General features: G+C 45.7%; 1 long non-coding RNA gene across 4 annotated transcripts; it reads right to left on the bottom strand.

The window, feature by feature from the left end:
• Positions 1-6,181: 6,181 nt before the first annotated feature.
• Positions 6,182-23,999, bottom strand: LOC125543948 (uncharacterized). Of its 4 annotated transcripts, XR_015618809.1 has the most exons (6): positions 23,467-23,999; positions 21,177-21,220; positions 20,906-21,049; positions 20,772-20,825; positions 19,810-19,860; positions 6,182-18,811 (listed from the first exon to the last, which is right to left on the bottom strand). It is a non-coding gene; the product is annotated as an uncharacterized LOC125543948 (long non-coding RNA). The 4 variants fall into 4 exon arrangements; XR_007299156.2 differs by lacking the exon at positions 20,772-20,825 and having other exon boundaries at positions 23,467-23,996; XR_007299155.2 differs by lacking the exon at positions 6,182-18,811 and having other exon boundaries at positions 19,137-19,860; positions 23,467-23,996.
• Between the last annotated feature and the right edge of the window lie 48,090 nt (positions 24,000-72,089).

Here is a 72,089-nt window from a genome sequence, read left to right on the forward strand (position 1 = left end):
TGTGAGACTATCATCTCCTTTTTTCTCCACAACCACCATTCTATTCCACCTATAGTGCTATGTCCATGGCTGACGCTCATGTACTGCGTGAAAGTTGAAAAGGTTTGAGAACGTCAAAAGTATGAAACAATTTCTTGTCTTGTCATCAGGGTTCTGCATGATGTGAATATTTTGTGTGGTGAAGATGGATCATAGCCAGACTATATGATTTTGTAGGGATAACTTTCTTTGGCCATGTTATTTTGAAAAGATATGATTGCTTTATTAGTAGGCTTGAAGTATTATTGTTTTTAAGTCAAATGATAGACTATTGCTTTGAATCACCCATGTCTTAATATTCATGCCATGATTAGATATGTGATCAAGATTATGCTAGGTAGCATTCCATATCAAAAATGATATTTTTTTATCATTTACCTACTCGAGGACGAGCATGAATTAAGCTTGGGGATGCTGATACGTCTCCATCGTATCTAGAATTTTTGATTGTTCCATGCCAATATTCTACAACTTTCATATACTTTTGGAAACTTTTTATACTATATTTGGGACTAACATATTGATCCAGTGCCCAGTGCCAGTTCCTGTTTGTTGCACGTTTATTTTTTCGCAGAATATCCATATCAAACGGTGTCCAAACGGGATAAAAACTGATGGAGATTTTTTTGGAATATATATGATTTTTTGGGAAGAAAAATCCATGCGAGACGATGCCCGAGGGGGCCACGAGGCAGGGGGCGCGCCCCTGACCCTCATGGCGACCCCGTAAGGCGGTTGGTGCCCTTCTTTCGCCGCACGAAAGCTAATATCCGGATAGAGATCGTGTTAAAATTTCAGTCCAATCGGATTTACGGATCTACGGGAATATAAGTAACGGTGAAAAGGTAGAATCTGAGAACGCAGAAACAGAGAGAGACAGAGAGACAGATCCAATCACGGAGGGGCTCTCGCCCCTCCCACGCCATGGAGGCCATGGACCAGAGGGGAAACCCTTCTCCCACCTAGGGAGGAGGTCAAGGAAGAAGAAGAAGGAGGGGGGCTCTCTCTCTCCCTCGCTTCTGGTGGCACCGGAGTGCCACCGGGGGCCGTCATCATCACCGCAATCTTCACCAACAACTTGACCGCCATCATCACCAACTCTTCCCCCCTCTATGCAGCAGTGTAACCTCTCTCTTAGCTGCTTTAATCTCTACTTAAACATGGTGCTCAATGATATATATTATTTCCCAATGATGTATGGCTATCCTATGATGTTTGAGTAGATCTGTTTTGTCTTATGGGCTATTTGATGATCAAGATTGGTTTGAGTTGCATGTTTTATTATGGGTGCTGTCCTATGGTGCTCTCCGTGTCGCACAAGCGTGAGGGATCCCTGCTATAGGGTGTTGTAATACATTCATGATTCACTTATAGTGGGTTGCGTGAGTGACTGAAAAACAAACCCGGGTAAGGGGGGTTGTTGCGTATGGGATAAAGAGGACTTGATGCTTTAATGCTATGGTTGGGTTTTACCTTAATGATCTTTCGTAGTTGCGGATGCTTGCTAGAGTTCCAATCATAAGTGCATATGATCCAAGTAGAGAATGTATGTTACCTTATGCCTCTCCCTCATAGAAAATTGCAATAATGATTACCGGTCTAGTTATCGATTGCCTATGGACAAATAACTTTCTCGTAACAAAAAGCTCTCTACTAAAACTAACTTAGTTGTGTCTTCATCAAAACAGCCCCTACTTTTATTTACATGCTCTTTATTATCTTGCAAACTTATACAACAACACCTAAAGTAATTCTAGTTTCATACTTGTTCTAGGTAAAGCGAACGTCAAGCGTGCGTAGAGTTGTATCGGTGGTCGATAGAACTTGAGGGAATATTTGTTCTGCCTTTAGCTCCTCGTTGGGTTCGACACTCTTACTTATCGAAAACTGTTGTGATCCCCTATACTTGTGGGTTATCAATGGGTTTCTAGAGTGATAGAAGCTTAAATCCTAGTTAATGTGGTGCTTCGTAAGGGGCTGATTTGGATCCACACGTTTCATGCTATGGTTAGGTGTACCTTAATTCTTCTTTCATAGTTGTGGATGCTTGCGAAGGGGGTTAATCATAAGTGGGATGCTTTTCCAAGGAAGGGCACTACCCAAGCACCGGTCCAGCCACATATCAAATTATCAAAGTAACGAATGCGGATCATATGAGCATGATGAAAACTAGCTTGACGATAATTCCCATGTGTCCTCGGGAGCGCTTTCCTTTATATAAGAGTTTGTCCAGGCTTGTCCTTTGCTACAAAAAGGATTGGGCCACCTTTCTGCACCATGTTTACTTTTGTTACCTGTTTCCCGTTACGAATTACCTTATCACAAAACTATCTGTTATCGATAATTTCTGTGCTTGCAGAGAATACCTTAGTCAAAACCGCTTGTTATTTCCTTCTGATCCTTGTTGGGTTCGACACTCTTACTTATTGAAAGGACTACGATACATCCCCTATACTTGTGGGTCATCAAGCGCCGTATGAGCAACATGGGTGGCGAGGGCGGCCCTGCGCTCAGCGCGGGCTCGGCGAGCGTCTGACATGGATGCGGTGGAGCAGTGGAGCGTGAATCAAAGGAAGAAGGGCTTCAGCGCACCCCTACCTGGCGCGCCAAATGTTGGATTCTGGGTTCCAGCAAACCCTTGTGGTTCAAACACTAGGGTGCACACGAAGATCTCTCCCTAGCTCACTCTCGCAACGATCTCAAAGACTAGCTCGCCGAACCCAAGGAACAAGTGACACGAGAGTTTATACTGGTTCGGGCCACCGTTGTGCTGTAATACCCTACTCTAGTGTGGTGTGGTGGATTGCCTCTTGGGCTGAGGATGAACTAGTACAATGGAAGAACAGCCTCCTGAGGAGTGGTGTTCTTGAGCTCGATGAGCTAGTGTGCTTGAGGATGGTCCGAATGATCCGTTCCCTGACTACGGTGGTGGCTAATCCTATTTGTAGAGGCCCTGGTCCTCTTCCCAAATGTTTAGGCGCTAAGGGATTCCACAACGGCCAATTTCGAAGGGAGACAACTAGTACAAGCTATCCTGGCAAAAGGTGGTCTTCGTCTGCCAAAGGCTCTGGTGGCGATGCCGCCGTGGGCTCTAAAGTGACCCCCGTCCCACCGTCGTGCTAGTCTTGGTCTTGTTGCACCGATAGGGAAACCTTTGCCTGATGCCGCAGGACTCCTCGCCTGCGCCTGCCCCTTTAGCACCAAAGAGGAAACTGGCACCATGCGCCTGCTGGCGCCCTCCTGGCCTTGGTCGTCATGGCTCATGTCACGAGGACCTCGCGAGGTGCCCCTTGCATAGATATCTCCGCTCCTCAGGAGCCCGCCTAGCGAGGCCGCCCCAGAGGAGGTCTTGGTGTCGTCCGCCTCGCAAGGCTTGGCCCCTTGCGAGGGTCTTGAGTGTTTGCTGGTGAAGATGGGCCGTACCAGGTCGTCGGTGGAGCCACGCCCTGGGCCGCACGCAGGAATGTCTAGGTACCCCCATTCCCAGGACGCCGATAGGTATTACACCTAGATCGGATATGAACTCCTTCGACCAGACTCCTTCATTTGTTGGTTCCAAAGCAGCTATGTACTCTGCTTCACACGTAGATCCCTCCACGACACCTTGCTTGGAACTGCACCAACATACAGCTCCACCATTCAATATAAATATGTATCCGGCTTGTGATTTAGAGTCATCCGGATCATTGTCAAAACTAGCATCGACGTAACCATTTACGACAAGCTCTTTGTCACCTCCATAAACGAGAAATATATCCTTAGTCCTTTTCAGGTACTTCAGGATGTTCTTGACTGTTGTTCAGTGATCCACTCCTGGATTACTTTGGTACCTCCATGCTAAACTTATAGCAAGGCACACTCCGGGGAGCACTTGAAGTGCGTCATCCAAATGCATGTTGCCTGGGAAGAAGCAACTAATAATACATCTGAGTATGAAGGGCTCCTTGCCGGGCTGAGGATTGCAGCTGCATTGGGAATTAAGAAGCTGATCATTCGACGAGATTCATAGCTTGTGGTCAGACTAGTCAACAAGGATTATCAAAGTCCATTGATGGAGGCATACGTCGAGGAAGTGAGGAGATTGGAGGAGCACTTTCACGGATAGCAAACAGAGCAAGTACCTCGTGCGGAAAACAACATAGTTGATCATCTATCAAAGTGTGCCGCGCAGAAGCTTCCTGTGGAACCAAGGACTTTTGTTCTCCATCTCACTCAGCCCTCCGTATCCCCAGCAACAATGGCCCGGAAAAGGATAAATTTGGACACTGGTAAGCCTCTCTCGCTAGAGTCGTCCGCTCCTGGCAGAGACCCTGCCGGAAACAACTCCTCACAGCTTGCCTGACCACCCCCTCCAGCCGGGCCCATGAGCCCTGCGAATGAGCCTTGTGCTCCCGCAGTAGAGGAGGTGCCGCTAGTCCTTGTTGCAGAGCCCCAGTATCAAACTTTGGAAAGGCACATTGTCCACTTCCTCCAAACCGGAGAGCTTCTCGGCGACCAAGATGAAGCTGAAAGAGTAGCCCGGATGGCCAGTATGTATCAGTTTGTCGATGACCCTCTATACAGAAGGAGGCCCAACGGTGTGAAATTGAGGTGTGTCTGCTGGGAAGAAGGAAAGGAACTGCTGGCTGAGATTCACAAAGGAATGTGCGGCTCCCACATTGGATCAAGGGCATTAGTTGGGAAAGCATTCCTGAAAGGATTCTATTGGCCCACGGCCCTCTAAGATGCGGTCTAGCTAGTCATGAAATGTGAAGCTTGCTAGTTCCATTCCAATAAAACCCACCTGCCTGCCCAAGCTCTTCAAACAATCCCGCTATCATGGCCATTTTCGGTCTGGGGGCTCGATATCCTCGGCCCCTTCCCCCAAGCAATCGGGGTTTTGAATTCTTGTTCGTTGCTATCGACAAGTTTACGAAGTGGCCAGAAGTGACTGCCATGAGAAAGGTGACTGCTTGATATGTCTCCAATGTATCTACTTTTCCAAACACTTTTGCCCTTGTTTTGGACTCTAACTTGCATGATTTGAATGGAACTAACCCGGACTGACGTTGTTTTTAGCAGAATTGCAATGGTGTTATTTTTATGCAGAAATAAAAGTTCTCGGAATGACCTGAAAATCAACGGATATTATTTTTGGAATATATAAAAAATACTGGAAGAAGAATCCACGTTAGGGGGCCACTACTAGGGAAAAGCTTATAAACAGACGCTTACTAGTAGCAAGGGTTTACACCCCTCGCTACTGCTACTTACTAGTAGCGCGGGTTTTTACCCCTCGCTACTACTAAGTTGATAGTAGTAGCGCGGGTTTTTAACCCTGACGACTACTAAGCGGTCTCTGCTGTGCCCCTCCGGAACATGCCATAGTAGTAGCGAGGGGTATAAACCCGCGCTACTACTAAGTTGATAGTAGTAGCGCGGGTTTATAACCCTCGCTTCTACTAAGTGGTCTCTACCGTGCCCACCCGGGACATGCCATAGTAGTAGCGAGGGGTATGAACCCGCGCTACTACTATCGACCCACCAAAATATATGTACACATAGCGTGCGGAGGCCCAAATACAAACCCACACTTTTCTGATTCCCCTTCTCCTCCCACTCGCCATTCCCTTCCTCACCCACCACCACTTCCGGCCTCGCCTCTCACCGCCACTCAAAAATCCGGCGACCTCCTCTCGCAGACCCGTCCCCTACTCCTCCATCCTCCTTCTTCTCCGCTGTTGGAAAGAGAGGGAAACCAGCAGAGCGTCGTACACATGGCGGCGGTCAGATCCGCCATGGACGCAGCCACTTGCACCTCCTCGGCGGGTAAGGGTACCACGACAAGAAGCAGTAGGTCACCGAGCTTCATCTAGGGTTTTGGGCATCGGCTCCAACTCTGGTGGCCACCGGTGAGTTCCTCCTGCTGCTGCTCTCTATCTCTCCCTTCCTCTTTCTAATAATTTTCTCTTCTTTTGTAGCAGCAGTAGACGAGATGTGCGGGCACAAGTTGGGTGCACCATCACCACGAACAAATTCATCCCTTCCAGGACCAATAGCAACCATGAATGTAGAGGACGATGACGCCGAGCAGAAGCAGCCGCCATGGCTGAAATTATTATTTTTTAATTCTGAATTGGTTAGTAGTAGCGCGGGACCCTGACCCGCGTTACAACTAAGTAGTAGTAGCGCGGGTGGCAACCGCGCTACTACTACTAGATGTAGTTGTAGCGCGGGTACCACCCGCGCTACTGCTAAAAGTTAGCTGTAGCGCCCTAGCAGTAGCGCAGGCCCCCGCGCTACTGCTAGCAATTACCCCGCGCTACTACTAGGGGTTTCCCTAGTAGTGGGCCCACACACTGTCCACGAGGGTGGGGGCGCACCTACCCCCTGGGCGCGCCCCCTGCCTCGTGGGCCCCCTGACGTTGCACCGACCTCAACTCCAACTCCATATATTTGTGTTCGGGGAGAAAAAAAATCAGAGAGAAGGATTCATCGCGTTTTATGATGCGGAGCCGCCGCCAAGCCCTAAACTCTCTCGGGAGGGCGGATATGGAGTCTGTTCGGGGCTCCGAAGAGGGGAATCCGTCGCCATCATTGTCGATGCAAACGACACCTATGGGGTCACTGGGATCCCTTCTACGGTTGGTGAGCCCGAGGTTGTGCAAAGGGCGGGTCTGACAGGGAGCACACGGATTGTTTACCCAGGTTCGGGTGGCGAAGATGCATAATACCCTAGTCCTGCTTTGGTGGATATATTTGAGTGTTCTTGTGTTCTTAAGCTAGCTACGGGGTGCAACTTGCCCGAAAGAGCCGAATCCCTCTCGTGGTCGCCTCGGGCCTCCTTTTATAGGAAAAAGGGGTTGCCATAGTGGCACACAGGAGGTGGAATGGTCTACAGTCGACAATCCTATCCTTTGGGACCGTTGGACAAACACATTTAATGCGCTGCCGACGTGCCCTCGTCGCTTTAAGCACGTCCCAGCTGTCGCCGCCTCGCCTGGCCTCGACACGCGTCCAAGCTGATGAGGCATCGCGGCGCCACGTTGGCTAGCTGCTAGGCTGGCGCGGTGGTGGAGCCTTCATGAAGGGTCGCATGCCACCACGCAGGTGCTTGCTGAGATGGTGTAGAGGCCGCCCTTCGCCACGGAGGTGCCTGCCCAGCTGGTTGAGCAAGGAGCTGCTTGGGGACGGCGGTGTCTTGGCTAGCGCGGGCCTGCCAGTGGCCCTGGTAATGCCCTCGGCAAGGGCCTTGCCGGGGGCCCGGAAGGGTGCTGCTGTGGCGTTGTAGTCGTCCCCGGCAAGGGTCTTGCCGAGGGTCTTGTGGATTCCCTCGGCTGGGATCCCGCCGAGGGTCGCCCTCTTCTGGTCCTGATCTGATCCCATATGTTTATGATCTTGACGAAGATTTCCATGCCACCACAGAGGCGCCTCCTGAGCCTTGGTTCCAACGTAGTTGGTTGGGTTGGAGCCCGTGGGCTCAAGGGTGGCTTGCTCCGCTGGCATCGGGCAAGTTGCCCCGGCAAGGCTCTTGTCGGGGCTGTGGAGGCTGTCCCGACAAGGTTCTTGCCGAGGGAGTCCACCTCACCCTCTTTCTCTCCTGCCATTCTGGTCTTGGTGTTGCCTTGGTTGTCTCGTACTTCGGCTTCTCTCTGGCTTCCGTCCTTTGCCATGCTAAGTGTGGCCGTGGCGCGCGGCTCCGACTGCCCGTGCACAAGTAAAGGGGTCAAAAGAAGTGCCCCTACTTTTGTACACCGACAGGAGGCCCCGGACCTGGGTCACACATAAGGGCGCCACATTGTTGGGCTAGGCCCAGAACGGTGCGCGGGCAGGTGGGGCGGATTTTAGCGCAGTAACTTCTTGTCCGCTGCGCTTCCCCATGACCTGTGTTGAACGTGCGACATGGAGGGTCGTGCGTGACGTGGGGGTCATGCGTGGGGCAGTTTTCACAGGCATGCTTCACATCGTGGTAAAGAGGCGGCCCGCGCCTTCCCCATAAAAAGAGGGAGGGGCAGACACGCGGCTTAATTACTTGGGCGAACTCAGGTCGTGGCCTTCAAGGCGTCAGTCCCCCACGATCACAGGGTGGGGAACGGTCGCCTCACCCGTCCCCTCAATTCTTCTTGCTCGCCACGTGTCCCCATGCAGGTGGCAGGCGGTGGAGGCAGGAAACCAAGCCGTCGCCGATTGGGGCAGCGGGTCGGTCCTGATTCCCTGCGCCTCCGGCGGCTGGATTGGTTGAGTGGGGCGGCCGAGCCTCGACCCCACCCCTTTATAAAGAGGGGGAGGGGGATGTCATCCCACACTCTCTTAGCACCCATCTTCTTCCACCTTCGCTCCTTTCTTCCACCCGTCATTGCGAGAGGGGGTGCTGGCCTTTCGACGGTGGCGGCGAGGGTCGCTGCTCGACAGCGCGTCCTCCTTCCCAAGAACTCGTGGCGGCGGAGCCGGCCACGAGAGGAAGGGGGAGGGGCGAGGCCGAGGTCACCATGGCACTCGAGGAGAGGGGGATGGGGTGGTGCAACGGCCTCGCCTCCGCCAGCGATGCCTCTCCCGATGGAGGGCCACGTCAGGGACCAGCCCCGCGAGTTCTTCATCAGGTTGCGCCGGCCACCTCGTCGCTGCCTCCATCTCCCTACTCCATTTGCTCGGGAGATGGAGCTCGATCCACCCCAGACCCTCAGGTTGCAAATGAGGGGCTGTGGGAATGGTGGCACGCGGGTTGACGTCGACTTCCCCGATCCTCACATCATGTACCTTTGTCGCGGATGGAAGACATTTACTCGCACCCACAGCCTGATGGCGGGGCTCGTCCTTTACTTCAAGTTAATGGAGGGCGGCCTGCTCTCCGTTAAGGTCTTTGGAGATCTTGGAAATCTCCTAAAGTGTTGCGTGGAGAGTTCCTCCGACGATGAAGATTCCTCTTCAAGCGGGAGCAATGAGGAGGGTAGCGACAACGATGACGAGAGCGCCGAGCAAGATCACGTCGACCTCGTCTCCTACTGACCACATCGCCCCGCCATACGTTATGTGGCCCGCCGAGGGCCTTCCTTGTCAAGCTCTCCATCGGGGCGCTCCCCGTCGTCTCCTTGGGCGGCTGGCGTAGGAGGGCCGGAGAAGGCGAAGAAGGCAGGTGGCGGCCGTTAAGTCGGAGTACGCGGGCACCGACGCCTTCGTCGCGTATTGCTGGCCCGCTGCCTCATCTTCCAGCTCCCCTCCCGGCACCAAGATGTTCTCTTGGTGCCTTCTGCTCCTCGCACCTCTCCTAGGCGCTCTTTTTACCCTCTTGCTATCTTGTTCCACCTTGTGAGGAGAGGGACAAGAAATGGATTGCGGGCATCTTATCTTTTTTTTAGTTTGTAAGCCTGCGGGCACTTGTTTATTTTAAGACTTGTAATCCCCTTGCTCATGTTTTTAATTCCGTATGAATTGTACCTGTATGGGATGTTTTTAATGAAAAAGGGTGCTTGCTGGGTTCTCTGTGCGTGAGCAAGGCCCGTGCCAAGGAACGAATCCTTGATATTTTTAAGATAAACATTGTTGCCCGGCAACAGGCCTTGCCGTCCCCTGACTTCAGTCGATCATTCTCACGCTTTCGGTGGAGGTAGGGGCGAAGTAGAGTTAGGACCTTCGTTTATTCCCTTGCCACCGCGTCTACGACCCGGTTCTGTCCCAGGGACTTGTGTACAAGAAGAATGGGGAGCACGGTGGTCTTGGAGCAAAACGAGGTTTCATTTGTCCTAGTCCCATACGGAAATGCACAATAGGGGATGAAGGACTTATCTAAATCTGCAGCCCCCGACAACTTTGGCTTGTCGTGGTCAGATCCTTGTGTCTTCAGACCCTGGCAGTCATGGCTTGCCGGGGCTGGAGCGCCGGTTTGTATTCTCTCTCCCAAGCGGGTCAGCAGAAGAGTCCACGTGCCCTGCGAACCAAAGAAGACAGAAAGACACACACTTGACCTCTAGGCTAGGGGTTAGTTGCCACTATGCACTACTGACCCTAACCAAGGGAGAGACTTAACCTAGCATGCATGCTAAAACTAAGGGCGTCAGCGCTTCATTTATTTATGCTCAGGGTATGTGCCTAGCTTTGTATAGAGGGTTACATGCCTTGCGGGCAAGGCTTGTAGAAAGGTGGGTTGTCGGGGGGCCCGACAACCGCGCCTTATGGGTAAAACTAGCGAAGATGTTCAATGTTCCAAGAGTTGCTCACTGGAATAGCATCTTCGGTCTCCAGGTGGACTGCGCCAGGCCTGGTGACTCGTATTACCCGATAAGGGCCTTCCCACTTCGGCGTCAACTTGTTGGAATTCTTGGCCGACTGAATGCGCCGAAGAACAAGGTCGCCTTCCTCAAAGCTTCGGGCATGAACCTTGCAGCTATGGTAGCGGCGGAAGGCTTGCTGGTAGCATGCTGCTCTCACAGCCACCCGAAGACGATCTTCCTCGAGGTGCGTTGCGTCATCTTGCCGCAATTGATCTTGCTCAAGCTTGTCGTAAGCGAGCACTCAAGGTGACCCGTATATGAGTTCCTTGGGGAGAACTGCTTCTAGGGCGAAGGGTGTCTGGACGGCGGCTCGATTTGGCGTCGCTCTGATCGACCAAAGAACCGCCAGAAACTCATCAATCTAGCGCTTCCCGCTCTGGTGCAGCCTGTCAAAAGTCTTTGTCCTTAGGCCTCGCAACACATCAGCATTTGCCCTCTCCGCCTGGCTGATGCTCCGTGGATGTGCCACGGAAGCGAAACAGACCCTGCTGCCGAGGTCTTGGATATATTGCATGAAGGTGTGGCTTGTGAACTACATGCCGTTGTCAGTGATGACTCTGTTTGGGACACCAAAACGGCACACAAGCCCCTTGAAGAACTTGACGGCTGACTATGTTGTCATCTTCCTTACTGCTTCCACCTCTGGCCACTTTGTTAACTTGTCGATCGCAACGTACAAGTACTCAAAGCCCCCGACAGCGCGGGGGAAAGGGCCCAGGATGTCGAGCACCCACACCGAGAATGGCCAGGAAATAGGAATTGTTTGAAGGGCTTGAGCTGGTTGATGAAGCTTCTTTGAATTGAACGGGCATGCTTCACAATTGGTTACTAGTGCCATTGCATCCTGGAGGGCAGTGGGCCAGAAGAAACCTTGCCGGAATACCTTGCCGGCAAGGGCCCTCGACCCTATGTGGGAGCCACATATGCCTCCATGTATCTCCGCCAACAGCTCCAGTCCTTCCTCCTGGGGAATGCACGTCAATTTCACACCGTTTAGTCTCTTGCGGTATAGGACGTTAGCGATGAACTGATACATGGCAGACCGACGAGCTACTTTCTATGCTTCTTCCTGCTCCTCAGGAAGCTCCCCTGTTTGGAGGAATCAGATGGTATGTTGCGCCCATGCCGGAGCCTAGGGCTGGACGGCAAGGACCAAAGGCATTTCTTCTGCCATGGGAGCGGCCGTCTCTACGGCCAGGGCTTGACGGCCCGCCGGAATCAGTCGCTTCTCGGCAAGCTAAGAATCCACGGCAACACCCTTGCCGGCGGCCCCTGGGGGCTCAGTGGGAAAGTACTTGTTGGGGCCTGATTTCCTCCGTTTGTTCTGCTTCGTTGATGGTTCAACGGATGGTTGAGTTAACCGAAGCAAAAGGTACCTGGTTCCACAGGTAGCTTGAATGCAGCGCGCTTTGACAGGTAGTCCGCGATGTTGTTCTCTGCTTGGGGAACGTGCTCCGTTTATATACCGTCAAAGCGTTTCTCCAGCTTCCTCACCTCATCTACATAGGCCTCCATCAATGGGATCTGATAATCTTTGTTAACTTGTCTGACGACAAGCTGTGAATCATCCCTGACTATGAGCTTCTTGACCCCGAGGTCCGCGTGATCCTGAGGCCGGCAAGAAACCCCTCGTACTCAGCGGTGTTGTTGGTGGACAACTCCCTGGGAAAGTGCATCTGGATCATATACTTGAGGTGCTCTCCGGTGGGTGCGACGAGCAGCACACCAGCACCGGCTGTGACTTGCTTCCTTGCCGGGGAGAGTGGTCTCTTGGATTTCCTCGTCAGGCGTTGAGGTGCATTCTGTAATGAACTTTGCTAAGACACTGCTCTAGATTGTCGAAGTACTTTCGAACTTCAACCCAAAGTTCGAAAGCTCCAAGGCCCAGTCCACAATCCTTCCGGTTGCGTCTGGGTTGTGCAGTATCCGTTATAACGGGAGGCGGGTGACGACGGTGATTTCGTGTGCTTGGAAGTACTGACGCAGCTTCCTCGAGGCCATAAGGTAGCTGAAGAGAAATTTCTGCACACCAGAGTACCTTGACCTAGCCCCCTGCAGGAGGGAGCTGACAAAGTAAACCGGGTGCTGCATCATGTTCTTCTTCTGCACCACCTCATTTGATTGCATGGGGCTTGTCCTGATGGCGTCATACTCCGCTGGGGGCCTTGCCTTGCCAGCATCGGGCCCTGCCGGGGGAACCTCTGGCTTGCCATCCGCCATTCCCCCGCCGTCACCACTGCCTCTTTACGGACCTCCCTCTGCACCACTAGCGCGCCAATGACCACTTGATTCGTCGCCGCCAGATACAGCAGCAACGACTCTTGCGGTTTAGGCGCAACCAGTATTGGTGTAGAGGAAAGGTATTTTTTCAGATCCTACAACGCTGCCTCGGCCTCTGGGTCCACTCCATTGGGCCCGCCTTCTTCAATATCTTGAAAAAGGGAAGGGCATGCTCAGCGGACTTGGAGATGAATCTTCTCATGGCGGCAACGCAGCCAGTGAGCCGACGCACATCCTTGATCCGCTTGGGTGCCTCAATCTCTCAATAGCCTTGATCTTGTCTGTGTTTGCCTCAATCCCACGTTGTGGCATAAAGAACCCGAGAAGTTTGCCGGACGAAACACCAAAGACACACTTCTCAGGGTTCAACTTGAGGTTGATCTTGCATAGGTTGGCAAACGTTTCTTCTAAGTCTTGTACAAGGGTTGCCTTGTCCTTGGTTTTGACCACTATGTCATACATATAAGCTTCCATATTTCTATGTAGCTGGGTCTCAAAACAAATTTGGACCACCCTTGCGAATGTCGAGCCAGCACTCTTCAACCCGAAAGGCATCCCTAAAAAGGAATACGTACCACATGGGGTGATGAATGATGTCTTCTCTTCGTCTTCCTTTGCCATGAAGATCTGGTGGTAGCCCGAGTAGGCGTCGAGGAATGATAATATATCGCACCCGGCCGTGGAGTCAACAATCTGGTCAATGCGCGACAATGGTAAGGGGTCCTTAGGAAAATCCTTATTGATATCTGTGTAATCGATACACAACCTCCACATCATGTTTGCCTTGCGCACCACCACCGAATTGGCCAACCATGTTGGATGGAGCACCCCTCTCACCAAGCCTACCGCTTCCAACTTCCTGATCTCCTCTGTGATGAATTCCTACCATTCCAAAGCTTGCTTCCTGACCTTCTGCCTCACGGGTCGCGCATGGGGATAGACAACAAGATGGTGCTCAATCACTTCCCTGGGAACGCCGGGGATGTCGGATGCTTGCCATGCAAACATGTCGAAATTCGCCCGCGGGAAAGTGACGAGTGTGCTTTCCTATTTGTTGTCAAGGGTGGAGCTTATGGTGAAAGCCTCTCCCGTGCCATCCCCCTTGACAGACACCCTGTTGGTCTCTGGTGGTGCAGCTCTGGTTTTCTTGCTCTTGCCGGTAGAACTCTCTAGCACGTCCTCGATGGTAGCATAACACTCCGAAGAGGTGCGCTTGCCGGAGTGGGTGCGAGAGGTCTTGCCGGTCTTCTTCTTCCCTCCTGGTGCTTCAGCGGCAGGAGCAAGTGCCTTGGCGGCAGCTACAGCAACTGCTTCTTGGTAGAGTTGGTCAGCGCAGATCAGCGCGTCCTTCTTGTCGGAGGGAACGGTGGTGGTCATCGTCCCAGGCATCTTGTGCGTGTTGTAGGCATAGTGCGATGCCGCCATGAACTTGGCTAGCGCCGGGCAGCCGAGGATCCCCTTGTAGGGCAAGGGGATCTCGGCTACATCAAAGACGATCCTCTCTGTCCTATAGTTCAGCTCGCCTCCAAATCTCACAGGCAACGTGACCTTCCCCTTTGGCTGGCTCCTTCCTAGGTTGACCCCTTGAAATGTGCCCATTTCCTCGAGATCTCCGTCGGGAATTTGTAGCCTTTTGATCACAACGGGCGAGATCAAGTTCAGACCGGCCCCACCCTCAACTAGAATCTTGTTCACCTTGAGGTTGTGTATCGTTGGTGAGACCAATTGTTGCAAACACCTGACCGCAGTTGTGCGGTAAGGGTGGTCCTAGGCGTCAAAGATGAGAGGAGTGCTGGACCACTTCAGTGGCTTCCGAGCGTCGAGTGAGGGCTCCGCTGCTGTGATCTCACGCGCCCACTTTTTGAGCTGGTGCTACCTTTTGAGCACTGCGTTGGTTTTCCCTTGAAGCGGAAAGGGTGGTGCAGTAAAGCAATGTAAGTATTTCCCTCAGTTCTTGAGAACCAAGGTATCAATCCAGTAGGAGACCACGCGCGAGTCACCTTGTACCTACACAAACAAATAAGAACCTCCCAACCAACGTGATAAAGGGGTTGTCAATCCCTTCACGGCCACTTGCAAGAGTGAGATCTGATAGAGATGTGTTGGGGAACGTAATAATTTCAAATAATTTCCTACGCACACGCAAGATCATGATGATGCATAGCAACGAGAGGGGGAGAGTGTGATCTACGTACCCTTGTAGATCGACAACGGAAGCGTTAACTTGGTTGATGTAGTCGTACGTCTTCACGGCCGACCGATCAAGCACCGAAACTACGGCACCTCCGAGTTCTAGCACATGTTCAGCTCGATGACGATCCCCGGACTCTGATCCAGCAAAGTGTCGGGGAAGAGTTCCGTCAGCACGACGGCGTGGTGACGATCTTGATGTACTACCGTTGCAGGGCTTCGCCTAAGCACCGCTACAATATTATCGAGAACTATGGTGGAAGGGGGCACCGCACACGGATGAGAATATGATCACGTGGATCAACTTGTGTCTCTAGGGGGTGCCCCTGCCTCCGTATATAGAGGCTCAAGGGAGGAGGGCCGGCCAGCCAGGAGAGGCGCGCCAGGAGGAGTCCGACTCCTTCTGGGAGTTGGACTCCCCCCCTTTCCTAATTGGAATAGGATTCACGGAGGGGGAAAAGAGGAGAGAGAGGAGGAAGGGGGGCCGGCCCCCTCTCCTTGTCCTATTCGGACCAAGGGGGGGAGGGGCGTGCGGCCCATCTATGGCCACCTCTCCTCTCTTCCACTAAGGCCCACCAAGGCCCATATACCTCCCGGGGGGTTCCGGTAACCTCCCGGTACTCCGGTAAAATCCCGATTTCACCCGGAACACTTCCGATATCCAAACATAGGCTTCCAATATATCAATCTTTATGTCTCGACCATTTCGAGACTCCTCGTCATGTCCGTGATCACATCCGGGACTCCGAACAACCTTCGGTACATCAAAATGCATAAACTCACAATATAACTGTCATCGTAACCTTAAGCGTGCGGACCCTATGGGTTCGAGAACAATGTAGACATGACCGAGACACGTCTCCGGTCAATAACCAATAGCGGAACCTGGATGCTCATATTGGCTCCTACATATTCTACGAAGATCTTTTATCGGTCAGACCGCATAACAACATACGTTGTTCCCTTTGTCATCGGTATGTTACTTGCCCGATATTCGATCGTCGGTATCCTATACCTAGTTCAATCTCATTACCGGCAAGTCTCTTTACTCGTTCTGTAATACATCATCCCACAACTAACTCAGTAGTTGCAATGCTTGCAAAGCTTAAGTGATGTGCATTACCGAGAGGGCCTAGAGATACCTCTCCGACAATCGGAGTGACAAATCCTAATCTCGAAATACGCCAACCCAACATGTACCTTTGGAGACACCTATAGAGCTCCTTTATAATCACCCAGTTACGTTATGACGTTTGGTAGCACACAAAGTGTTCCTCTGGCAAATGGGAGTTGCATAATCTCATAGTAATAGGAACATGTATTAGTCATGAAGAAAGCAATAGCAACATACTAAACGATTGGGTGCTAAGCTAATGGAATGGGTCATCTCAATCAGATCATTCAACTAATGATGTGATCCCGTTAATCAAATAACAACTCTTTGTCCATGGTTAGGAAACATAACCATCTTTGATTAACGAGCTAGTCAAGTAGAGGCATACTAGTGACACTCTGTTTGTCTATGTATTCACACATGTATTATGTTTTCGGTTAATACAATTCTAGCATGAATAATAAACTTTTATCATGATATAAGGAAATAAATAATAACTTTATTATTGCCTCTAGGGCATATTTCCTTCAAGATGATAATAATAAGATAAGTATTTTTGGTATTTTTATGATATAGAATGAAAGTAAAGATTGCAAAATAAAATAGATTGGAAACATGTATGATGGAAAATAGACCCGGGGGCCATATGTTTCACTAGTGGCTTCTCTCAAGATAGCATAAGTATTACGGTGGGCAAACAAATTAATGTCGAGCAATTGATAGAAAAGCGAATAATTATGAGAATATCTAGGCATGATCATGTATATAGGCTCAGTAGACAAAGGCATATCATTAGGATCAGTAGGAGCACTCTTATTAGCAAACAATTTCATAAGTTCATCCATCTTTGCACTCAAAACATTAATCTCTTCAATTGCATGCACTTTTTTACTAGTAGATCTTTCAATGTGCCATTTAGAATAATTAACCATAATATTATTTAGGAGTTTGGTAGCTTCTCCTAAAGTGATTTCCATAAAAGTGCCTCCCGCGGCCGAATCTAAAAAACTTCTAGAAGCAAAGTTCCATCCGGCATAATTTTTTTGTACAATCATCCATAAATTCAAACCATGTGTAGGGCAATTACGTATCATTAATTTCATCCTCTCCCAGGATTGTGCAATATGTTCATGATCAAGTTGCTTAAAATTCATAATATCGTTTCTAAGAGAGACGATCTTAGCGGGAGGAAAATATTTAAACATAAAAGTATCTTTGCACTTATTCCATGAATCAATACTATTTTTAGGCAAAGACGAAAACCAAGCTTTAGCACGACCTCTAAGGGAAAATGAAAATAGCTCAAGTTTAACAATATCATTGTCCACATCTTTGTTCTTTTGCATATCACACAAATCAACAAAGATGTTTAGATGGGTAGCGGCATCTTTACTAGGAAGTCCAGAAAACGGATCTTTCATGACAAGATTCAGCAAAGCAGTATTAATTTCACAAGATTCAACATCGGTAAGAGGAGCAATCGGAGTGCTAATAAAATCATTATTGTTGGTATTAGCAAAGTCACACAATTTAGTATTATCTTGAGCCATCGTGACAAGCAAGCAACCCAACACACAAACAAACAAGACACAGGCAAAAGAGACAAACGAAAAAAGAGGCGTACGGAAAAGAGAGGACGAATAAAATGGCAAGGTGAAGTAGGGGAGAGGAAAACGAGAGGCAAATGGAAAATAATGTAATACGAAGGATAAGAGTTGTGATGGGTACTTGGTATGTCTTGACTTGGCGTAGATCTCCCCGGCAACGGCGCCTGAAATCCTTCTTGCTAGCTCTTGAGCACTGCGTTGGTTTTCCCTTAAAGAGGAAAGAGTGGTGCAGTAAAGTAGCGTACGTATTTCCCTCAGTAAGAGACCATGCGCAAGGCATCTCGTACCTACACAAACAAATAAGAACCTCGCAACCAACGCGATCAAGGGGTTGTCAATCCCTTCACGACCACTTGCAAAAGTGAGATCTGATAGAGATGATAATAATAAGATAAGTATTTTTGGTATTTTTATGATATAGATTGAAAGTAAAGATTGCAAAATAAAATAGATTGGAAACTTTTATGATGGAAAATAGACCCCGAGGCCATAGGTTTCACTAGTGGCTTCTCTCAAGATAGCATAAGTATTATGGTGGGTGAACAAATTACTGTCGAGCAATTGATAGAAAAGCGAATAATTATGAGAATATCTAGGAATGATCATATATATAGGCATCACGTCCGCGACAAGTAGACCGAAACGATTCTACATCTACTACTATTCCACACATCGACCGCTATACAGCATGCATCTATAGTATCTATTATATACTTAAAACAGAAGTAAAACAAACCATTACATGAATCCATATAGATTAAATTATTTTGATCGTTTATTTTATCTTTTAACAGCTGAGATTAAAAGATGGAAACGTTACGTAAAAATATGTGTACATGTACAAGTAGTAAAACATGCCATGTGCAAACAACGCACGTAGGTTCCATCCGAACGTCAACTAGCCCACAGAAACAGAAAAAAAATCTTTCAATCAATGGGTCAAGGAATCAAAAATAATAGGAAACCTAAACAAATAAAGACAATGATTGGACCTAACGAGACCTCACATGAGAAACTTCCAAAACAAGAACCATGAAACGAAAAAAGACCGATCTGCTTTCCACACGGTCACAGCCACCTCAACCCACACACCTCCACCCATATATAAATGAGTACAGCTGGCCGCAGAAGCACACACCCAAAGAATTAGAAGTCAGCAAAGACATCACACGTGACTAGGCAACTCGACGTCGACACGAAAAGACACCTCAGCCACCTCTAGCCGCTTCACTTGAAATTCGATAAAGTCACGCCAAAGCACGCTCAACGCATGACGAAGCCATGCCCAGCTACTCTAATCGACATGGAAGAAGGGACGCCAAAGCACTTTTGGCCTGAATCATCAGATAATTTAGTAATTGTTATTAACAGTCTTATTTTCTCTAGATATAATCTTTATAAATATTGTATCAATTGACAAATTGTTCCCTATTAATATTCAACGCAAAACACTATGGCATGCAACAAGTTGAGCGACTTAAATACAAGGGGACATAACTGGAACATTCAAGTAAAACAAATGTGAATATGGGATTGAGTCAATCCTACCACCGATGAGCTTATTAGCCTAGATATGATACACGTGCAAAGTAACATCACAAATCGACCAAATAATCGGTGCGGAGATCCTAGACAAAGATGACGATCTGGACGGATATGAAACTGTGGAAAATTTCATGATGCACGGGCCTTGCGGAGTGTCAAATACAAAATCACCATGCATGATTGACAACAGATGCACTAAGCACTTCCCAAAAGGATACAATGTCGATACCACAAACGATGAGGATGGCTTTCCAGTATATAGAAGGCGAGATAATGGAAGGAAGATCAAAAAGGGAGGAGTAATGTTCAACGACAGATTTGTCGTACCCTACAATCAAAACCTTTTGGCCAATTCCAAGCTCACATAAATGTTGAGTGGTGCCACAGGCCAAGGTTAATCAAGTACCTACCTATTTAAGAACATCCATAAAGATGATGACCAGGTAACAACCTTGCTAAAGGGAAGAGATGCAGCAAATGACTATGATGACATCAAGAAATACCTAGAGATGAGATACATATCAACAACTGAAGCATGCTGGCAGACATTCCTGTTTGATATACACCATCATGATCCACCAGTCGTGAGACTACCATTCCACATTAAAAATGAGCAAGAACTTATTTTTCCGGACTCGATTGACATAGAGAAGATAGTAAGAAGGCCAGGATCCACGAGTACTAAGTTCACTGAGTGGATGGAGGCAAACAAAATACATGAGGTGGGAAAACAATTGACCTATGCCGAATTACCATCAAAATTAGTATGGAAAAGCGAAACCAAAACCTGAGGAGCGGAAAAGGGGCTTCGCTATTGGAAGAATCTACTATGGACACCCTGCAAGTGGAGATAGAGAAACTAATGAGGCAAGCAAGAAAAACACTAAAGGACTATCCAGACATTGAACTACGAAATGCTACAGAACTTGAACAACTTGGGAACAGAATGATAATCGAAGAACTTAGCTACGACATGGAGGCACTAAAGAATGAGCACAAAACCATAATAAGCAATGTCAACCACGGCTAGAAAATGACCTTTGATGCAATAATAGAATCAGCTGAGAAAGGACTTGGAAAACATATATTTGTAGAAGGCTATGGTGGCACATGCAAAACTTACCTATGGAAAGCAATTACAACGAAGCTACTATCAGAAGGAAAGAAAGTGATTTCGGTAGTATCATCTAGCATTGAAGCTTTGCTCCTATAAGGTGGAAGAACAGCGCACTCAAGATTACACATTCCAATAAATACCACGAAAGAATCAACATGTGAAATAAAACAAGGATCACATTTGGCTGAACTGGTAAAGAAAACCTCGGTGATATTATTGGACGAGGCTCCTATGACAAACACTGCTTCGATGCACTAGAAAAAAGCCTTAGGGATATTCTAAGGTTCACAAACCAAAATATTGACGAAAGGCCATTTGGTGACATGACAGTTGTGCTAGAAGGCGACTTCAGACAAATACTTCAAGTGATAACAAAGGGAAAGAGAGAGCAGATAGTAAATGCCTCGGTCAAAGGTCATACCTATGGAAGTACTTTTAAATATTTTTCTAACTGAAAACATGTGACTAAAGTTTGTCAGAAGATCCAATACAAAAGCAAAATGTGGCCGAATTTGCAGAATGGATCAAATTGCGATAAAAATGATGAAGGAGATGATTGGGTAAGAGTACGTAAAGACCTACTTCTACTTAAAGGAGAAGACCCCAAAGAAGAGATAGTAAAAATCACGTACCCAAACTTGCAGCAAAACTATCGTAATAGTGAATTTGTCGAAGAAAGAGCAATACTGTGTCCAAGGAATGAAATAGTTGAGAGAAGATAAATTACTACATAATGAGCCAAATACAATGTGAAGAGATGACATACCTATACTTGGACACTGTATGCAAGGCAACAATGAATTACAACACAATGGAGAATATGTGTCCAGCAGAGTTCCTCAACAACATGATCTTCCCGGGAATTCCAATCCACGATCTAAAACTGAAGGTAGGTTTGCAGGTGATGCTCCTACGGAACATCAATCAAGCAGCAAGTTTATGCAATGGCACAAGAATGACTATCACACAGCTGGGCAAAAGGTACATTGAGGCACAAATAATCACAGGAACACACGTCAGTGACAAGGTATACATACCTGAAATTATTATGTCACCAAGCGACTTGAAGTGGCCCTTCGTGCTGAAAAGAAGGCAATATCCTCTATCAGTTTATTTTGCAATGACCATAAATAAAAGCCAATGTCAATCCCTAAAGAAGGTGGGCCTATATTTGCCTAAGCAAGTCTTCTGCCATGGGCAACTATATGTGGCATTAACAAGAGTCACATACACAGAAGGATTAAAGGTGTTGATTGACGACACAGAGTGCCCAAGCGAAGATAGCGCAAAGAATATATATAGTATACAAAGAGATGTTCTAATTTTAGAAGATCTCTTCGTAAATCATGACCTTAGTAAGAACATGACAATGCATATTATTATTGCCATACACTGCTTTCATGCATATAGATGTTAACAAGTATGTACATGTAGCTTCCTTTCTGTATGACGACAATCAATCGGTACGTATTAATTTAAAAATATATACTCCATTGATTCTTATTATAGCGGATGAGCTTTAAAGATGAAAAGGTTACGTAAGACATAGAGCGCGTACACAGTAGATCATTGACACATCTACAAGGAGTTCTCTTTTTTTCTGAGAGAGGATGTACAGGGAAGTCCAACATGCATACATACACATTTTAGTTAGAAAAGCACACGAACTTCAACTCAAAAAGAAAAGGCACACCAACTTCTGTGAGATAACACACATATAGGGGAGTCCAAACACGCATACAAAGACATTAGTTAGAAAAGGAAACCAACTAGAAAGAGCAAACTACGAGTGGTCTGTTATCGGGAATAAAAAGCACATACATGGCAGAAAAAATGCAAGAAGGTCTATACCAAATAAAAAACGCCTTATCGGATAATAATGAAAATATATATGAGTCTTCCCCGGACATGTATGCCGTACATGGAAGAGATGTGTCCCTGTCTATCTAGGATTCTAATTGAATGCAAATCTTATTTTTGCAAAAAAAATCAACACTAATTTGCAACTCCCACATGCACGCATGCAAACAGGAAAGCTAGCATACGTGTATGCATGCTTATCTCCATACTTGCATGAAAAATAAGAAAATAGACACCTATAATACTATAGCTAACACATCAAAATATCCCATACACTTATCAACCTACCACGCATTGAATACAGAAGCGATGAGCGTCCAACTAATTGAAATATCAAATCCATAGATTCGTACAGAATCTGCATTAGATGAGTTAAGAAAACATTGTATCTGGTGAACACCCAAAAAAATTGGTTTTAAAATTAATTTTTTAATAAAAAATGTTTGGAAAAGAATCAAAGATATTCTATATGAAGTCCATAAAAAAGAATCCAGTAAATTAAAATAAGAGGATAATTTAGCAATTTTCAATGAGTAGTTACATTTTCTTAGATGCACATGTTACATAGTAATTAATAACCAAAGAATTAGCATGATTGCAACTGTATTGTCGTAATCAAGGAATGCAATTAAAACATGTTTAGGCGAAGGAACCGAGATGATAAGGCAAGACTGAACAATGTTTAGACTTGATCTCATGGCGGCAATTTCTCAAAACAATATAAAAACATAGCCAGACACTGAGAGATGAGATGTGGAAGAGGTAAATCATGACCTTAGTAAGAAGATGACAATGCATATTATTTTTTCCATACACTGCTTTCATGCATACAGATGTTAACAAGTGTGTACATGCAGCTTCCTTTCTGCATGGGCAGAAGTTTCTTTGAATAATAACCACTCTAATAAACATGATTCTCAGAAACCATATTAGCCGACAAGATTCCATAAGCAAGATAAGAAACTATATGTGTAGCTAATTCAGACGTCTTACATTTGTGTGTGCACCATATAACATTGTGTATGTTCACCATATTGCAGTGCCTCTACATGGTAATTAAGACGCAAGAAGCCAACAACAAAACTAGCCGCACCTAAATCGATGAACTTGAAAACTTAACTTGCAGCTAGGCGCATGCATGTCTCACATTAAGTTGATGCTTCTGTTACCTAGCTCGGTAAAAGTGCATCTAAACTTCCTTTGTTTTAGTGTCAATCAATAATTAAATGCAAGGGTCTCTTGCTAGGTTCAGTTAGACTTAATTCCAGCAGATCCATACATTTGCTTTACTGTGTTCTCTACTTCAGAATTCAGAGAACAAGTATAAGTGCACTTCTCCGCTCAGAAATTTTTGGTATAATTTCTAATTTCACACGAAAAGTTGTTTAGTAATGGAAAGATAAAATCTTATTCTGATTTCTAGATCATTCAACTTAAAAAAACTTATATGGTTCAAATAACACTTACATTTGGTAGAAGTCTGGATAGCAGGAGGGCAACAACTAACATCGACTCGCAGAAGATACTCACGTCTTGCAGATATTTCTTCCTCCGCGAACTCCCTCAATGCCTTCGCAGCCCCAACATCCAGAAACTCCAGCTACGACAACTTTGAGTAGGACAGCCCACGTTCTCACTATACATCTCCGTGACCGCGTTGCCAGAGTCGACGAGTTCGCCGAGATCCACACGCTCACCCAGCCACATGTGCCACCACCAAGGAAGAAAAATCACGAGAAAAGAAGCGACATGTGGATCTGGGATAGCATGAGGATTAGTTTCCTGATGGGGCACAGCGACGTCGTCCTTCGCCGGCGGCAAATCGGAAGAAATGGCGGATGTGTATGAGGTGCCTGGTGGGGATCGTATGGTAGGACAGGAGAGTTCTTTTTTTACTAAGAGGGAAAGGAGAGAGAGTTCTATGTAGATATCATTTTAATGCTTAGAGTTCTGTGTAAATGACTGGGACTGGGACTACCGGCTGTTTTACTTAGAAAAAATTTTTACGGAGTGGTAATCATCTTCACTCTAATGGGCTTGCAGAAAAGTACATTAGGCATGACACATAATACATCTTTTCTTTTTGCGGGAACACATCATACATTGGCTATGCAAGATTGGGTACAAATATATATATATATATATATATATATATATATATATATATTTACTTCTCGGTATATACAGATGCAAACATTAAAAACCATGAATATGCTGGTGAAAAATGCTCTTAAAAAGATGGAACTTATACTTCCCCCAGAAAATAGATGAAACTTATCCATTGTTATTCAAAGGATCAGATATGATATAAATCTTTATATTTTTCACCTGTAGATAATCAGCAAGATTAGTAAGAATCAACAAACATTTTTGAATGATAGGAAAATATATATAAATTACATGCCAAAATTCATGTTGGAAAATAAACAACTTTTAGCATTTCTCGATGTACTATAAACAATTCAAAATGAATGTCATTTAATGTGATAAAAAATAAGAACAAAATGTCAGGCCAAACTAAAATAGGAGTAGATAGAGAAATTGGAAACTACATATGAATAGTGAGGCTCTAAAAAATATTATAAAATTATGTACACTACATGTTCAAATTCATAAATTCAAACAGAAAACATCAACTGCCCCAAATATAAAACATAACAAAAACTAGTCTAGCCGCATAAATGCGCGGGTGCGCCTGCTAGTTAAGTTCATAAGAACAGAGTAACGCCTTAAGCAAGATGACATGATGTAGAGGGATAAACTCATGCAATATGATATAAACCCCATCTTTTTATTCTCGATGGCAACAATACAATACATGTCGTTTCCCTTTCTGTCACTGGGATCGAGCACCGCAAGATTGAACCCAAAACTAAGCACTTCTCCCATTGTAAGGAAGATCAATCTAGTAGGCCAAACCAAACTGATAATTCGAAGAGACTTGCAAAGATAAACCAATCATACATAAAAGAATTCAGAGAAGATTCAAATATTGTTCATAGATTGACTTGATCATAAACCCACAATTCATCGGATCTCGACAAACACACCGCAAAAGAAGGTTACATCGAATAGATCTCCAAGAGAATCAAGGAGAACTTTGTATTGAGATCCAAAGAGAGAGAAGAAGCCATCTAGATACTAGCTATAGACCCAAAGGTCTGAGGTAAACTACTCACACATCATCAGAGGGGCCATGGAGTTGATGTAGAGGCCCTCCATGATCAATGACCCCTCCAGCGGAGCTCCGGAAAAGGCCCCAAGATGGGATATCTTGGGTACAGAAGGTTGTAGCGGTGGAAATAGGGTTTCGTGATGCTCTTGGATGTTTGCGGGGTACGTGGATATATATAGGAGCAAGAAGTAGGTCGGTGGAGCAACGAGGGGCCCACGAGGGTGGAGGGCGCGCCCAGGGGGTGGGCATGCCCCCCTACCTCGTGGCCGCCTCATTGAATGCTTGACGTCCAGTCCAAGTCTCCTGGATCATGTTTGTTCCAAAAATAACGCTCCTGAAGGTTTCATTCCGTTTGGACTTCGTTTGATATTCCTTTTCTACGAAACACTGAAATAGATAAAAAAGCAATTTGGGTTGTGTAGCGACCTGACCCGAATGGATCACGGCTACTGTGCTACGGTGTCATCCCTGGATCAGTAATGCTGACACCACACAGTACATCGAGGTTTTATAGCAGAGTTGCAATCACACACTTATTACATCGATGGCTCAAAAAGAACTTATTACAATAAATATGGCTGAAGGCCATCTAATATCAATAACAGCGGAAGACTCGGAAGATAAATGGGTCCATCAACTCCAGCGGCATCACTGAGTATAGGGCCACGACCTAAAAGCTCTTTACTCATCGTCTGAAAAGTCTGCAACATGAGAAGTTGCAGCCCGAAAACGGGTCAGCACATGGAATATGCTGGCAAAGTAACACATAGAGAGTAATGGAATGAAACAGCTATACTATATGCATATATGGCTGGTGGAAAGCTCTATGGTTACAGTTTTGCGTAAAGCCAGTTTTTCCCTACTGCAAACGAATAAGTTTATTTAACTATCATGGTGGTTGTGAAACATTGAGAATGGTTGACAGCATTCTCAATCCCAATTAAAAATAATTAAAACCCAACAATATTAATTAGAAGTAACATGTTGAGATTCACATGATATTCAAGTACTAGATACTCAAGTTGTCCATAATCGGGGACACGACTAATCATGATTAGTTTGTACACTCTGCAGAGGTTTGGGCACTTTTCCCCACAAGACTCGATCGCCTCCGTTTGGTTTCTCGCACTACAGGGTGTTTGAGAAGACGGATGACCGAGACATAGTCTTTCAGAAGCACTAGCACCTTACTTGTGGGGTAGACCGGTACACCTACATCCCCTACATCTGCTAGTCCACCCCGTAAGAGTTCGCACGACTAAGTCAACTATGCCAGAGCCCATAATGGCTTGTGGCTGCACACGTAAGTATTTAGCATGAAAGATCTTATGATCCCTTTGAGCCCGGGTGGCGGTCCAAAAAAAACAGGCAAGTCCTGATAGACACCAGGTGCCTCAATCCACCCAGATGTGTGTTTAAGTTGCCACCTTAGATAAACCATTAAAATTATCAATCTCACATCTGTCATGGATATCACTCACCCAATCCACGTCTACTAGCATAGCATGGCAATATAAGCAAACGTAGAGTAACTCCCAAAGGTTTCATAATAATACAGGTAATAGGTACTACCTTATCTACTTCCCATCCCACAATTTAATTAGATCCTAATCATGCAATGTGTGAGGATTGATCTAATGCAATAGAACATGGGTTGTAGAAAAGGTATGATCAAAGTGTTACTTGCCTTGCTGATGATCCGCGAGTCCTAGGGTTTCGAAGTAACAAGCGGCGCAATCCGGGTAATATATCGCAGACAAACAACAAGCATACAATAAGTACTCATCTAATGCACAGGTAAAACTCGAACAAGAGATTGAACCAGAAAGTTCAACTTAAGAACTCCGGTTGCAAACCGAACAAACGACGGAAAAACAAGCGGCAGAAGAAAACAACTCAGTTCTAGCAAGTTGAATCTAGGTCAAAATTTTACTGTAGCAAAAGCTTGTTCAAGTTGATTAGACGGAACGGCGGTTTCGAGACGAAACTCCAGGCGCTTGAATCACCTGATTCCGATAAACGAGCGAACAGAAAGACTAGAAAGAAGATCGGATCTGAGATCGCGATCGCGGAATAAATCCGACGAAAAGAAAAAGAAGAACGGTTAAACGAACGGACGTCGTTAACCTAGAAGAATCCGGTGATCACATTCGTTAGGACGAACGGTCCGGCGAACGGTCCAAAGGCAACTAAATCGGAGAAGAAAACGAATTTGATCTAGGGTTTCGGAGAAGAAAACCGAACGAAAAACCGATCTAGAAAACCGGAACGGTTTAGAGAAGAAAAGAGTCGGAACGATTAGAAGAAAACGATCCGAGAAAAAGAATAGATGTAGCGCGGGGCTACCTCCGGCGAGGTCTCCGGCGAGGGGCTCCGGCGGTGGCGTAGGGCGGCGGCGGCGGCTAGGTGTGGCGGCGGCGCGGGTGTGGGGTGGCGTGGCGCGGGTGAGGCGGAGCTCTAGGCTTTGGGTTTGATGATTTAGAGGGGGGGGTGCTTGGGTATTTATATTGGGGAGGGGGGGAGTTTACTTGGGGTAGGGGACAAGAATTAGACTAGGAATAGGAATAGAAAAAAGGAAAGGAAAAGATCTAGAAATAGAAAAGGAATATACGGAAGTAGGACAAAAGTCCTACTAGGATTCGGTAGAAACAATAGGCGGCGGCAGCCTTCTGCGCCTGCGCCTGGCACGCGGCTAGCGATGGCCTTGGCCGTGGCCTTGGCCGGCTGGGCCCTTGGCCCAAGGCGCTGGACTTTGATTTTTTTTTAAACGGTTCCGCGCTCGGAAAAACACAGAAAAACAAAATCTACCGGACTCCAAAACTAATAAAGTAAATTTTCCTCGACTCCTAAAAATGAGCCGAATAAAATGAACTTTTCTCCGGACCTAAAATGCAATTTTTGAAAACACGCATTTTTCCCTATCCAAATAAAATGCAAATAAACTCCGGCAAACAAAATGTGATCTATTTATTAAATCTTCATTTTTCCTATATTTTGGGAAAGTCATATTATTCCCTCTCTCATATTTTGATATCGGAAAAATTATTGAAGACAAAATAAATAAATCAAATGATCCTCTTTTCAAAATTCGAGAGAACTCAAATCTGAAAATAACGAAATCTCCAACTCTCTCCGAGGGTCCTTGAGTTGCGTGAAATTTCTAGGATCGACCAAAATGCAAGAAAATATGATATGCATATGATCTAGTGTATAACATTCCAAATTGAAAATTTGGGATGTTACAGGTTGGGCCTCTGGTTAATAGGTTAGTCCCAAAAATAAATATAAAAGTGTAAAATAAAGCTTCATCCTCTGAGTGGTGGTTCCACTGAACTTTGCAAAACTTGATAACCTTGCTGCGAGTAACTCTACTGGCAACATCGAGAATCTTGACTGGCTTCTCCTCATATGTTAAGTCGTCCTTCAACTGAATCGCTTCTAATGGCACTGTATCTCTTAGCGGTACTTCCGCCATCTCGGCGTGACATCTCTTCAGCTGAGAAACATGGAATACATCATGAACTCCTGACAATCCTTCTGGTAATTCCAACTTATAAGCGACTTCTCCCATACGTTTCAAGATCTTAAATGGTCCAACGAAACACGGTGCTAACTTTCCCTTAACTCCAAAGCGCTTAACTCCTCGAAGTGGGGATACTCGGAGATAAACTCTGTCTCCGGTTTCGTAAACCATCTCCTTGCGTTTTGAATCTGCGTAGCTCTTCTGCCTGGACTGGGCTACCTTGAGCCTATCGCGAATCAACTTAACCTTCCGTTCAGACTCCTTAATCAAATCTGGTCCAAAGAATTGACGGTCTCCAACTTCGTTACTGTTGTCATGGAACGAAACTATTATCTGATACGATACTCCTCGGAACTCCATGCAAACAAATGATTCTAGTCATGTATATCTTTGCCAACTTAGCACTGATGTAAGTGGTCTTAACTGGAATAAAATGTGCTACCTTTGTCAAACGATCAACTACTACCCATATCGAGTCATAGCCTGCTTTCGTCCTGGGTAGTCCTGTGATAAAATCCATGCCTATCTTATCCCACTTCCATTCGGGTATCAGCAATGGTTGTAACAATCCTGCTGGCTTCTGATGCTCTGCCTTTACTCTCTGACATACGTCACAAACTGCTACATAGGCTGCAATATCCTTCTTCATTCCGGTCCACCAAAATGTTTCCTTTAAATCCAAATACATCTTGGTATTCCCTGGGTGAATCGAATACGGCGAATCATGTGCCTCTTGCAAAATCAACTTCCTGATCTCCGGGTCATTGGGCACATAAACACGGTCCTCAACCCATAGGGTATCGTCCTCATCCTCACGAAATCCCTTTGCTTTTCCTTCGCTCAATTTCTCTTTTATAGCAGCAATTTCCTTGTCAGATTTCTGAGCTTCTCTGATCTTATCCATCAATGTTGACTGAATCTCCAATGCTGCTACATAGCCTCTCGGAACTATTTCCAAACATAGCTCACGAAGGTTTTCTGCTAATTCCTTTGGTATTTTCCCCGTCACTAGGGTATTGACATGGCTCTTACGGCTCAATGCGTCAGCTACTACATTAGCCTTTCCGGGATGGTAATGCAATCTCATGTCATAATCCTTGATGAGCTCCAACCATCTCCTCTGTCGGAGGTTCAACTCCTTCTGAGTGAAAATGTACTTCAAACTCTTATGATCCGTGTACACCTCACAATGATTTCCAATGAGGAAATGTCTCCACGTCTTCAATGCATGCACTACGGCTGCTAACTCCAAATCATGCGTGGCATAATTCAACTCATGAGGCTTCAGTTGTCGTGATGCATACGAAACAACTCTCCCTTCCTGCATAAGCACTGCTCCAAGTCCTCGACGTGAAGCGTCGCAATACACCTCATAATCCTTGGTCTGATCTGGCAAAATCAATACCGGTGAGGTAACCAATCGTTTCTTCAACTCCTGGAAACTAGCCTCACACTCCTCAGTCCATTTGAACTTAGTATCCTTCTTCAAAAATTCAGTCATAGGCTTTGCGATCTTTGAAAAGTTCTCAATGAATCTCTGGTAGTATCCTGTGAGTCCAAGAAAACTCTGGATCTCTCCAACTGTTGTTGGTGCTTCCCATTCGGTTACGGTCTCAACCTTTGTGGGGTCAACTGCTATACCTTCTCCGGATATAACGTGTCCGAGGAATCCAACTTCCTTCAACCAAAACTCACATTTTCTGAATTTGGCATATAACTGATGTTCTCTTAGTTTCTCCAAAACCAAACGCAAATATTCCTTATGCTCCTCTTCATTCTTCGAATAAACTAGGATGTCATCAATGAACACTACGATGAACTTATCCAAAAACTCCATAAACACTTTGTTCATCAGGTTCATAAAATAGGCAGGTGCGTTAGTCAATCCAAATGACATAACGGTATACTCATACAGTCCATATCTTGTGGTGAATGCTGTCTTAGGTATGTCCTGCTCTCGAATCTTCAACTGATGGTACCCTGATCGCAAATCGATCTTGGAAAACACTTTAGCTCCTTGCAATCGATCAAACAGATCGTTGATCATTGGCAGTGGGTACTTGTTCTTGATGGTTACTTCATTCAATCCACGATAATCAACAACCATCCTTAATGATCCATCCTTCTTTTCCACTAGAAGTACGGGTGATCCCCAAGGCGAAGAACTTGGGCGAATGTAACCTTTATCCAATAACTCCTTAATCTGATTCTTAATTTCCACCAAATCCTTTGCTGGCATCCGGTACAGTCGCTTCGATATTGGGCCTGTACCTGGCAATAACTCAATCAAAAACTCAATGTCTCTATCCGGTGGCATGCCTGGTAATTCCTCAGGAAATACATCAGAAAAATCCTTTACCACTGGTACTTCCTCCTGCACAACTCCTGTTAGGCAATTCACTTGTGTCCTGTTTGGCACATGCTGGGATACATACTTGATCCTTCTTCCTTCTGGTGTGGTAAGCAAAATTGTCTTACTGGCGCAATCGATGTTTCCTCCATACATCGACAGCCAATCCATACCAAGAATCACATCCAGACCTTGGGTTTCTAGAATAATTAAATCCGTTGGGAATACATGCCTTCCTATACTCAATGGTACTTGGAAACATCCTTGTCTGGCCATGTATTCTGCTCCTGGCGAGCTTACTAGCATAGGTGTTTTAAGAATCCTAGTGGGCAGGCTATACTTTTCAACAAATCCCCTTGATATGTATGAATGCGATGCACCAGTATCAAAAAGAACGAGTGCAGTAAATGACTTAACCAAAGACTTACCGATTACTACATCGGGCTGATCTTCAATCTCCTCCACATTAACGTGGTTCACCTGTCCCCTATTGAAAGGGTTCGGCTTCTTCCCAGAGCTTCCATTGCCATTTCCATTCTGGCCTTCAGGACATTCATTGGCATAATGTCCGGTCTTCGAACACTTGAAACAGGTGACTTGACTCAGGTCTCTCTTGGTTGGGGTCGATGGGGTTGTCCGGTTCTGGCCGTTGCTTCCTCCATTCCCATTACCATTCTTGTGGCCATTATGGTTGTGCGAGCTACCTCCTCCATGGGTGTGCTGAAACTTAAATCCTGGTTTAGGGGTAAAACGGGGCTTCTGCTGGGCTCCAGAGTTATACTTCCCCTGTCCATACTTCCTCTTACGGTTCTCAATCTGCTGTTGCTTCCCTTCAATCATGATGGCACGATCTACCAACTCCTGGTAGTTGTTGAAACTCGCTACCATCAACTGCATGCTTAGTTCATCATTCAGTCCTTCCAGAAACTTCTCCTGCTTAGCTGCATCCGTAGCAACGTCATCTGGGGCATAACGGGCTATCTTACTAAACTCCTCCACATACTGGCCAACAGTCCTTCCTCCTTGGCGTAAGTTGCGAAACTCACGCTTCTTTATGGCCATAGCTCCTGCTGAAACATGGGCAGTGCGGAAAGCTTGCTGAAACTGATCCCATGTGACAGTGTCAACTGGGTAAGTGGCTGTGAAATTCTCCCACCATGCTGCCACGGGTCCGTCAAGCTGGTGTGCGGCAAACTTCACTTTCTCACCATCCGTGCATCCTGCAGTGGTCAACTCCCTTCCTATCTTACGGAGCCAATCGTCTGCTACTATTGGCTCGGTGCTACTGGAAAACACCGGCGGATTCAGCCTAAGGAAACGGGCTAAGTGGTCAACAGGTGGTGGTGGTGGTGGGTTGTTGTTGTTGTTCTGTTGGTTCTGAACTAACATCTGCATCAATTGATTCTGCTGCTGGATCAACTGAGTGAGCTCCGGTGGAAATCTATTGTCACGTCTCGGAGGCATCTGAGGGTTTAGAAAAGATGAGAATTGAGAATAGAATGAGGTCTAAAGGGAAAACACTACCCATATGCACATGAGGCAAATGCACACAAAATCACTTCAATCAATCAAACAAGGGCTTACAAACAGTCTAAAACTATCGCAAAAGTGCTTGACTATAATGTGTTTACATGGGGGAATACTACTACTATCTGGTGGTCATCTAGAAATTTGAACCGGTGGAAGACTCCATGATATCTGCTCCAGCTTCGTCTTCGAAGTCGGGTTCACTTGGATCCGAATCGTTGTCGTCGATGATGATGTAGTTGTCCGGACATGTGACGTACTCGTCGTCCTCCTGGGATGCTAACTTGCTCTTGAGTTCTTCAATCTCCTGCTTAAGATCGCAATTGTGCCTTGCTAGAGCTACGATCTCGTCCATGTAGTCCTTGCGTGTAGACTTCAGTTCTCCTTCTAGCTCGATGATCCTTGCCTTCGCATTCTTCAACTCTATCATATCATTGCACATCTGGTTCTCGTGGCGTCGAATGTGCTGGTTTAACTCCTGGATGAAAGATGCAATGGATCTATCCTTCTTGGTGCTGACTAACTCCCATTGTTCATCACAGCGTCCGCAAATCTGGTAGATAGTGTCCTTGAGGTCTTCTTGATAAACTTCTCCAATGCGTCCTATGGTGATATGAGCGGCCATGCTCCTTCCCAGACTCCAGGTTGGTGCATTGAAAACACTATCTATGGACTTCGTGATTGGCGCGAATGTTCTTCCCGGAATGTGAGCTTGAATCTTCCAGCGCTCCTCTTCAGGCAGAGTGGCGTTGAAGGTTCCCGTGAAGCTTGGTAATCAAATGTTTAGGTACTTGGTGACTTCCTTCAGGTGAAATCCAAAAGGTGTGCCTTCATCCGGTTGAGCGTACTTAATCTTCGCGTGCGTCATCCTAATAGAGTAGAAAAGATGAGGAGTTAGAAAATGAGAAGAGAAGGGTGATCTATGGCTTTAACTTAGTGGTCGTGTCCTACAGTCAGCATGTGCTCTGATACCATCTCTGTAGCGACCTGACCCGAATGGATCACGTCTACTGTGCTACGGTGTCATCCCTGGATCAGTAATGCTGACACCACACAGTACATCGAGGTTTTATAGCAGAGTTGGAATCACACACTTATTACATCGATGGCTCAAAAAGAACTTATTACAATAAATATGGCTGAAGGCCATCTAATATCAATAACAGCGGAAGACTTGGAAGATAAATGGGTCCATCAACTCCAGCGGCATCACTGAGTATAGGGCCACGACCTAAAAGCTCTTTACTCGTCGTCTGAAAAGTCTGCAACATGAGAAGTTGCAGCCCGAAAACGGGTCAGCACATGGAATATGCTGGCAAAGTAACACATAGAGAGTAATGGAATGAAACAGCTATACTATATGCATATATGGCTGGTGGAAAGCTCTATGGTTACAGTTTTGCGTAAAGCCAGTTTTTCCCTACTGCAAACGAATAAGTTTATTTAACTATCATGGTGGTTGTGAAACATTGAGAATGGTTGACAGCATTCTCAATCCCAATTAAAAATAATTAAAACCCAACAATATTAATTAGAAGTAACATGTTGAGATTCACATGATATTCAAGTACTAGATACTCAAGTTGTCCATAACCGGGGACACGGCTAATCATGATTAGTTTGTACACTCTGCAGAGGTTTGCGCACTTTTCCCCACAAGACTCGATCGCCTCCGTTTGGTTTCTCGCACTACAGGGTGTTTGAGAAGACAGATGACCGAGACATAGTCTTTCAGAAGCACTAGCACCTTACTTGTGGGGTAGACCGGTACACCTACATCCCCTACATCTGCTAGTCCACCCCGTAAGAGTTCGCACGACTTAGTCAACTATGCCAGAGCCCATAATGGCTTGTGGCTGCACACGTAAGTATTTAGCATGAAAGATCTTATGATCCCTTTGAGCCTGGGTGGCGGTCCAAAAAAAACAGGCAAGTCCTAATAGACATCAGGTGCCTCAATCCACCCAGATGTGTGTTTAAGTTGCCACCTTAGATAAACCATTAAAATTATCAATCTCACATCTATCATGGATATCACTCACCCAATCCACGTCTACTAGCATAGCATGGAAATATAAGCAAACATAGAGTAACTCCCAAAGGTTTCATAATAATACAGGTAATAGGTACTACCTTATCTAGTTCCCATCCCACAATTTAATTAGATCCTAATCATGCAATGTGTGAGGATTGATCTAATGCAATAAAACATGGGTTGTAGAAAAGGTATGATCAAAGTGTTACTTGCCTTGCTGATGATCCGCGAGTCCTAGGGTTTCGAAGTAACAAGCGGCGCAATCCGGGTAATCTATCGCAGACAAACAACAAGCATACAATAAGTACTCATCTAATGCACAGGTAAAACTCGAACAAGAGATTGAACCAGAAAGTTCAACTTAAGAACTCCGGTTGCAAACCGAACAAACGACGGAAAAACAAGCGGCAGAAGAAAACAACTCGGTTCTAGCAAGTTGAATCTAGGTCAAAATTTTACTGTAGCAAAAGCTTGTTCAAGTTGATTAGACGGAACGGCGGTTCCGAGATGAAACTCCAGGCGCTTGAATCACCTGATTCCGATAAACGAGCGAAAAGAAAGACTAGAAAGAAGATCGGATCTGAGATCGCGATCGCGGAATAAATCCGACGAAAAGAAAAAGAAGAACGGTTAAACGAACGGACGTCCATAACCTAGAAGAATCCGGTGATCACGTTCGTTAGGACGAACGGTCCGGCGAACGGTCCAAAGGCAACTAAATCGGAGAAGAAAACGAATCCGATCTAGGGTTTCGGAGAAGAAAACCGAACGAAAAACCGATCGAGAAAACCGGAACGGTTTAGAGAAGAAAAGAATCGGAACGATTAGAAGAAAACGATCCGAGAAAAAGAATAGATGTAGCGCGGGGCTACCTCCGGCGAGGTCTCCGGCGAGGGGCTCCGGCGGCGGCGGCGGCTAGGTGCGGCGGCAGCGCGGGTGTGGGGTGGCGCGGCGCGGGTGAGGCGGAGCTCTAGGCTTTGGGTTTGATGATTTAGAGGGGGGGGTGCTTGGGTATTTATATTGGGGAGGGGGGGAGTTTACTTGGGGTAGGGGACAAGAATTAGACTAGGAATAGGAATAGAAAAAAGGAAAGGAAAAGATCTAGAAATAGAAAAGGAATATACGGAAGTAGGACAAAAGTCCTACTAGGATTCGGTAGAAACAAGAGGCGGCGGCGGCCTCCTGCGCCTGTGCCTGGCGCGCGGCTAGCGATGGCCTTGGCCGTGGCCTTGGCCGGCTGGGCCCTTGGCCCAAGGCGCTGGACTTTGATTTTTTTTAAACGGTTCCACGCTCGGAAAAACACAGAAATACAAAATCTACCGGACTCCAAAACTAATAAAGTAAATTTTCCTCGACTCCTAAAAATGAGCCGAATAAAATGAACTTTTCTCCGGACCTAAAATGCAATTTTTGAAAACGCGCATTTTTCCCTATCCAAATAAAATGCAAATAAACTCCGGCAAACAAAATGTGATCTATTTATTAAATCTTCATTTTTCCTATATTTTGGGAAAGTCATATTATTCCCTCTCTCATATTTTGATATCGGAAAAATTATTGAAGACAAAATAAATAAATCAAATGATCCTCTTTTCAAAATTCGAGAGAACTCAAATCTGAAAATAACGAAATCTCCATCTCTCTCCGAGGGTCCTTGAGTTGCGTGAAATTTCTAGGATTGACCAAAATGCAAGAAAATATGATATGCATATGATCTAGTGTATAACATTCCAAATTGAAAATTTGGGATGTTACAGGTTGGGCCTCTGGTTAATAGGTTAGTCCCAAAAATAAATATAAAAGTGTAAAGTAAAGCCCATTAACATCCAAAACAGATAATATAATAGCATGGAACAATCAAAAATTATAGATACGTTGGAGACATATCAGCTGGCGGTGAGAAGTATGCAGCGAGGCGCCACCATCGACGCACGTGGCCTCCGTAGCCTTCTGGAACTCATGCTCGCCGGACACATCGTCCTCGTCTTGATCATCGTCTTCCTGCTTCTTGTCGCGGCCCCGAGCGGGCCCCTCTTGCTAGTTATCCTTGCCGTGGCGACCTCCTTGGCCGCCACGCTTCTTGCCCGACCCTTCAGCGCCATCTTGGCCCTTCTCCTTGTACGACCTCTCATACTCGGCTTTTTTCTTTTCAGCAAGTAGCTTGACTTGTTGGATGTTCTGGAGGTCGTGGCCTTTGGTGCAGTGGATCTTGCAGTACGGCTTGTCGGAGCCCCCTGGCTTGTCGACAGCCACCAAGGCCCGGCAAGCGGTGCACCCGGCAATCTCCTTGCTCGGGTCGTCTGCCTTGGCCTTCTTCGCGGCACCGGTGTCGTCGGATCCCTCGACGGCAAGCACGGTCTTGCCCTTGCGCTTCCTGTTGTGATGACGACCCTTCTTCGTCGGGGCGGCGGTGTCTTCGTCGGTAGAGTTGGTTTCCACGCCAGCGTCTTCGCCAGGGTACTTCCTCCCCTCTTCTGCCCGAGTGCATCTATCGGACAGAACATAAAGTTCGGCCACATCCTTGACCTTGTTCATCGCCAGCTCTTCACGTATCTTGCGGTTGCAAACATTCTGATGGAACACGCTGATCACGGCGGCAGGGTGAATATTTGGGATGTTGTATTGCACTCGGTTGAACCTCTATATGTACTTGCGCAGGTTTTCACCTTCCTTCTGGGGAAGGATATGCGAATCACTCCCCTGGCCGTGAGCTTGGTGGCCCCTAATGAAGGCACCAACGAACTCATGGCATAGGTCCGACCAAGAAGAAATGGAATCCGTCGGCAAGTGCATCAACCAGGACATGACATTGCGTTTCAGGGCCAATGGGAAGTAATTGGCAAGCACTTTATCGTCGCGAGCCCTAGCGGCTTTCATCGCGATGGTGTAGATGCCGTGGAACTCCGACGGGTGGATCTTGCCATTGTACTTCTCGCCGACATCGGGCTTGAATGTGTGGTGGGACAACCACTGGAACTGCCGCAGCTCGCGGGTAAAGGCGGGGCAACCCACCTCGTAAGGTAGGCCGCCGAAGCCTCCCGGCGCTGGGTGGTCCATGGCCGGTCCCGCCCGCCTATCTGATTGATGGCGTGTATTGCGCCGGTGCTCGATGGTGGTTCGAGTGTCTTCATGGGCTCGCTCCCGAAGAACCTGTTGTTGGTCGCGGTGGGTCCGCGGGTCGGATGACACAATGGAAACATTATCACAAGAGTCTTCACGACAGACCGACATCCGCAGCAGTTGGCGTGGAGGAGGAGAGTGCATCGTGGCCACGGCGCCCCCGGGCCCTCCACCGTTGATGTGCAACGGTTCGATGGAGAGCCGGCCTTTGTTGGCAACGGCGATGCGGCTCCAGATAGTGGCCCTCCCCTCGTCGAGCTTCTCCGCAGCAGGAGGGAAGTCGAGGAGCAGCTGCCCGCGCGCCAAAGCTTCTGCTCGCGTGGGTGGCGGCGAGAGCTACGTGGACCGTGGCATGCTTAGACTCCTAACCATGTTAGAATGAGCTCTGTCACGGCCCGGCGGCTGTGTTCCATTTCCGCCAGCGCTTCGGTGGGCATGCTGGCCTCCTTCGTCCCGCAAATGACGCACAGGACTCTTCCCACACTGGTGTCCAGGGTCACCAGCGTGGTCACGCTGCTCGTCGCGCACGACCTAGGAAGAGCGCGATGTGGGTGCCGGGGTTGGCGTCTTGGAGGTCGCCGCGCCGCCCGTGGGTGGCACGGCGACGCCCCCGGAGGGCCCCGCGCCGCCTGCGGGGGGCCCAGCTCCGTCTCTGGATTTTGCAACATGCGGCCCATCATCTTGCGCACCAACGATGCCGCTCACCAGGCTCCGACTGCCAGAGCGATCTTGGTGCTCGCGGGCCACGCCTCGGGTCCTGTCCGCGACGGGCCCACTGCTTGCCCGCACCGGTACGGGCCGTCTGGCTCCCGACGAACCGACCGCCGTGGCCGCCTTCTTCTTGGGAGCCATGACGATGAAGAACCGCTAGGCTAACTACCAGACTGGATTTTCACAACTGCGATCCACTACTTGGCGCACCAGAGATGTCGGTGGAAACGACACCTATGGGGTCAGTGGGATCCCTTCTACGGTTAGCTAGCACGAGGTTGTGCTAAGAGCGGGTCTGACAGGAAGCACACGAATCGTTTACCCAGGTTCGGGCCGCGAAGATGCATAATACCCTAGTCCTGCTTTGGTGGATATATTTGAGTGTTCTTGTGTTCTTGATCTAGCTATGGGGTGCAACTTGCCCAAAAGAGCCGAATCCCTCTTCTAGTCGCCTCGGGCCTCCTTTTATAGGAAAAAGGGGTTGCCACAGTGGCACACAGGAGGTGGAATGGTCTACAGTCGACAAGCCTATCATCTGGGACCATTGGACAAACGCATTTAATGCGCTGCCGACATGCCCTCCTTGCTTTATTGGGGACGCCAGGGAAGCACGTCCAAGCTGTCATCGCCTCGCCTGGCCTCGACACGCGTCCGAGCTGATGAGGCACCGCGGCGCCACGTTGGCTGGCTGCTAGGCTAGCACGGTGGTGGAGCCTTCACGTAGGGTCGCATGCCACCATGCAGGTGCTTTCTGAGACGGTGTAGAGGCCGCCCGTCGCCACGCAGGTGCCTTCCCAGCTGGTTGAGCAAGCAGCTGCTTGGGGACGGTGGCGTCTTGGCTGGCGCGGGCCTGGCAGTGGCCCTGCTGATGCTCTCGGCAAGGGTCTTGCCGGGGGCCCGGCAAGGGTGCTGTTGTGGCGTTGCAGTCGTCCCCGGCAAGGGTCTTGCCGGGGGTCTTGTGGATTCCCTCGGCTAGGATCTCGCCGAGGTTCGCCGTCTTCTGGTCCACATCTTATCTCATATGTTTATGATTTTGACGAAGATTTGGATGCCACCACAGAGGCACCTCCCGAGCCTTGGTTCCAATGTAGTTGGTTGGATTGGAGCCCGTGGGCTCAAGAGTGGCTTGCTCCGCTGGCATCGGGCAAGTTGCCCCGGCAAGGCTCTTGCCGGGGCTGCGGAGGCTGCCTCGGCAAGGATCTTGCCGAGGGAGTCCACCTCGCCCTCTTGATCTCCCGCGCTGCTGGTCCTGGCGTTGCCGTGGTTGTCTCATACTTCGGCTTCTCTCCGGCTTCCCTCCTCTGCCATGCTAAGTGTGGCCGTGGCGCACGGCTCCGACTGCCGATGCACAAGTAAAGGGGTCAAAAGAAGAGCCCCTACTTTTGTACACTTACAATCGTCATCATCAACCTTCCTCCAACACCAATTTTCGGCCGTGCGTGAGTAATTCCATCGTAGCCTTGCTGGACGGTGATGGGTTGGATGAGATTTATCATGTAATCGAGTTAGTTTTGTTAGGGTTTGATCCCTAATATCCACTATGTTCTGAGATTGATGTTGCTATGACTTTGCTATGCTTAATGCTTGTCACTAGGGCCCGAGTGCCATGATTTCAGATCTTAACCTATTATGTTTTCATGGATATATATATGTGAGTTCTTGATACTATCTTGCAAGTCTATAGTCACCTACTATGTGTGATGATCCGAGAACCCCGAAGTGACAATAATCGGGACCACTCTCGGTGATGACAGTAGTTTGAGGAGTTCATGTATTCACTATGTGTTAATGCTTTGGTACGGTGCTCTATTAAAAGGAGGCCTTAATATCCCTTAGTTTCCAATAGGACCCCGCTACCATGGGAGGGTAGGACAAAACTTGTCATGCAAGTTATTTTCCATAAGCACGTATGACTATATTCGGAATACATGTCTACATTACATTGATGAATTGGAGCTAGCTCTCTGTCACCCTATGTTATGACTGTTACATGATCGATTGCATCTGGCATAATTCTCCATCACCGATCCAATGCCTATGAGCTTTTCATATATTGTTCTTCTCTTATTTACTTTTCCGCTGTTAATGTTACAATCACTATAAAACCAAAAATATTACTTTTGCTACCATTACCACTACTATCATATTACTTTGCTACTAAATACTTTGCTGCAGATACTGAGTTTCCAGGTGTGCCTAAATTGACAACTCAGCTGCTAATGCTTGAGAATATTCTTTGGCTCCCCTTGTGTCGAATCAATAAATTTGGGTTGAATACTCTACCCTCAAAAACTATTGCGATCCCCTATACTTGTGGGTTATCAAGACTATTTTCAGGTGCCGTTGCCGGGGAGCATAGCTCTATTCTTTGAGTAACTTGGGATTTATATCTGCTTATCACTATGAAGAACTTGAAACATCAAAGAACCAAGATTTTTCCCTTAACTACGAGGGGAGGTAAGGAACTGCCATCTAGCTCTGCACTTGATTCACCTTCTGTTTTGAGTAAACTTGCGACACCTACACATGCTATTGATTCCGATATGTCGCATGTTATTGATGATGCCACTTCTGCTATGCATGATACTTATGATGATACTACTTCTATGCTTGATCCTATTGTGCCACTTGGTGAATTTCTTGATGAACAACTTGGTAGGCTAGAGAGAATGAAATTATTGAAACTGATAATATTGATGAAAGTGATGACGAAGATTCTCCCCCTAGATATGAATTGCCTGTTGTTCCTGAGGGTTATGTTATAGATGAAGAAACTGCTAGACACTTTCTTGCCTATAATGATAGAAGTGATGTTAAGAAACTATTAGCTAAGCTGAAAGAAAAATCTCTGAATGCTAAATGAAATATGATCCTGCTTATGCTACTTCACCTATCTTTATTACTGATAAGGATTATGATTTCTCAGTTGATCCTGATATAATTACTTTCGTTGAATCTAATCCTTTCTATGGCTATGAATCTGAAAGTGTTGTGGCACATCTTGCGAAATTAAATGATATAGCTACCCTATTCACTAATGATGAGAAAATTTGCCACTATTATATCCTTAAATTATTTCTGTTCTCATTAAAGGGTGACGCTAAGATATGGTTTAATTCTCTTGATCCTGGTTGTGTGCGTAGTCCCCAGGATATGATTTACTACTTCTCTGCTAAATATCTCCCCGCTCATAAGAAACAATCTTCTTTAAGGAAAATATATAATTTTGTGCAAATTGAAGAAGAGAGTCTCCCACAATCTTGGGGGAGGCTTCTCCAATTACCTAATGCTTTGCCTGATCATCCTCTCAAGAAAAATGAAAATACTTGATATATTTTATAATGGACTAACCAATGCTTCCAGAGACCACCTGGATAGTTGTGCTGGTTGTGTTTTCAGGGAAAAAACGGTTGATCAAGCTGAAATTATATTGAATAATATGTTTACTAATGAAAATAATTGGACACTTCCTGGACCAACTCCTAAGCAAGTCCGAAGAAAACGGGTATTCTATTTCTCAATCCTGAAGATATGCAAGAGGCAAAGAAATCTATGAAAGAAAAAGGTATTAAAGTTGATGATGTTAAGAATTTACCGCCTGTTGAAGAAATATATGGTCTGAATTTACCACCTATTGAATAAATACATAGTCTTGATAACCCGACACAGGTAGTAAAGGTAAACTCTCTCTATAGATATGATAAAGCTGAAATCCCTCCTGCTAAGTCTGCTAGCCAATGCTTAGATGAGTTTGATAATTTTATTGCTAAAAAAGAAAACTTCAATGCTTATATTGGTAGACAATTGAAACATAATGCTTATATGATTGAACACTTGAGTGATTATATGGCTAGTGTTAACTGTGAACATAAACTTATTAGTAAACATGCTTCTATGGTTACCACTCAAGTAGTGCTTAAAGCTCAAAATGATTTTCTCAATGAATTAAATAATAAGAAAAATGATAATGTTGTTACAGTTATGACTAGAGGTGGTAAAATGACTCAGGAAACTTTGTATCCTGAGGGCCATCCTAAGAGAATTGAGCAAGATTCTTAGAGAAGTAATGTTGACGCACCTAGTCCTTCTAAGAGGAAGAAAAAGAAAGATGATAGACTTTGCATGCTTCTAGTGAACCTGTTGTAGACACACTTGAGAATCCTAATGATATTACCATCTCTGATGCTGAAACACAATCTAGTAATGAACATGAACCTAGTGATAGTGTTAATGATGATGTTCATGTTGATGCTCAACCTAGCAATAATAATGATGTAGAAATTGAACCTGCTGTTGATCTTGATAACCCACAATCAAAGAATCAACGTTATGATAAGAGAGACTTTGTTGCTAGGAAGCACGGTAAAGAAAGAGAACCATGGGTTAAGAAACCCATGCCCTTTCCTCCTAAACCATCCAAGAAAAAGGATGATGAGGATTTTGAGCGCCTTGCTGAGATGATTAGACCTATCTTTTTGCGTATGTGTTTGACCGAAATGCTTAAAATGAATCCTTATGCTAAGTATATGAAGGATATTGTTACAAATAAGAGAAATATACTAGAAGATGAAATTTCCACCATGCTTGGTAATTATACTTTTAAGGGTGGAATACTAAAGAAACTTGGAGATCCAGGAGTACCAACTATACCATGCTCCATTAAAAGAAACTATGTTAAAACTGCTTTATGTGATCTTGGAGCTGGTGTTAGTGTTATGCCTCTCTTCTTATATCGTAGACTTGATTTGAATAAGTTGACCCCTACTGAAATATCTTTGCAAATGGCTGGCAAATCAACTGCCATACCTGTCGGTATTTGTGAGGATGTTCCTGTTGTGGTTGCAAACGTTACTATTTTAACGCACTTTGTTATTCTTGATATTCCCGAGGATGATAGTATGTCTATTATTCTTGGAAGACCCTTTTTGAATGCAGGGGCTGTTATTGATTGCACCAAAGGCAATGTCACTTTTCATGTTAATGGTAATGAACATACAGTACACTTTCCAAGGAAACAACCTCAAGTCCACATTATCAGTTCTATTGGAAAAATGTCAACAATCACTATTGGAGGTTTTGAATTCCCACTTCCTACTATCAAAAAGAAATATGATATTCTTATTGTTGGGGACGTGCATATCCTCGTTGAGGTAACCTAGTGTTATTCGAAAATTCTCCATTTCATGCAATTCGGAATGAGTTTGTTAACAAGACATGATCAACCTTATTAGTGGATTCCTTTTGAAGAACATGAGATGGGTGAATTTATAAAACACAACTCTCTATACCCTCTTTTTACTTTCTGTTATTTATATTAAATAAAGCAAAAGTAGTAATTTCTGTCAGTTTTCTGAATTATCCGTGTAATAAAAAATACCTCGAAAATAAAAGTTCTCCAAATGCCCTGAATATTGAATATGATCTTTTCTGGAATATTTGAGAATATCTCACACTGAGAACACATCAGGGGGAGCCAACACCTAGCCACGACGGTCCACGGCGCGCCCTACCCCCTGGTCGCGCCCCTGCCTCGTGGGCCCCTGGTGGCTCCCCTCCACTTATTCCAGCCACCACACGCTGCTTCTTCCTCCCAAAAAAATCACTAGCCAGCTTAAACCCGAGTTCTTGCTCATCTTGCTGCCATTTTCGATCTCCTTGCTCAAAGCTCCATTCACAAAACTGCTTTGGGGGATTGTTCTTTGGTATGTGACTCCTCCAATGGTCCAATTAGTTTTTGTTCTAGTGCTTTATTTATTGCAAATTTTTGCTGCTTATGTGACCCTATTCTTGAGCTTGCATGTCAAATTTATGTGGTCAAAAGTAGTCTTAATGCATGATATAGTCTCTAGGCACTTGTGGGAGTAGTTGCTATCAATTTTGTTGAGTTTGGTTCACTTTTATTTTGAGTTGCTAAAAATTTCAGAAATTTTCAGAAAAAGATGAAGAGATTTTTTGAGGGGCTCATCGAGCCGAAGCTCGAAGGAGAAGCAAAGTGAAGAGAACAAGAAGCCCAAGTATAATCTCCCTCATACTGCGGAGGTTCAGCCATGTGAATGGCCCTGTGATGAGTTCTTGAAAGAGGCCGGGATTCATGAAGATTTTTCTCATTTGGCTGAGAATGCAGGCCTCACTGCCTTCCTCCACGACCAGCGTGAACAGTATCTCTTACTCACCAATATCTTTGTGCAAAATTTTCATTTCCATGCTAGGAGATCACCACCTTCGGTGGAATTTTATTTATATGATGTACATAAGGAGATGTCACTTTATGATTTTTGCCGAGTCTGTTTGATACCCTTTGAGGGCAGCATAGAGGAACCACACCATAATGATGTCGAGGGATTTATAGATATGATTGCTGTGGAGGAAAAGAGGAAAGTTTCCGATGCGAGAATCACTAGCATACATTTTCCTGTTCTACGTTACTTTGCAATATTTGCTAGTAGATGCTTAATTGGTCGCGGGAACTGTGGAAACCTTAGTGCCCCGGATATTGTTATTTTACACCATGCCTTGTTTCAGGATACTACTTTCAGTTCAGGCGTTATTGTTGCTAAACGGTTAAATCTGAACCGTACTAATGGCCCCGTCTTAGGAGGCATCTTTGCCTCACGCCTTGCTTCATAGTTTGACATATCTATTAGGCATTATGAGAAAGAGGAAAAGTTGCTGCCTAATATTTTTCTAGATTATAAGAGCATGATAGCGCATGATTTTATTCTTAAGAATAAGAAAAAGATGCTTAACTATAGACTGATTTTTGGTAAGAATAACGTTGAGACTATTACCTTTCCTGCTCCCTCTTTGTTGAACATATTTTGAGGAAAGTACCTTGTTTTGCCGGAGGACATTTATGCATACTGGAGCGTGACACCTGCTCCAGAGCCTGAGCCGGAACCACCCCTGGACCCTTATCGACAGTCAGTTTACCAATGGGATCCGGAGGAGATCGCCAACCAGTGGCACCCAGAGGACACTCCTCCTTACACCGGAGAGGGCCACTTTGATCCATGGGAATAGACCAACTTAGGCCAAAAGCCTGGGCTTGGGGGAGGACGTATCTCTTGCCGACATTACGTTTATGTTCACACACTCATGACAGTTGTCGGTGCTCATACTCTTTCATTGTATCATCCATGCTAGTTTATTTTCACTTTCTCACTTTCTTCTTGTGTGTTTGAAAAACCTTAAGAAAAACCAAAAAAAATTAGTTGTAGCTTTTAGTTAGTTTACTTTCAATGCCTAGAGTATTAGTAATTAAAAAGATTTCTCGTTCTTCTTTTGCTTGTTGGGAGCTTTCCCGTGTAAATAGTTTTGTTTCTTTTCTTTTCCTTGGGGTCGAGAGAAGAAGACCATAATGAAAATATTGAGTGGCTCTTATATGCATTATTGTTGATATAACAAATAGCCCATATTACCTTGTCTTCCCTCTTGAATTGAATGCTTGCAGATTCCAGCTTAGTCCAATGCACGTACACTATTATTATTATCCACACTATTCGGTCGTGCAAGTGAAAGGCAATAATGATGATTATATGATGAACTTATTGAGATGAGAAAAGCTGGTATGAACTCGACATCTTTGTTTTTGTAAATATGATTAGTTCATCGTTCCTGATTCAGCCTATTATCAAAGAAACATATTTGCAATGACAAATAGATATTATAGTTGCTTATGCCATGCTTAATTATCTAGGAGTTTATAATGGTTTACCTTGCATGCCAACATGCTATTAAAATGGTTGTGATGTGGTATCATAGGGTGGTATCCTACTTTGAACGATTTGAGTGGCTTGACTTGGCACATGTTCACGCATGTAGTTGTAACAACATCCACATAGCCTCTACGATATTTATGTTCATGGTGCATTATATCCTACTCATGCTTGCATTTGGTGTCGATTAATTTTGATGCATGCTCATGACTGTTGTCGCTCTCTAGATGGTCGCTTCCCAGTCTTTTCTATCCTTCACTTGCACTAAGCAGGAATACTGCTTGTGCATCCAAGTCCATAAACCCCAAAGTTGTTCCATATGAGTCCACCATACCTACCTCTATACGGTATCTGCCCGCCGTTCCAAGTAAATTTATATGTGCCAAACTCTAAACCTTCAAATAAACATTCTGTTTTGTATGCTCGAATAGCTTATGTATCAACTAGGGTTGTTTGTATCCTCCATGCCAGGCGGGTAATTCTCAAGAGGAGTGGACTCCGCTCCTCATTCACGAAAAAATGGCTGGTCACCGGGATGCCCAGTCCCATGCTTTAAGCAAATCAAATCAAAATAATTGCAAACAAAACTCCCCCAGGATTGTTGTTAGTTGGAGGCACCCGTTGTTTCAGGCAAGCCATGGATTGATGCTTGTTGGTGGTGGAGGAGTATAAACTCTACCATTCTGCTTGGGAACCGCCTATAATGTGTGTAGCATTGAAGAAATCGAGATCTCTCGGTTGTTATGTTGACAATGAAAGTATACCGCTCAAAGTATTATTTATATCTATTTCAAAACCGAGCTCTGGCACCTCTACAAATCCCTGCTTCCCTCTACCACTACTAGGAAAAGGGCTATAGATATGATTGATACTAATGGCGCACCATGGAAGCAGTGCGCCACTACTATATACTAATGGCGCACCGGTTGGTGATGCGCCATTAGTGTGGAAGACACTAATGGCGCACCAGAAACAGGGTGCGCCACTAGTATTAAATTATTTTTTTTCCATTTTTCCATACATACTAATGGCGCATCAGGTCGAAGTGCGCCATTACTAGTTCTAAGTAGTAATGGCGCACCAAGCAGACAGTGCGCCATTACTGTAAAAAAAATTATTCTTGTTTTTGCAAAACTACTAATGGCGCATCGTTTCACACTGCGCCATTACTAGTTTAAACTAGTAATGACGCACTATTGCCCGGTGCGCCATTAGTATATATATATATATTTTTATTTTTTTGCAAAACTACTAATGGCGCACCACCTGCAGGTGCGCCATTAGTAACCAGGGTTACTAATGGCGCATTTGCTGGTGGTGCGCCATTAGTAACCTGGGACCCCAACAAGATATTTTGGACAGCCCCACACCTACCCACTCACTTTCCCCACTTCATTCCCTCCACCTCCTTCTCCAAGCTTTCGGCCATCTCCTCCTCCTCACCTCATTTCCACCATAGATTCATCAAAATTAAGTGGTGAAATTACCTTTTTTTGATAGGTAAGTAAGGGAAAGCTATCTTCATGATGTAGATCTACTTTTTTTCTCCCTAGCTCGCTCCAACAATGTGCACATGCACTTTTTGTGGCCTAGCTAGATCTATGTATGTTTGTGGTGTTGCATGTGTTTGTGGTGTTGCATATATGTTTGTGTTTGAAGGTACCGATATTTGAAATGCGATAGTTGCCAATATTTTGCCGGAATGTTTTGATTCATTTCCGTTTCGGCGAGAATTTTGGCACTATGCATTCTTTTTGGTCCTATTTTTAGGGAAGGTCATGCCAAATTTTTTCTTGGTTCTAAAATATCGTTTTGCTCTACCCCGCAGGCGACCATGGTCCGCACGATGACAGAAGGCATCGTGAATAGGTTTTTGAGCTCCGTGAAGGCCGAGATGCTTCAAAAGAATGAGACGGAGATAAGATGTCTATGTCAAAGATGCAAGCTGAAGAGCCTTATTGCGGACCCGGATTCCGGGCAGGTGTGGGACCACCTGCTCTTGCGTGGTTTCATGGATGGCTATTGGTGGCAAGGTGATGAAGATGACTATGAAGTCGTCCATGGGGGCCGGGCAAGAAATGAGGAAGGGCAACAAGATAAGTACCACCACGGCGAGGGCGGGCGAGAAGACGAAGAATCTCCAGGACATGATCACGACGGTGATGCTGTACACAGTCATCATGTAGAAGATGTCGTACATGATGATGAGGAAGATCAAGACGAAGGGCATGATCATGAAGATGAAGATGCCGGAGCAGACGACGATGGAGGCTGGGTGCAGGACGCTTATATTCAAGAGCTGCTTCTCAAGCAGACGGATAACGCAAGAGCTGCCGCCCGAGAGAAAGCCAAGCTGGATCAACTGGAGATAGACGCGGTTACTCCATTGTATGAAGGATGCAGGCCCGAGGATACCTGCCTGAAAGTAACGCTCATGGCTCTGGAGATGAAGGTAAAACACAAAATGACCGACGCATGCTTCGACGATAACATGTCATTCTGGCACGAACGTCTTCCCAAGGGGAACAAGTGCCCGACCAGTTTCGAGGAGGTGAAGAAAATCGTGTGTCCTCTGGATTTACCGCACGTGAAATACCATGTGTGCATGAAAAATTGTATCATTTATCAGGACGAGCACGCGGAGTCTACCATATGTCCGGTGTGCGGCGTCACTCGATACAAGAAGAGGAAGAAAGCTCCTCGGAAATCAGTGTGGTACTTTCCGATCACTCCTCGTCGGCTTTCTGACCGAAGAGAGCATCTCCTACTGCACGAATTATCTAGGCATCGAGAACCCCGTTGGTCTGCCCGTCAACAGGCACCTCGGCAGGCTCGCTGGATGGGGTCACCGTGAGGGTCGCCGCGAAATGCATGTCGACTTCGAGGGTTGACTCGCCGACTTTGAAAGAGCAAACCTAGTTGCGCTACAACACATAGACGTGGTCGATCCTTGGGTGGTAGAGCACAAAACCTTTATTGAGAAGACGTACAATGACCGAGGCCAACAGAGGACGGACGGAGATATACTCAAAGAGCACAACTCATGTTTCACGCGTTGGTTCAAGCAGAAGCTTCTGTCGTACACTTTACATGAAGATTCTTCCGCGGAAGAACAACTCATATTCGCCTTGTCATAGGGCGCCGAGCACAACCTGATGACCTATGAGGCTTACGATATCAACAGCTACACATTCTACACCAAGGACAAGGACATGAAGAGCGATGGTTATCAGAACTCCGAGGTAACGATGGAATCCTACACCAGTAACAACAAGGACAGGTACTACGGAAGGATCGAGGAGATCTGGGAGCTGAGCTACGCTGGAGAGAAGGTCCCGATGTTCCGTGTCAGATGGGCCAAGAGCGTCCTAAAAGAAGACCGGTATTTCACCACCATGTTTATACCCGAAGCCAAATCCAAGACCACTGGCGCAAACGTCACCGCGAAAAATGAGCCATGGGTACTGGCTTCCCAAGTGGACCAATGCTTCTTCATTACCGACCCGTCAAAGCCCAGTCGTGTTGTCGTGAGGAGAGGCAAAAGGAAGATCATCGGAATGGATGGAGTAGCCAATGAGCAAGACTTTGACAAGTACGGCGACCCGAAGATCGAACATGACGATGACGATGAAGTAGCAGCACACACCACAAGAAGAAGCAGGACCACCCTACCTAAAGGACGTCCGTTCCACAGAAGAACTCCATTTGTGAAAAAGAAGGGCAAGAAGATTGTGAACAGATAGCTAGCTAAGATCGATTGTATTTAAATCATAGTCTTCATTTCTCGATTGTATTTCATGGGCACTTTTTGATATCATGAATATTTTTAAATTTCATGGGCACTTTTTGAATTCATGAGGACACTTGATCTCGATCCCCCTCCATCTCGATATCGATTCCCCCTCCATCTCGATCTCGATCCCCCTCCATCTCGATATCGATTCCCCCTCCATCTCGATCTCGATCCCCCTCCATCTCGATCCCACCCGCACCCTCCCCCGCTAGCTCCACCGCCGCCGACGACCCACCGCAACCCTCCCCCGCTCCACCGCTGCTGACGAGCACCCCCCCCCCCCCCCCGCACCCTCCCCCGCTCCACCGCCGCCAACGGGCACCCCCCGCACCCTCCCCCGCTCCACCGCCGTCGCTGATGATATTTTCATGTAACAAATTTGAGCATATTTTTTAAAAAATTATTACTGTTTTTATAAAAAAATATTACTGTTATGATTTAAACAAGTTTGAACATATTTAAACACAAATAAATATCAAAAACAACATTTAAAATGCATAAAAAATATTAGGGAGCCTAGGAATCGAACCCAGGACCTCCTGGTGTGTGTGTTGCGTGCTGACCAATCGGGCTAGTGGGTGGGTTCTATTGTAGATAGGGTTAGGCTGTAGATATGGTTAGTGGGCTAGATTAAAACAATATTCTAATGGCGCACCGAGGGGAGGTGCGCCATTAGAATAGTCATACTTATGGCGCACGGCTGGGTGGTGCGCCATGAGAACCCTCCCCCTAGCTATCCTCCCTCTCCCTCGCCAGATCCCCTTCGACCCTCTCTCCCTTGCCACCAGATCCACCCGCGCGCTGCCCCGACCCACGACGCCGCCGCCCCGACCCTCACCGGACTCCACCCCCGCCGCCCCCGCGCCCCCACCCCCGTCGCCCTGACCCTCGCCGGACTCCTCCTCGCCGTCTGCGCCTTCTTCCACCTCCGGCCACCGCGACCTCACCGTCTGTGGAGGTATCTGCTCGACGGACGCGCTCCTCGACGGCGGCGCGAGCCTCCCCGCGCGGCTGCTGCTCATCGATGACGGTTAGTCTCTGTCCCTCCCTCCCTCTCTCCCCCGCTCATCCCCATGCCCCCACGGGGCGGCGACCTAGGGTTAGGAGCAGGAGCTTGCCGCCGCCGCCCCGTCGTGCCGCTGCTACTGCTTCTTGCGGCCGCCTTTCCCGCGCGCTAGTGCGCAGACACCGGGCCCCACGTGCTCGTGCGTTGCCGCCACCACCGTCACGCGGCTGCTGCTTCTTGTTGTCAGTTTGCTGCCATACCTTCAATTCCTGCCATGCTTATCTTCAATTAACCATAGGGTTCCTAAGGTTTCTCAGATAGAGATATAAGTAATGGCCATTATAGATAGATGCGTGCAAATCACATGTTGTTAAGATTTCCATACATGTAGCTACCATTTGGTCATACAAATTGGTGCTCCTGCATATTGTTTTTGGTCCTTATAAATTGTTCAGTAGTGTTCCTGGAGGATGACTAAGGAATTAGTGCTCTGTTATGATTTCTTGATTGAATTGTCGAACTACTGTCCTATGTATTAGTACTGATTATTTGGGTCCTTATCCTTGCTTCAAAGGATGCTGGTAGGTAAATCGGTGGCCTTATTAACCATGCTATGCCATTGTTAGCTGTATTAGTACTGATTATTTGGTTAGCTGTAGTAGGAGAGTGCCTGCTGATTAGTGTTTATTTGCTTTTTTTGGCGCTTAATTGATTATTTGTCTGAAGTAGTGTTAGTTCTGATCATGATTGTTGTGCTTATGGCTTTAGAAAATGATAAACTGTTTGAATCTGATAGGCAGGTGTCCTTTTAGATTTTGTTGGTAAATCTGTTTTATTCAATGGTTATTGACAGTAGATTATCATTCCTATTTTAGGAAGGTCTATTCCTGCAATATCATTGTTACCTTTTATTTGGACTACTACTGCTAGGACTTGCTCCAGATTTTAGGATTTCTTTTCTTTTAGGATTTATTTTCTTCTAGGACTACATTTTTATTATTTTTCTGTTGTGATTGTTTTTTGAGCTCTTTCTTTTTCATTTCCTACTATCCTTATCCTAATTATCTTAAATTGTTATGATGTGTGTAACATGATTAGATCTTGGATTTGCTAGTGGACTTTGGGAGTTTCTTAGCCAGCTTGGTGACTCCATATTTTTCACTATTTCAGCAAGTCTTTTGTAAGCATTAAACTTTCAGCACTACATTTCTATCTTATGTGTACATCTGTTTGCTTCCAATTGCTATATATGTATTGTTGTTACTAAAAATGATGAAGCTCCTGTCAATTGCTATACATATATATGTGTATGATGATCCTCCTTTCCTGCAGTAGTATAACTAGGATATAAAGCAAATTGAACTAACAATCTTGTATGGTGCCTAAACTACAATGATTCAGGAATATCGGATGACTCGAGGGTTGCAGTACATGGAATGCATTTGCAAATGCAGCCAAAACCTGATATATACCAAAAAAGATTGTTATATTCCTCCTTGGTACAATAAATAATAAACTAAAATAGTTCCTAGTACAAAAAGAATAAACTATACATAGTTAATTTCTTCTCTTCAGCATCTTTCTGAATGACCCTAATTGTCACTGACAATATCTGGACAGATTGAAAACAATTTAACGTCAGTACTTCAAGTAATTTGCATGAAAGATTTTTGAAGTCCAACTTCTGAATCCAGAATTTGATTAGTTCCATAAATTTGTATGACCACAGATTTAGAAAATTTTCAGAGATTTGTATGACCAAAGATACAGTTCAGATTTGATTAGTTCCATAAATTTGTATGACCAAATATATATTTCAGATTTATATAGTTTCAGAGATTTGTATGACCAAAGATACAGTTCAGATTTGAATTGTTTCAGAAATTTTTTTGCTCTGATTGTTGCTCAAAGAAATTTAGCAAAAAAATGGGGTCCTGGGAGACGCCGCTGCTGCTTGAGGCCCTTGAGAGGCCCTTCGTGTCGTGATGATTTTGCAGGTACCCCGAGAGGCCCTTGAGTTTGCTGGAATGTCGATTAACTTCTGTTCTGGCAAATTCGGGTACTCCATATGTCCTATTTTCAGCAAAGGTCATGCTGAAATTTTCCGTGAATTTTAGCATGACTTTGCTAAAAATCGGACATATGAGGTACTTGCTACTAATGCATGGGCCGGGGTATCTTAGTACTTAATTAAGTAGGATCAACTGCCCCTTTATTCTTGCTGTATTAAACCATAGGTGGTAATAGAGCCAAGTGATTAGTGCCAAGTGATTAGGCCCAACCTAGGGTGCCTCGGCATCGATAAACCCTAAATGATGAAAACTTAACTTGGCTGCCCCGGATGCCTCGGTGTTGATGAGAACCTAAATGATGTACGCTTAGGCTTTTAGGGTGCCTCGGCGTCGACAAACCATAAATGATGAAAGCTTAGGCTTTTAGGGCGCCTCGGTGTTGACAAACCCTAAATGATGAGACCATGATCTTGTTCCTTGACAATAACCAACTTTTTGACCAAACTTTTTTCCTATTTAGAGCGAAACATGGCCCACAACGATGAGGCCGGTGGTTCGGGCGGCAAGCAATTCTGGGAGCTGTCCCAGGAGATGGAGGAACAACCTCACCGCTATGAGGACACCGCGGAAGACACCGATCCTGATTACACAACCCCTAGTGGCGTCGGGGATGACAACACTGATGGAGCCGCCGAGGATGCCACCACTGATGATGGCGGTGCACACACAGATGGCAGCCAACCGAAGATGCAAAGGAAGGACCCGCGCCCGAATGCGCTCCACACCGTCAAGGAGGAATTCACTCAAGTGGACTCCGACGGGAATCCAACGGAGCCCAAACATATAGTCAAGGGGTACTAGGTTCAGCTCGGGTGCATTCTCCGGAGCACCGTCTCGATCAACACCGAGAACCTTAGGCATAAGGACCGAGGGAATTTGTGCAACCTCCTCTTCACGAAGCTGCACGAACGATACAAGTTCCCGCCGAATTTGAAAAAACACGCCTCTCAGGGAATAAAGTGAACAGTGCCGCCCTCACGAAGATGAGCACGGCCCTGTCTACTTGGAAAAGCGCGGTGAAGAGAATGATTGATAAAGGTGATAGTTATGAGAAGATCAAGGTGAAATATCCTTTGATGAGCGAAGATGAGTACAAGGAGTTCAAGATCAAGTGCGAGAGTAGTGCAACCTCCGAATCAAGTCAGTGGGGGAAAGAAATGCGGGAGTTGAACTTAGGGGAACACATACTCGGTCCCGGCGGTTACAGAGTGGCGGAGCCTATATGGGACAAGGAGGACGCGGAGCGTGCCGAGCAAGGCCTACCGCCCCGCTTCGAGAAATACAGCGGTGACAAGCAGACCAGGAACTATGTCAGGGCCCGGTACAGGGAGGACCCAATAACAAAGGAGCTTACCACGGATCTGAAGACCAGGGCGCATGAGCTTCTTCTGGTAAGGAATAAAACCCCGCGTAATTAGCTCCATATGGTTGCACTCTAATTAATCCCCAATATTTCTAAATGGTTCACATTCCTTTCGCAGGACACTGAAAGTAGTAGCGCCGGGTCGTCTAAGAGCTCCCCTTTCGACACCCCTTTAAATAGGGCGTTGAACGTAATGAAAAACAAGGATAAGCTCACTAAGACGACGTCAGCTGGTCGTGTGGCCGGCAAAGGCTTGTCCACAAAATGGGGGTCATACTATACCGCTGGTGTGCGGAAGGAGAAAAAGACCAGCTCGGAAAGCCAGACGCGCGAGGTTGAAGAACTCAAGGCACAAGTGGCGCGGATTCCGGAGCTTGTCCAAGAGCAAGTGCAACAACAACTTGGAACGACGCTCAATGCCATGGTGCCTACGTTGATTCATGGGCTGACGACGTGGATTGAGGGCGGCCAACAGGGGCCTCCCCCGGTTCCCAGCTTCACGGCCAACAACTCGCACAGCGCGCAGGTGGCTCCATTGGTGTCTCCGGCGGCGCCATTGGTGTCTCCGCCGGCGGCGCCATTGGTGTCTCCGGCGGAGGCGGTATTCGTGTCTCCGGCGCCGGCACGGGCATTGGAGCTTAATGCACCCGGGTGTACGCCGGCTGGCACCTCGCCAGCAAGCGCCCCCTCCGTCAGTTGCACGCCCGCCGTTGGCGGTGCCTCGACATTAGCCGAGCTCGACAGCATCACGGTAACTAAGCCTCTCGGCTGATGACTTCATCTCCTTGCCTTTGACTGGGCATGCCTGACGCCCTGTACATGTTTTCGCAGGGCACCGCCAACGTTCCTTGCACTCTTCTGCACTTCGTGGGCGCCGAGTTGGTCGATGTCGCCAAGGGCAGAATCGTTCAACCGGGCAACCCCATGTTCCACGGTAATCCGATGCCACCCACAATGTATAGGGTTGAAGTGGTTCGGGTGCTGCCAGGCTGCGACGAGTTGTTACCTCCGATTCGACCCGCTGGGGCCGACGAAGAAGATGAGATGACCCTCAGCACCTGCGTAAACTGGCCCCTGCTTTGGCTGAAGAGCCAGATTCGTTTGGGGGCGGGGGACACCACACCACAGACAAGACCGCCAGTCGTGCCGGCGCCAAGCCATGGCAAGAACGCCGCAACGCTACCGAACCTGCTAGACATCCCTATGGCACAGGATCCGGACCGCCCTATGGCACAGGATCCGGACGGCGACGACAACGACGACGGTACATTTACCAAAGTTGATAAGTACTTTGCCGAACATGGGTACGCTGACAAGTTCTGCGGGCCTCTTTCTCAAGAACCCAACCAAGACGACCGCGATCTAGCTGGTACGGCGGAGAAATCCAATTGCAACAGGCGTCGTCTGGCGTTCAGTTCTCAGGACACGCCTCCAGCTCCCGCCTTCACCGAGCCTCAGATAGCTAAGGTGAAAAATATTATCAGCCCCAACATGCTCAAGAAGGCGGTCTGTGAGCAGAACTCGGTCCCATTACAGGAGATCAAGAAGAAGGGACGGAAACGAAAGACTAACAAGGGCACCGGTGCGAGCGAGCCGGCACCGAGTTCGATCCGTGCTCTAGACGGGCCACCTTCACCTAAGGATATCTCGAGGAGGGTTCATGTGGCGGGTAGGGCGATGCTACCGCCAAATACGCTGAATGCTGCAACCGGTGCTATGCGGAGTCTGCACGACAGTGTTCTTTCTTTGGAGAAGCGGCGTCTCAGAGAGAAGGATGTGGCATACCCGGTTTTCGTGGCCAAGGTGCCAGAGGGCAAGGGTTTGTGGATGGCGACATCGGGGGTACGATCGTCCTGCGGTTTGATGACATCTTTGCTATGTTTAACCTTCATCCGCTGCACTACACCTTCATTCGGCTGTTTTCGCTGAGTATGGAGATGCGGATCATTAGAGACAAGACCCCGGACATCGTGATAGTCGACCCCTTCTACATGCGTGCGAAGCACTTGAGCAGCGCTGGGGACCGCCAAGTTGCGAGCTCACACCTCGAAGGCGTCATTCTGGCAAACCCAGATAAGGATAACTTCCTTGTGGCTTACTTTCCCGAGTAAGTCATCCCTTAACCGCCCCGTAACATATGATTTCTTAGATTTCGATCGTTCTTTTTTTTTCTAACATTCCGTGTTCTGTGCAGCGACACACATTGCACACTCATCCTCTTAAGCCCGAAATATTCCATGGCCACGTATTTAGACCCGAACCATAACTCCAAGATAGACTACACAAATGTCAAGAAAGTTCTTGACGATGTTCTCCCCGCCTACACCAAATCTGGAGGCACCTTCACCAGGGCAGTTCGTAAGTACGGCAAGCACATGTTCTCACACAATACGAAGTTCTGCTGCGTCAAGCAGCCGCCTGGCGGTCAGAAGGATGCCTACTACGCCCTCCATCACATGCGGGCGATCGTAAGGGACCATCATCAACTTCTGCTACCAGATAATCTCAAAGATTGGGCCGCGAGCTTGTCGGCAGTCCAGGACGCGGACCTCAGACAAGAATTCTTTTGCATCCAGTCGGAGTTTGCGGACATCATCCATCAAGATGTCCTTCATACCTCGGGGCATTTCTTCCTTAGATATCAACCGTCCAACAGTGAGATAGATGAAATGCTACAAATGCAGGGTGACAACGACCGCGATTTCATGACCATCACGACAGATGGAGGCTTCATCCACGTTCATGCCCGATGAGTCAAGTCGAAAGTAGTGATGTGTAGTTCTGAAACATTGATTGGCTCATGTTGTAATTATACTTTAATGAATTCGTATGTCTCTTTGGTTTGGACAGTCGTTCAACTTAGATGTGATCAATGCTATTTATTAGTAGGACCATGAATCGTGCTATTAATGTCTTGCTTTTCTCTTCCGATCCTTTTGTTGCATTACATATTGCTTATGTATTGTCTGTTGTTTGGCTTGTGCATAGAGATGCCGTCGTATGTCGTGTACAAGGGTAAGGTTCCCGGAGTCTACGACGACTGGGAGGAGTGTCGGAGACAGGTTCACCGTTTCAGCGGTAACAGTTACAAAGGGTACACCACTAGGGCGGAGGCCGAATGTAGATACGCCCGCTATCTAGAGGGAGAGAGGAGGGAGCGTTGGAGGAACCGGATGAAGACCAGTTTGATCGCGATGATGCTCATCGTGATGACCACAGCTCTCTTCTATGTGATGGTAGTTTAGATGATCAATATCGACTTGTAATGTGAAGGCAAACTCGATACTCGCGGTCTTGAGACTTGTAATGTTTTATCTTTGTTCGGTCTTTTGAATTCGGAGACTAATATGATGAATTGTATTCGGAGACTAATCTTCTATTGTATTTGATGAATCTGATGTTGCTGTGTGCTGCTGTCTATATTCTGTCCAATAATATATTTTGTAACCTGTGCAAAAATCAGAAAAGCAAAAAAAAACCTAATATTCATACTAATGGCGCACCACACAAGACACTAATGGCGCACTGTGATCATCACACTATTGGCGCATTAACTGCTGCTGCGCCATTAGAATGCCAAAGCAGATGGGTACATATGCCCCCCTGGGAGGCATTCTAATGGCGCACTGCAGGCTATACTAATGGCGCACTACGTGGTGCGCCATTAGAACACCAGACACTAATGGCGCACCGGTGGTGCGCCATTAGAATTTAATTCTAATGGCGTGATGCCAGTGGCGCACCGGTAGTGCGCCATTAGAAGGCAAATTCGGTGCGCCACTAGCATGCCTTTTCCTAGTAGTGTACGAAGGGCCTATCTATTTACTTTTATGTTGAGTCATCATCCTCTTATTAGAAAGCACCAGTTGGAGAGCACCTCTGTCATTTGCATCCATTACTGTTAGTTTACATTGAGTATGACTGTGAATGGATCTCTTTTACCATGAATTACAATGTCTAGTCAGTCCTTGATCCTTAAAGGTGCTCTGCATTTATGTTTTGCGGTCTCAGAAAGAGCTAGCGAGATACCATCTTGTTATATCATATCATGATTGTTTTGAGAGAGTGTTTTCATCCGAGATTTTTTATTATTGCCCGCTAGATGATTACGCCATTGATATGAGTAAACGTGAGACCTAAATGTTATTGTGAATATGGTTAGTTCATAATCTTTGCTGAAAACCTGAATTCTGGCTTTACATATTTACAACAAGAGCAAACAGAGTTTGTAAAAGTTTTTCTTTATCACTTTCAGTTTATCAACTGAATTGCTTAAGGACAAGCAAATGTTTAAGCTTGGGGGAGTTGATACGTCTCCAACGTATCTACTTTTCCAAACACTTTTGCCCTTGTTTTGGACTCTAACTTGCATGATTTGAATGGAACTAACCTGGAGTGACACTATTTTCAGCAGAATTGCCATGGTGTTATTTTTGTGCAGAAATAAAAGTTCTTGGAATGACCTGAAAATCAACGGAGATTATTTTTGGAATATATAAAAAATACAGGAAGAAGAATCCACATCAGGGGGCCCACACCCTGTCCACGAGGGTGGGGGTGCGCCTACCCCCCTGGGCGCGCCCCCTGCCTCATGGGCCCCCTGACGCTCGACCAACCTCAACTCCAACTCCATATATTCGTGTTCGGGGAGAAAAAATCAGAGAGAAGGATTCATCACGTCTTAGCAGCCAAGCCCTAAACTCTCTCGGGAGGGCTGATCTGGAGTCCGTTCGGGGCTCCGGAGAGGGAATCCGTCACCATCGTCATCATCAACCTTCCTCCATCACCAATTTCACGATGCTCACCGCCGTGTGTGAGTAATTCCATCGTAGGCTTGATTGACGGTGATGGGTTGGATGAGATTTATCATGTAATCTAGTTAGTTTTGTTAGGGTTTGATCCATAGTATCCACTATGTTCTAAGATTGATGTTGCTATGACTTTGCTATGCTTAATGCTTGTCACTAGGGCCCGAGTGCCATGATTTCAGATCTGAACCTATTATGTTTTCATGGATATATGTGAGTTCTTGATCCTATCTTGCAAGTCTATTGTAACCTACTATGTGCTATGATCCGGCAACCCCATAGTGACAATAATCGGGACCACTCCTGGTGATGACCATAGTTTGAGTAGTTCACGTATTCACTATGTATTAATGCTTTGGTCCGATACTCTATTAAAAGAAGGCTTTAATATCCCTTACTTTCCAATAGGACCCCGATGCCACAGGAGGGTAGGACAAAAGATGTCATGCAAGTTCTTTTCCATAAGCACATATGACTATATTCGGAATACATGCCTACATTACATTGATGAATTGGAGCTAGTTCTGTGTCACCCTATGTTATGAATGTTACATGATCGATCGCATCTGGCATAATTCTCCATCATCGATCCAATGCGTATGAGCTTTCTTCGCTTATTTACAATTCCGTTGTTACTGTTACAATCACTATAAAACCAAAAATATTACTTTTGCTACCGTTGCCACTACTATCATATTACTTTGCTACTAAATACTTTGCTGCAGATACTAAGTTTCCAGGTGTGGGTGAATTGACAACTCAGCTGCTAATGCCTGAGAATATTCTTTGGCTCCCCTTGTGTCGAATCAATAAATTTGGGTTGAATACTCTACCCTCGAAAACTATTGCGATCCCCTATACTTGTGGGTTATCACTACATAGTCAGTTATCAAGTTCTTGAAATATCTGGTGTGCCATTTTGAAGTTCCGGCAAGGAACATTACCGACAAAGGCACCCAGCACAAGCCGCGCCTTCATGCAATATGTTCATGCCCTCGGATGCAAGATCTCATTCGCCTGTGTGGCACACCCCCAGAGGAATGGACAAGTTGAGAGGGCGAAGGCTGAAGTTCTGCGCGGACTCAAGACAAGAACCTTTAATACGCTACAGAAGCATGACAGGCGGTGGATCGAGGAGCTGCCGGTAGTTCTGTGGTACCTCAGAACGACACCTAACCGAGCTATCGAGCAGACTCCCTTCTCCCTAGTCTACAGGGCAGAAACAGTTATCCCCACGGAACTCATTTATGGGTCTCCTTGAGTGCTTGACTACGATGAAGTAGTGCAAGATAAGCACCAGCATGACAACGCTGTGCTACTCAAGGAGAACCGCCTCTAGGCTGCTATGCGTGCTGCACGCTACCAGCAAGCCTTGCGTCACTATCATAGTCGTAGGGTTCACGCCCGGTGTTTTGAGGAAGGTGACGTTGTGCTTAGGCGCATTCAGTCCGCCAAGGGTACAAACAAGTTGTGACCGAAGTGGGAAGGCCCTTACCGGGTAGTATGAGTCACCAGACCTGGCGCAGTCCGTCTGGAGACCGGAGATGGCACTCAGTTGCAAAACTCATGGAATATTGAGCATATCCGCAAGTTCTACCCATAAGGTGCAGCTGTCGGGCCCTGCCCGGCAGGCACCCTTTTGTATAGGCCTTGCCTTAGCTGCATGTAACCCCTTGTACAAAGCCGGGGCAATGACCCCGTGCAAGAAAAAATAAAGAAGCGTTGTGGGGGGCCCCGACCAAGATCACTGCATAAGCATTTCATGAGCATTTGCATATGCATATAGATAGGATCGCATCCTGCATTCATTCTCATCTGCATGAAGCTGCAGGTTCCTACCGTGAATTTGGCTTCGACAAGGGTGTCGAGAAGATTGTCTGGCACTGCGATCCCCGATAAGCCAGACAAATAAGTTTTCCCTCCTGTCTGTTAGGGTTCTGTACAGCTATTACTTGTGCATAAGAATGCTTCGCCACTCTTTTGAGACTTAGGTGCTCCCATCCACTACTCGAATGTTGCTTCGGCCATGATGGTCACAGTGGCCTTTGGTAAAGAGCGGTTGGCGGGGGCCTGGTCCCTTTGTCTGTTCCTCGGTAGATGTAGCTCTCCAGCAGACAAAAAGGGTGTCGGCGGGATAGCCTGCAGGGGAAAACTCGTTTATTTACATTAAAGAGGCATCTCGCCTCTGCATGGACATACACATGCACTGGTTCCTGACAAGGTTCATCCTTTTCATTAATATGTTGATATAAGTACAAGCGTTACAGAACACGAACATGGACTGGAGAAATTACATTGTTTGAATTATAATTTGGCAAGTGCCTATAGATTTAAGGTTGAAAAAAGATAAGTGCCCCGTAACGCCTTTGCCCCTGTCCATGTCCTACAGGACAAGGTTGAAGAGGCCGAAGGCCGGCACAGATAGGATTCGGCGCCTCCCTAGGATCAGGACGGTGTCACTCCTCAACAAGGAGGAAGAAACCAGAGGGCAGGCATGGATAGTGACGCTGCCAGAGCACCAGATGGGAGGCACGGAGTCACCGGCAAACACGACTCGTTAGAAAAGTCGTCTGATACGTCTCCAATGTATCTATAATTTTTGATTGCTCCATGCTATATTATCTACTGTTCTGGACTATATTGGGCTTTATTTTCCACTTTTATATTATTTTTGGGACTAACCTATTAACCGGAGGCCCAACCCAGAATTGTTGTTTTTTGCCTATTTCAGTGTTTCGAACAAATGGCATATCAAACGGAGTCCAAACGGAATGAAACCTTCGGGAACGTGATTTTCTCACCGAACGTGATCCAGGAGACTTGGACCGTACGCCAAGGCATCAGAGAGGCGGTCACGAGGGTGGGGGGCGCCCCCCCTAGGGCGTGCCCCCTGCCTCGTGGGCCCCTCGGAGCTCCACCGACGTACTTCTTCCTCCTATATATACCTACGTACCCCCAAACGAACAGAGACGGAGCCAAAAACCTAATTGCACCGCCGCAACTTTCTGTATCCACGAGATCCCATCTTGGGGCCTGTTCCGGAGCTACGCCGAAGAGGGCCGTCATCACGGTGGGTTTCTACATCATCATAGCCTCTCCGATGAAGTGTGAGTAGTTTACCTCAGACCTTCGGGTCCAGAGTTAGTAGCTAGATGGCTTCTTCTCTCTTTTTGGATCTCAATACAAAGTTCTCCCCCTCTCTCGTGGAGATCTATTCGATATAATCTTCTTCTTTTTGCGGTGTGTTTGTTGAGACCGATGAATTGTGGGTTTATGATCAAGTCTATCTATGAATAATATATGAATCTTCTCTGAATTCTTTTATGTATGATTGGTTATCTTTGCAAGTCTCTTCGAATTATCCGTTTGGTTTGGCCAACTAGATTGGTAGATCTTTCCATGGGAGAAGTGCTTAGCTTTTGGTTCGATCTTGCGGTGTCCTTTCCCAGTGACAGAAGGGGCAGCAAGGCACGTATTGTATCGTTGCCATCGAGGATAACAAGATGGGGTTTATTTCATATTGCATGAATTTATCTCTCTACATCATGTCATCTTGCTTAAAGCGTTACTCTGTTTTTTACTTAATACTCTAGATGCATGCTGGATAGTGGTCGATGAGTGGAGTAATAGTAGTAGATGCAGAATCGTTTCGGTCTACTTGTCATGGACGTGATGCCTATATACATGATCCTGCCTAGATATTCTCATAACTATGCTCAATTCTGTCAATAGCTCAACAGTAATTTGTTCACCCACCGTCGAATACTTATGCTCTTGAGAGAAGCCACTAGTGGAACCTATGGCCCTCGGGTCTATTCTCATCATATCAATCTCCATCACTTTAATCTTGCTTTGCTTTTTTACTTTGCCTTTTACTTTTCACTTTGCATGTCGATACCAAAAATACCAAAAATATTATATCTATCACATCTCACTCTCGTAAGTGACCGTGAAGGGATTAACAACCCCTAATCGCGTTGGTTGCGAGTAGCTATCGTTTTGTGCAGGTATGAGGGACTTGAGCATGGCCTCCTAGTGGATTGATACCATGGTTCTGGCGCCATTGTCAGGGAGTCTACGCAAAAAGTCAACATACCAAGTACCCATCACAATCCCTATCTCTCGCATTACATTAGTTGCCATTTGCCTCTCGTTTTCCTCTCCGCCACTTCACCCTTGCCATTTTATTCGCCCTCTCTTTCCCAATCTCCTTCTCCTTCTCCGCCTCTCTTTTCCGTTTGCCTCTTTTGCCCATTTGCTCTTGTTTGATCGTGTGCTAGTTTTTTTGCTTGTCGTCATGGCTAGTCTCATATCTTCTCCGTTGTCTCCCGAGAATGAAGTTCTAAATTTTAAACAAAGGGAGGGAGAAAATCTAAAAGATGCTTGGTATAGAATTTGCAATGCTCAAAATAGATCTACCAGGAAGCAATCTACTTCAGTTCTTCTCCGCAATTTTTATGTAGGTATTAATCCTTGGTATAGATATATCCTCGATACCATTATCGGAGGGAACTTCTTGGGTAGCCATACTTTTGATTCTTATAATGCTATGTTAGATTTATTTGGCTCACCACCTCTTTTGGTTAATGGAACCATGTCAACTTTGGAGCATGTTATGCAAAGACTTCAAATTATTGAAAATAAAGTTGCTACTATTTAATTAATTGAAAATATAGATAAAAATATCCACAATCAAATTACTCAATATGGATCTAAGGTAGGAATGACCTTGAAAAATATTAAGGAAGAGGAACCCATAGTTGATGAGAAGATAAACTTAGATTCTACTAGAATTGATAAAATTGAGGGTATCATTACAAACATGGGAACCTCTTTTTCTTCCGTAAAGAATACACCAAGTCCTCCTACTAAAATTTCCAAGCTTATGTATGTTCCTAAAAATAAGGGTGAATCATCTAGTAAGGAAACTGCGGATCTTAAATCTATAAGTATTCATCCCAATCTTTTTGCTATCATTAAGGAACCAATTGCTACGAATGAATTTTTCGATCTTGTGCGTAAAAGTTTGATAATCACTAGAAAGAAAAAAAATTCCTAAGGGAAATAGATGCCTCATCAAAGAATTGCCTACCAACGATGGCAATACCTAGATCTATCCTCGCTTTTATGCCTAGCTAGGGGCGTTAAACGATAGCGCTTGTTGGGAGGCAACCCAATTTTATTTTTATTCCTTGCTTTTTTATCCTGTTTAGTAATAAATAAATTATTTAGCCTCTGTTTTGGTTGTGTTTTTTGTGTTTAATTAGTGTTTGTGCCAAGTAGAACCATTGGGAAGACTTGGGGAAAGGCTTTGTTGAACTTGCTGTAAAAAACAGAAACTTTAGCGCTCACAAGAACTTCTATAATTTTTATTTGGAGAGTGCTATTTAGTTAATTCTTTTTTCAGATGATTAATAGATAAATTCCTCACGTCCAGCAATTTATTTTATAATTTTTGGGGTTCCAGATTTTGCGCTAGCTACAGATTACTACAGACTATTTTTTTACAGATTCTGTTTTTTCGTGTGTTGTTTGCTTATTTTGATCAATCTATGGCTAGTAAAATAGTTTATAATCCATAGAGAAGTTGGAATAAAGTAGGTTTAACACCAATATAAATAAAGAATGAGTTCATTACAGTACCTTGAAGTGGTCTTTTGTTTTCTTTCGCTAACGGAGCTCACGAGTTTTCTACCTTAAGTTTTGTGTTGTGAAGTTTTCAAGTTTTGGGTAAGGATTTGACGGATTATGTAACAAGGAGTGGCAAGAGACTGAGCTTGGGGATTCCCATGTCACCCCCAAGATAATCTAAGTACACCTAAAAGCAAAAGCTTGGGGATGCCCCGGAAGGAATCCCCTCTTTTGTCCACTTCTATCGGTAACTTTACTTGGAGCTATATTTTTATTCACCACATGATATGTGTTTTGCTTGGAGCGTCTTGTATTATTTGTGTCTTTGTTTGTTAGTGTGCCACAATCATCCTTGCTGTACACACCTTTTGAGAGAGCCATACATGAATTATAATTTGATAGAATACTCTATGTGCTTCACTTATATCTTTTGAGCGTTATAATTTTGCTCTATGGGCTTCACTTATATCTTTTGAGTGCTATAATTTTGCTCTATGTGCTTCACTTAGATCTTTTAGAGCACGGTGGTGGATTTGTTTTAAAGAAACTATTGATCTCTCATGCTTCAATTAAATTATTTTGAGAGTCTCTTAATAGCATGGTAATTTGCTTAATAATAATATGATTGGTATTCAAGATTTGTGAAACTTTCTTTTGAGTGTGTTGAATACTAAGAAAAGATTGAAGCATCATAATTGTTTTGAGATATGGAGGTGATAATATTAGAGTCATGCTAGTTGAGTAGTTGTGAATTTAAAGAATACTTGTGTTAAAGCTTGTGATTCCCGTAGCATGGACGTATGGTGAACCATTATGTTATGAAGTCGGAGCATGATTTATTTATTGATTGTCTTCCTTATGAGCGGTGGCCGGGGACGAGCGATGGTCTTTTCCTACCAATCTATCCCCCTAGGAGCATGCGTGTAATACTTTGCTTTGATAACTTGTAGATTTTTGCAATAAGTATATGAGTTCTTTATGACTAATGTTGAGTCCATGGATTATACGCACTCTCACCCTTCCACCTTTGCTAGCCTCTCTAATACCGCGCACCATTCCCCGGTATCATACACCCACCATATACCTTTCTCAAAACAGCCACCATACCTACCTATTATGGCATTTCCATAGCCATTCCGAGATATATTGCCATGCAACTTTCCACCGTTCCGTTTATTATGACACACTCCATCATTGTCATATTGCATATCCTGGTACACCGCTAGAGGCATTCATATATAGTCATATTTTGTTCTAAGTATCGAGTTGTAATTGTTGAGTTGTAAGAAAAATAAAAGTGTGATGATCATCATTATTAGAGCATTGTCCCAGTGAGGAAAGGATGATGGAGACTATGATTCCCCCATAAGTCGGGATGAGACTCCAAACGAAAAATAAATAAAAGAGGCCAAGAAGCCCAAAAAAGAGAAAGAAAAGAGGCCAAAAAAGAGAAAAGGCCCAAAAAAATAAAAAAAAATAAAAAATGAGAGAAAAAGAGAGAAGGGACAATGTTACTATCCTTTTACCACACTTGTGCTTCAAAGTAGCACCATGATCTTCATAGTAGAGAGTCTCTCATGTTATCACTTCCATATACTAGTATGAATCTTTTATTATAAAACTTGGCTTGTATATTCCAATGATGAGCTTCCTCAAATTGCCCTAGGTCTTCATGAGGAAGCAAGTTGGATGCACACCCACTTAGTTTCTTTTTGAGCTTTCATATACTTATAGCTCTAGTGCATCCGTTGCATGGCAATCCCTACTCACTCACATTGATATCTATTGGTGGGCATCTCCATAGCCCGTTGATATGCCTAGTTGATGTAAGACTATCTTCTCCTTTTTGTCTTCTCCACAACCACCATTCTATTCCACATATAGTGCTATATCCATGGCTCATGCTCATGTATTGCGTGAAGATTGAAAAAGTTTTGAGAATGTCAAAAATATGAAACAATTTCTTGGCTTGTCATCGGGGTTGTGCATGATTTAAATATTTTGTGTGGTGAAGATAGAGCATAGCCAGACAATATGATTTTGTAGGGATAACTGTCTTTAGCCATGTTATTTTGAGAAGACATGATTGCTTTGTTAGTATGCTTGAAGTATTATTATTTTTATGTCAATATAAACTTTTGTCTTGAATCTTTCTAATCTGAATATTCATATCACAATTAAGAAGATTTGCATTGAAATTATGCCAAGTAGCACTCCGCATCAAAAATTCTCTTTTTATCATTTACCTACTCGAGGTCGAGCAGGAATTAAGCTTGGGGATGCCTGATACGTCTCCAACGTATCTATAATTTTTGATTGCTCCATGCTACATTATCTACTGTTTTGGACTATATTGGGCTTTATTTTCCACTTTTATATTATTTTTGGGACTAACCTATTAACCGGAGGCCCAGCCCAGAATTGTTGTTTTTTTGCCTATTTCAGTGTTTCTAAGAAACGAAATATCAAACGGAGTCCAAACGAAATGAAACCTTCGAGAACGTGATTTTCTCACCAAACGTGATCCAGGAGACTTGGACCCTACGCCAAGGCATCAGAGAGGCGGTCACAAGGGTGGGGGGCGCCCCCCCTAGGGCGTGCCCCCTGCCTCGTGGGCCCCTCGGAGCTCCATCGACGTACTTCTTCCTCCTATATATACCTACGTACCCCCAAACGAACAGAGACAGAGCCAAAAACATAATTCCACCGCCGCAACTTTCTGTATCCACGAGATCCCATCTTGGGGCCTGTTCTGGAGCTCCGCCGGAGAGGGCCGTCATCACGGAGGGCTTCTACATCATCATAGCCTCTCCGATGAAGTGTGAGTAGTTTATCTCAGACCTTCGGGTCCATAGTTAGTAGCTAGATGGCTTCCTCTCTCTTTTTGGATCTCAATACAAAGTTCTCCCCCTCTCTCGTGGAGATCTATTCGATGTAATCTTCTTCTTTTTGCGGTGTGTTTGTTGAGACCGATGAATTGTGGGTTTATGATCAAGTCTATCTATGAATAATATTTGAATCTTCTCTGAATTCTTTTATGTATGATTGGTTATCTTTGCAAGTCTCTTCGAATTATCCGTTTGGTTTGGCCAACTGGATTGAAAGTTCTTGCCATGGGAGAAGTGCTTAGCTTTGGGTTCGATCTTGTGGTGTCCTTTCCCAGTGACAGAAGGGGCAGCAAGCCACGTATTGTATCGTTGCCATCGAGGATAACAAGATGGGGTCTATTTCATATTGCATGAATTTATCTCTCTACATCATGTGATCTTGCTTAAAGCGTTACTCTGTTTTTATCTTAATACTCTAGATGCATGCTGGATAGCGGTCGATGAGTGGAGTAATAGTAGTAGATGTAGAATCGTTTCGGTCTACTTATCACGGACGTGATGCCTATATACATGATCATGCCTAGATATTCTCATAACTATGCTCAATTCTGTCAATCGCTCAATAGTAATTTGTTCACCCACCATAGAATACTTATGCTCTTGAGAGAAGCCACTAGTGAAACCTATGGCCCCCGAGTCTATTCTCATCATGTCTATCTTCATCACTTTAATCTTGCTTTGCTTTTTTACTTTGCCTTTTACTTTTCACTTTGCATCTCTATACCAAAAATACCAAAAATATTAATATCTATCATATCTCACTCTCGTAAGTGACCGTGAAGGGATTGACAACCCCTACTGGATTGATACCTTGGTTCTCAAAAACTAAGGGAAATACTTACGCTACTCTGCTACACCATCCTTTCCTCTTCGAGGAAATCCAACGCAAGCTCAAGAGGTAGCATCGTCCCCGTTCTTGTTGCGTCGTGGGTTGCCACTGCCGTCTGCATCACTACCACCCGAAGACCTCGACGCGGCCATCGCGTCGGACGCCATGTTCTCTGAATCCTCCCACAGAGAGCATGGTCATCCCCAAGAGCCCTGATGTTAAAGTCACCGCATGTCCCGGAGACATATATGAGAGCATGGAGCCTTCCTTACGATGGGAGAACGCCGCTCAGGAGGAGTCAGATTCGCCCCTACTAGCGGCGATTCTCTTCGAGGACACCTCCCTAGTGCTGCGAAGTGAAGAAGAATGGTGAGCGATCGACTACCGCACGCCGTGCCCACCTCGAGCCTGGACACGGTGTCGTTCGCATCCCCTCCCAATGAAGCCAAGGCCACAGGCGGCCCGGTGGCAAGCACGCCGGGGTTGCCACCCCGGCATTGTCACCGCGCCGCCCAAGTCCCCCTTTCAGATCCAGGGAAAGCTTCAAGATGGAGCCCGAGGCGCGGCTCCAAGCTCTCTTCACCAGCATATCCAGTAGGAAATAGAAGACAGAAGAGGGAGAATGCGAGGATGAGTGACTCCACCCTCCTCAGCCCCTCCCTTTTATAGCCTAGCCACAGAGGGGAGCCGCTCCCTCAACGGGCGGTCACCGTCCTTCTTCGCCAATTCAAGACGACCAGGCCCTCACCTTGATGCTCTCCTGTGCCACGTGCCTTCGTTACCTACCCCGCGCGATGCATGCAACATACGTGGCTAAGGATAAGGGTGTGGTGGGTAGAGTGAGTTGGCAGTTTCTATCCCATGCGTTAAAGTCATTGATGTGCCATTACTGGAGCGGCCCCACCACTATTGGATTTACACGACGCACGGAGAAATCGGAAACTGGCCCGGAACCAAGGCTAATGAAGAAGCAAATGAGACCTCAAGAGACCAGCCTCCTCAGGAACCCCGCATGTGCACTTATTTGGCCGTACCCCGACGACGCTCGGCAGCACATTCAGGGCAGACCCGGGGGCTTATCTCGGTGCAACAAACCCTAGTCTGTTGCCCAAACTATGCACAGGCATGGGAACAAGATCGAAGCACCAACCCAAGTCAGAGTACAGGGGACCAAGAGCTTCGAAGGAACAACATGCAAATCAGAGGGACCAAGACCAAGCCAGAGAAGCAAGGTATCATCAAGAGAAGGGCCTCCCTTGCCGGCCAGGCAAGCCAGGCAAGGGGCGAGGCCACACTTAGAAGCAGACAGCCAAGCCATCTCGGCAGGGCCTGCCGGGGCTCACGGAGGCAAGACCACCTCACCAACCATTCCACCACGACTCATGTCGTCGATTAGTGCGGTGTCAAGCCAAAGAGTGACTAAGTGGCAGCCATTTGCCACATGGCAGCCACTCCCTACAGGAAAAACCCACAGATGACACCCGTCCTGCAATGTGTCAACCAAGCAGGCATGGAGCTAGCGAGACCTCCCGGCAAGCCTTGCTGGGTAACCAACTATGTCACGTTGAGTGGTGCATTTAATGCGCATTGTCAGCCCGCGGAGTTAGGTATGATAGCATTGTTTGCTATCTTATTAGTGCATAATGACTACTTTAATTTGCCATTGTGGTAAGCCCTTGATCTATAAAAGGAGGCCCATGGCAACCATACAGAGGGTTAGAAGGTCGGATAACTCACACCCCCATATACGCATAGTCGCTATTGCCTTGAAGCAACCCTTGTCGGGCAAGTGTACTAGCTCCACCACCTATCAACCGTCAATCCACCAAAGCAGGGGTAGGGGTTTATGCCTCGCGGCGCCCCGAACCTGGGTAAAACTGCCCGCGCGATCTCTGTCGTTCCGCTCCACACACATCTGCTCTTTGTGCGACGCGACGTCCCCCTCCCGAACCAGTAAGGGGCCTCCTGGTCCCATAGGTGGCCGTGGTTTCCCGCGACAAGTAATTTGTTCACGCATCGTATTATTTTCCTTCAACAGAGAAGCCTCTAGTGAAACCTATGGCCCGGAGGTCTATTTTCCATCATATTTATTTCCGATCTACTATTTTGCAATATTTTATTTTCAGATCTGTAAACCAAAAAACCCAAAAATATTTTATCTTTTGTTTAGTTTTATTTGTCTATCTCTATCAGATCTCACCTTTGCAAGTGACTGTGAAGGGATTGACAACCCCTTTATCATGTTGGGTGAAAGTGTTTGATTGCTTGTGCAGGTATTGGTGATTTGCGCGTTCTTCCCCGACTACATTGATGCCTTGGTTCTTAACAGAGGGAAATACTTACCTCTACTTTGTTGCATCGCCCTTTCCTCTTCAAGGGAAATACCAACGCAAGCTCAAGAAATAGCAGGAAGAATTTCTGGCGCCGTTGCCGGGGAGATCTATGCCAAGTCAAGAGCTACATCAAGCCTAGCAAGTACCCATCATAAACTCTCATATCATGCATTACATTATTCGCCATTTGCCTCTCGTTTTCCTCTCCCCCCACTTCTAAAATGATATTTGAAAATATGTGCCCTTTTCTTCGCCTTCTTTCTGTATGCCTATTTGCTCGTTTGGTATCTTTGCTTGTGTTGCCATCTGCCTTCTATTTTCTTGCATCTTTGCTTGCTAAAAATCTATTGACATGGACCCACTTAAAGTTTTCTAATTCGATCATCTTCAATCCATATGTGCTCATGCTGAAACCCCAACTAGTTTAGTTGAGGCAAAATCTTTAGAAGAGCATGCTCATTTTGTGCGTCACCATTTGTTTGAAAAAGGGAGACTCCTATGGAATCAAATAAATTGTTTGCTATAATATGCTTGGAATCTTTGTGAACTTTGTGATTTTACTTGTTGCTCTAAGAACCCTAAAAACACCTTCCCTACCTATGTGAGTTTAATGATAATGAAATTTTATCTTCTTATGAAAAGGGTGTTTATAGTTACTATGATATCGAACAAATTGAAGAATTTGTTGCTTTTAAGGGTGATATGAAGTTCCTTCTTTGATTGAAAAGTATGATATTACTCTCCACAAATCTGAAAATTTTGACATACTTAGATATTGCTATGAAAACTATGCTCACAATGCCTATGTCAAAAAATATATTGGGAGAATGACCGTTGCTTTGGAAGAAAATAATGATATGCACGAATCTATTGATAACTATGATTCCGATGATTTGATTGAGGTACCCTCCCGTGATGAGTGTGATGCTTGCTATTCTTTTGGCCATGATGCCAATATTTGTGGAGATGAATTTGCTATAGTCCCTTATGTTAAACATGGGATTGTTGCTATTGCACCCACATTTGATAGTTCCTTCAATCAATGGCATGATTGCAATGATGTTATTATAAATTCTATTAAGGTCAATTGTGCTAATGATATGCAAAACCCCAAGCTTGGGTATGCCAGTTTTGCTTTGTCCACTACTTGTTGTAATTATCATGATTGGGGTGATTTTTCTTACGATCTTGAAAATTTATTTAAGCCTCAT

The sequence above is a fragment of the Triticum urartu genome, chromosome 3A, assembly GCF_056163025.1.
Source record: "Triticum urartu cultivar PI428250 chromosome 3A, HENAU_Tu73, whole genome shotgun sequence".
NCBI lineage: Eukaryota > Viridiplantae > Streptophyta > Magnoliopsida > Poales > Poaceae > Triticum > Triticum urartu.